A 72089-nucleotide genomic window follows, 5' to 3' on the forward strand; every position below is an offset into this window, starting at 1 on the left:
AAAAAAAGAACCACCCGCAAGAAATATTAGCAAACACCTAATGCAAAATGTACCTCTAAACCGCAAACTCCCAAATCACAAAATAATAAAATAAATAAACCCCTAATAGGCAAATTAAAATAGTAACCCTTAAACCGCCAAACCCCCACAACACAAATAACCTAATTACAATATTAACCACTAAACCGCAAAAACCTCCACAATGCCAATTACCTTTTTTTTTTTCAATTCCTTTTTATTGAGGTTAAATATAGAAGTCAACAGAAAAAAGAAAAGGATTATAACAATCAAATTGTCAAAAAAACAAATCTGTTACATCACAATTACAACAAGACAATTATAGATAAACCTCCTGTTTCCTATTTTCTGATACATAGAGATGGAAGATTTTAAACCTCTCATTATCAATGTACAAGAATGAAATAACAAAAAAAGGAGACACAAGGATTATTACAGCAGTGTGCAGAAAACTGACTATTATTAGCTGATCATTTTGAGCTTAAGTCCTGGACATTTCAAAAATAGCTAACATGGCATAATATAGTTTCGTGTTTCTCCCCCGTGTCTCTGAAATCATAGACCATAATCTTCTCTTTCTTTTTTTCATTAATGTACTTTCCTAGCTTTTCCTACTCAGAACACAGCAATAAATATAATAACGTAAAACAAAACAAAGCAAAACAATACGAGACAAGACAAAACAGAACAAGACAAACCAAAACAAACCAAACCAAAACAAAACCAAAACGCAGGAAAAAAAAAAAAAAAAAAAAAAAGGGGGAAAAGAGGAAGGGTCAATGAGCCGGGGTATTTCTCTCCCACTCCCCATCTCCTCACCCTCGTCCCGCCCCCCCACCACGCCACCAGCTAGGAATCTCTCATAGTACCATTAATCCAAGTATGTGGGAAAATATCCAATAACGTTAATTCTGCGAAGGTCTGTGAAGAAAGGAAGGGTGACAGAATCCTCTTTTGCAAAGGATGTGGATAAGATAAAATAACTGGCGTCCATTTCCAGAAAAACTTCTTGATCTTTTTCTCAGATACGTCATGAAGATGAAATGATTCAAAGACAATTTGATCTTGTAATGATCTAAAGACCATGGCTAATCCAGGTATCCGCCTAGCTTTCCAATTTTTAAGTATACAATATCTAACCGCAAGAATAATAGTATTTAGGCTGTTTATAGTATTCATATTAAGGGCCTCATGTGGAGGGCATAGAAAGATAATATCCTCCGCAGATAAGGCGCATGATATTTTATATAATTTGTTAAACCAGAAGATAATCTTAAGCCATAGTTGTCTTACCATAGGGCATATCCAAAACATGTGGAGTATATCAGCTCTATCATATGAACAACGAGGACATAGATTGACCGAAGACGGAAAGATTCTAGAGACTTTCCACGGGGAGAGATAAAAATTATTGACCAGCTTCATGTGAGATTCCTTCCAAGAGACCGGTACTTTGCACTTATGTAGAGAGTCAAAACTCTGAATGATCTTATCATGGTTTATCAGGGGAATTAGCGGAGACCAAGATTTACAGATAATGTCCTTAAATAGTAGACTCTGTTTATTCAACATGATATCATACATCAAGGATATGGAAGAATTTCCTCCCACAAATTTTTGTATAAGAAGCTTAATGTCCGTCCAATCAGAAAGAGAAGAAAGAGACCAGCTTTGTGATAAGACAAAATGGCGAATTTGAAAGTAGGCGAATAGATTGGATCTAGCTAGATCATATTTATTAAAAATAATATCTGCTTCTAAAAGTTGATCATTCTCATCCAATAACTGTTTTATATAATGTAGACCTTTATCGGACCAGACTTTAAAAGCTTTTTGATAGAGACCTGGCAAAAAATTTGGATTACTTATAATAGGGAGCCATTCAGAGAACGAATAATCTATATTTAATATTGTACAGAACTTCTGCCAGGCTGATACAATATTCCTAATAGAAATGAGACAGCTAACATTCTGCGGTAGATTCTGAACAGCGATATGTAGTATAGCCTTTAACGCAAATGGGGTAATCAAATAATTTTCTATTTCTACAGATGAAACTAGATTAGAGCCAGCTAACCAGTCTATAGCTGTTTTAACCATCACGACCAGGTTATATATTTTGAGATTGGGAAGTGCCAAACCCGCCGATCCATAATTTTGCATTAGTCTGGCCAATGCAATTCGAGGCCTTGTATTATTCCAAATGAATTTGGAGATAAGAGCATTAAAAAGCTTTAAATCTTTATTTAATATAAATAAGGGCAGATTCTGGAGAGGGTATAATAAACGCGGAAAGATAATTGACTTTATCAAATTTACTCTGGCTGTGATAGACAATGGAAAAGCGGCCCATAGATATAAATCAGATCCAATTTTTTTAAACAAATGCTCGAAATTAGCTTTGTACCAAAATTTAGGGTTTTTATGTAGGATTAAGCCTAAATATTTAATAACATCAACCATTTTAAATGGGATATCAAAGCCAGCTAACTGAGAGTTGTTGATACACATTAATTCACTCTTTTCTAGGTTAATCTTATAACCTGAGAAGGAACTGAAAGTTTCTAATTCGTGTATAATCATAGGGATAGACTGCTGGATATTGGTAAGAAAAAGCAACACGTCATCTGCATAGAGCAGCGTTTTAAGACGGTGTACACCGAATGGGACTCCGTCCAAAACATCTCTGAAACGAATCGCAAGGGGCTCCAGCGCGATATTAAAAAGAAGAGGGGATAGAGGACACCCTTGCCTGGTGCCTCTCTGTAGTGTTATTTTAGAAGATAAAGAGCCATTAATAAGCAAGAAGGAGATCGGGTTATGATATAGTCTACCAATAAACTTGACGACTTCCCCTTTTAAACCAAATTGATCCATCGCTCTGAATAGATATTCCCAAACTATCGAGTCGAAAGCTTTAACCGCGTCTAGGGAGAGTATTGCAGTCTCTTGCCATAGCCTAATTACAATATTAACCACTAAACCGAAAAAACCTCCACAATGCCAATTACCTAATTACAATATTAACTCCTAAACCGCCAACCCCCCACAACGCAAAAATCACTAAGCCCCCTAACCTAAAACCCCATACATTAACCCCAGTTATTTAACAAGATTTAAGATTAAATTAAAAAAAAAAACTAATTACAAAAATTAAATAAAATCTAACATTACAAAAACAAACACTAAAATTACAAAAAAATAAAAAAATCTATTGGCTAGATTCCGAGTTGTGTGGTAGGCTGAAAAAGCAGCGTTAACAGGTCCTAACGCTGCTGTTTCACTACCGCTGGTATTACGAGTCTTGCAGGTTTAGGGGCACTGCACACTTTTTTGGCCTTACCGCAAACCAACTTACATAAACTTCGTAAAGTCTTTTTTCTATGGGACTTCCATAGCACTCGTATTACAAGTCTGTCCTGGAAGGCCAAAAAGTGAGCGGTACATCCTCTACCTCCAAGATCTCTAACGCATTCTAAAGTCAGTAGATATAAGTTTTACACTACAACGCCGTAGCATAAAACTCATAACTAAAGTGCTAAAATGTACACTAACACCCATAAACTACCTACCCTCCCACATCGCAAACACTAAAATAGATTTTTTAACCCCTAATCTGCCGGTCTGGACATCGCCGCCACTATAATAAACATATTAACCCCTAAATCGATGCACTCCCGCCTCGCAAACACTAGTTAAATATTATTAACCCATAATCTGCCTCCCCTAACATTGTCACCACCTACATTATACTTATTAACCCCTAATCTGCCGTCCCCAACGTCGCCCCCACTATATTAAATGTATTAACCCTTCAATCTAAGTCTAACCCTAACACCCCTAACTTAATTATAATTTAAATAAATCTAAAGAAATTTACTATAATTAACTAAATTATTCCTATTTAAAACTTAATACTTACCTATAAAATAAAACCCTACGCTAGCTACAATATAACAAATAGTTACATTGTAGCTATCTTAGGGTTTATTTTTATTTTACAGGCAAGTTTGTATTTATTTTACCTAGGTAGAGTAGTTATTAAATAGTTATTAACTATTTAATAACTACCTAGCTAAAAAAATACAAATTGACCTGTAAAATAAAACCTAACCTAAGTTACAATAACACCTAACACTACACTACAATAAAATAAATTTACTAAATTAAATACAATTAAATAAATTAACTAAATTAAATACAATTAAATAAATTAAATTAAATTAGCTAAATCACAAAATAAATACACTAAATGACAGAAAATAAAAAACAAATTACAGATCTTTAAACTAATTACACCTAATCTAATAGTTTTATCAAAATAAAAAAAAAGCCCCCTAAAAATAAAAAAAAAACCTAGCCTAAACTAAACTATCAATAGCCCTTAAAAGGGCCTTTTGCGGGGCATTGCACCAAAGTAATCAGCTCTTTTACCTGTAAAAACAAATACAAACAACCCCCCAACAGTAAAACCCACCACCCCCACAACCAACCCCCCAAATAAAAGCTAATTAAAAAATCCTAAGCTCCCCATTGCCCTGAAAAGGGCATTTGGATGGGCATTGCCCTTAAAAGGGCATTTTGCTCTATTGCTGCCCAAACCCTAACCTAAAAAATAAACCCACCCAATACACCCTTAAAAAACCTAACAGTAACCCCCTGAAGATCGACTTACTGTTCTGAAGACCGGACATCCATCCTCAAGGAAGTGGCAGAAGTCTTCATTCAACCGGGCCGAAGTCCTCAACGAAGCCGGGAGAAGTCTTCATCCAAGCCGGGCGAAGTGGTCCTCCAGACGGGCAGAAGTCTTCAAGTCCATCTTCAAGACATCCGACGCGGAGTATCCTCTTCATCCAGAGTCTTTTTACTGAATGAAGGTTCCTTTAAATGACATCATCCAAGATGACGTCCCTTAGATTCCGATTGGCTGATAGAATTCTATCAGCCAATCGGAATTAAGGTAGAAAAAATCATATTGGCTGATAAGTGTAAGATTAGGGGTTTTTAGACTCTGGGTTCATGTTAGGGTGTTAGGTGTAAACATAAAATGTTTTTCCCCATAGGAATCAATGGGGCTGCGTTACTGAGTTTGACGCTGATTTTTGGCAAGTGTTAGACTTTTTCTCAGCCTGCTCTCCCCATTGATGTCTATGGGGAAATTGTGCATGAGCACGTACGACCAGCTCACCGCTGACTTAAGCAGTGCTGGTATTTAAGTGAGATATGGAGCTAAATTTTGCTCTACGCTCACTTCTTGTCTTTTAATGCCTGGTTTCTGAAAACCCGTAATACCAGAGCTGTATGTAAGCGAGTGGTAAGAAAAAACTGCTCGTTAGCACCGCATAGCTCCTAACGCAAAACTCGTAATCTCGACGTTTAATAACAGAAAAAATAAATGTAATTATCCAAAATAATTTTTTTAAACCTAAACTAATACCCCTATAAAAAAGCCCACAAAATAAAAACACCCTTTAATCTACCAATAAACTACCAATAGCCCTTAAATGGGCTTTTTGTAGGGCATTGCCCTAAGTTAAACAGCTCTTTTACTTAAAAAAATTTTACAAAGTACCCCTTAACAGTTAAACCCCCCACCCAACCAACCCCCCAAAATAAAAAACCTAAGTCTAAAAAAACCTCAGCTACCCATTGCCGCTAAAGGGGCATTTTTATGCAGATTGCCCTTAAAAGGGCAATCAGCTCTTTTGCTGCCCATTAAAATGAAAAAGCCCTAATGTAAAAAAAACCCCACTAACAATACCTACCAATAGCCCTTAAAAGGGCCTTTTGGGGTACCTTGCATTCAATATTCAGTATGCAGCGTTGACCACATGAAGATGATCCTCCACGCCAGTCCTGCTCCACGACCACTCGTCCTGCTCCACGGTCACCTACGCGTCGCCTTCCCTCCGGATGAAGATAGAAGATGTCCCCACGCTGGATGAAGATGTTGCTGTCTGGAAAAAGACCTTCCCCCGCCGGATTTAAGGAACTTTGAGTACCTATTTTGGGGTTAGACTTCAGTGTTTTTTAATTTTTTTTAGTGGTTTTTTTTTTAGATAAGGGATTTTTTTTAATTTTTAATGGGCAGCATGGGTAGGGGCAATGGGTAGCTTAGGTTTTTTTAGATTTAGGTTTTTTTATTTTGGGGGGGTTGTGTGGGTGGGGGGGCTTACTTTTAGGGGGACTTTGTATTTCTTTAGGTAAAAGAGCTGTTTAACTTAGGGCTATTGGTAGTTTATTGTTAGATTAGGGAGTGTTTTTTATTTTGGGGGGGTTATTTTTATAGGGGTATTAGATTAGGTTTAATTTTTTTTATTTTTGATAAATTCATTAAATATATATATATACAGTATATATATATTTATATATATATATATATATATAAATAGATAGATAGATAGATAGATAGATAGATAGATACACACGTGTTGCTCATGGAGGCTACCATCTTTAGAAGCATCTGAACTTACTCGAATAAGTCCCAGCGTTACCAACACGAGGTATAACAACCTCAAAGATGCATTAGATGGGTTAGTAGTGGTGCGAAAGGAAATGGATTGCAATAGTTATCTATGACTAAGCAATCTCCTTTAATAACAGCAGTAATGTTAGTGACTATAACAAAAGGGAGACTTTTCATCAAATATATATTATAAAAATGAAGTGCCACTAGAAGTGTGTCCATCATGCCAAGATACAAATGGCATTCATATGACTAAGTATTGAGGATGTATTGTGACAGTTCTTTAGTGCCACACATGCAAATGAGTACTTCCCTTGCAGAGTGAACAAAGGGTTTACATGAATAGAGCATTTCTGTATCAGTACAAAGTATGAAAGGGCTATTGTATATGTCAGTTTTGGGAGACCTCCCAGTTTCTATTTCAAAAATAGATACTTGACACATGAAAAGGCCTTTTTGGGAGCATTGGGGTCACCTGAGAAACTGGGCTCTCAATTTGGTAAGCCGATAAATAGTGATCGAGGTTTGTCATTATGAATATGAAATCAATAGGCCATCTTTTTTTTTTTAGCTTTGGAAAGTCTATTAAAATCATCTTGAATAAATATGTTAAATTTTTTTGTGCATTTACCCAGGCTTCCATGTTAATTAAAATGTCTTGAAAAAGAATGGAATTGCTAAAAAAATATATACTACTACTAATAATACTTGAGCTTGAGAACATTTCCACATGGACATTCACATGGATTGTAGTGGCTAGCAACTGAACTGTATTTAAAGGAACTTTTTATTTGTTTTATTGATTTTAAGTCATAACGTGTTGCACTGCAGTCTCCATTTCTATTATCATTTATTATTTAGATCAGCCTTCATGGAAAATAGAGAAAAATGATTGTATCAGACACAACTTGAAAAATGTCCTATATGAATCTCAAAACTACTCCTTGGCTCCTCGTTTGCTCCAAATAACTGCTGCTCATATTGCAAGCTGGCTCTGAATGAGCAAAATAGGAGCCCTAAGTTTTGATAAATTGAGTAGGTGAATGTCCAAAATGACTTTGGAAACATATGTTTAATGCCAGCAACAACAGCACTCTATGGAGATTGATAAATAGCCCTCACGTTTATAGAATACATTTGTAAATATAAGTGAATATGTGTAAGAGATTAAATTGCCTTTGAATGGGACATTTATTAGTAGTACAAAATCCTAGCTTGGCATAATGCTTTGAAGAACGGCTTCACGCAGTCTCTAGGCAAAAATACATTTGCTAATAGCATGGAAATGAAAAATGAAGATGATACTGTCAACGCTCAGTTGTTTATTGTAACAGAAAATCATGTCTGACCATATCCACATCACATTTTTTATAAAGAATAAATGTCAATATCTTGTTATAATATTGTGCAGATGGTGACATAGAATCCGACTGCTAAGGTTTAATAACTTCTCAACATTTCAAGTGGGACATTGATGCTCAGACGTACTGTGCTTTTATTACTATTATTACCACAATGTATGAACCACATAATGTCATAAAATGTGTTTTAGAAAATCCAGTATGGACCTAAGTATGCTGTTATATTTTATGCTATATTGGAGAAAGATTTTTTAATTTTTTTTAAGTCATATATCTGTTCTGGTATAGAAGTTTTGCTTTCACGGACTAAGGCCTAGATTACAAGTGGATCACAAAATTAGTAGTACTATTGTGCATTATCACTCAAGCATGATCAGCAGTGCTTCTATTTTTGAGCTCATTTTACATGTCCAAAGCTATTTTTTAATTGTTCAAGCGAACGTCTAGGGCACGCTACCATCTACATGTTAAATAACGTAGGTGCACTAAATCTCTCACTTAGACTTCTATGGTGGTGGACAGTATAATTAATCATGCATATTGCTTGAATGCTAAGCTGATGGTGCTCTAAGCTGAGGCTGTGCAAGTAGTTCTTATACATGTAGTTCTGTGATATACTATTAATAATAATGGTTTACTTCAGGTCTTAAAAAGCACTTAGTTTCACAGCAGTATTTTGGATTGTGTGCAACAGTTAACTCACCAGTTATAATGAGCTCACTAATGGCACCCCCTAAGCTATCCTTTAAAAGTATAGGGCATGCTAATAAAGTTTCAGCTTTGTTAAGATTCTTTGGTTAAAGGGAGATTAAACACAAAGGGCTAGATTATGGATGGAACGCTAACAGTTACGCACAAACGATAAGGGGTTTATTGCAGTATTTGCAAGCATCTGGTTTTCTGCTCATATATCAATTTGAAATTAAACACAATCGTTTGAGCGCAATTTAAGATAATGCTCATCAGTTTAGCACGTCTTCATAGCTTTAGTTTTTCTCACTGAAATTATTTACAAACAGCTTGTGCAATTATGGCACACATGGTTGTAAATGCTTCTCTGGGATCCCCTTTGTTCAGAAAAAGCAGACATATATGGCTTTAGGAGGAATAGAATAGAGGGCGCCACATAGTGCAGATTATAAACAACTTTAGGAGAAGAGCGGTAAATAGATGAAAACCTACTCACACAGAGTAAAGCACTGATGTGCAATTACAAGCAGTCCGGAACCACACGTCGTCCGGGAGACCAGCAAAAGATATCGCCAGTGGGGGTCCTCGTCTCACCAGAGATACCAGGTATCAAAGCTCAGGAAATGCCAATAGGGCAGGAATCAATGAGAATCTGCCCGCAGGTCCAGAGATGCAATGCAATGTGTGGAAAAGAGTCCAAGGAATGTAGCACCAAGGACAAAAATCGAATCAGCAGCAAATGGAGAGTTAAAAAGGATTAAAATTTATTGTATTGATAAAAACAACAGCAATGCGTTTCTCAGTGCTATACACTGTTTCATCAGGCTAGCCTGATGAAACAGTGTATAGCACTGAGAAACGTTGCATTGCATCTCTGGACCTGCGGGCGGATTCCCATTGATTCCATCCCTATTGGCATTTCCTGAGCTTTGATATCTGTGAACTTCTGGACTCTCCCTGGTGAGACGAGGACCCCCACTGGCGATATCTTTTGCTGGTCTCCCAGACGACGTGTGGTTCCGGACTGCTTGTATTGCACATCAGTGCTTTACTCTGTGTGAGTAGGTTTTCACCTATTTACCGCTCTTCTCCTAAAGTTGTTTATAATCTGCACTATATGGCGCCCTCTATTCTATTCCTCCTAGATCCTATTTCCTGTGCTGTGGCAAGACACCCTGGAGGCGTGGCCTATTTTATCCTGGATGTATTTCATCATTTCTAACCTCTGGATTTGTATATAAGAGGACTGTTCTAACCAATCATTTATTGGACTATTAAGTTTTTATTCATATACCTGTCTTAGGGATATTGTTGTCTCCTATTGTATATTTACTTTTTCATATATTGCTGTTGCATTATTGTTGGTCTATTGAACCATTTGGTTATTTTAATATTACTTTCATTACCTATTTTTTCATTGTGGCAATTTTATTCGCCTCTAGGCACCTCTTATAAGTACCCTAGTGACGTCTGTCATCACTAAGTGTACTAGTTGCTGATATATGGCTTTGGCATTGCTTTTTGGTAATTAGAAGGCTGCTAAATGCTGCTGCGCACCACACTTGTTTTATAACCAGCAGTTAAGGGGTTAATTAGGTAGCTTGTAGGGTTAATTTTAGCTTTAGTGTAGAGATCAGTCTCCCACCTGACACATCCCACGCTCTGATCCCTCCCTGACCCCCTCAAACAGCTTTCTTCCCTCCCCACCTCACAATTGTCATCGCCATCTTAAGTACTGGCAGAAAGTCTGCCAGTATAAAAATAAAGGTGTTTCTTTCATGTAATTTTCAAGAGTCCATGAGCTAGTGACGTGTGGAATATACAATCCTACCAGGAGGGGCAAAGTTTCCCAAACCTCAAAATGCCTATAAATACACCCCTCACCACACCCAAAATTCAGTTTTACAAACTTTGCCTTCTATGGAGGTGGTGAAGTAAGTTTGTGCTAACATTTCTACGTTGATACGAGCTTCTCAGCATTTTGAATGTGGAATGTCAGAGGGATGTGAAGGGAGTATCACCTTTTGAATGCAACGGTTTTCCTCACGGGAGATCTATTTCATAGGTTCTCTGTTATCGGTCGTAGAGATTCATCTCCTACCTCCCTTTTCAGATCGACGATATACTCTCATATTCAATTACCTCTACTGATAACCGTTTCAGCACTGGTTTGGCTATCTGCTATATGTGGATGGGTGTCTTTTGGTAAGTATGTTTTCATTACTTAAGACACTCTCAGCTATGGTTTGGCACTTTAGGTATTTATATAAGGTTCTAAATATATGTATTGTACTTATATTTGCCATGATTCAGGTTTCAGTATATTTCCTTTTGCAGACTGTCAGTTTAATATCTGGGAAATGCATTTTTTAGGAAAATGTATTTCTTACTTGGGGTATAGTCTTTTTTCAATTGACTGTCATTTAAAATTTGCGGGCAGAATTAGCCTCTCGAGGGCGCGAAATGCCAAACTATATTGCATCATTTTTAGCGCGAAGTTACGCTTGATGACGCAAATTCATAATTTCTGGTGTCTTTGTCGACGCCGAGTCCTTTCACAAGGTTGCATCTTCAGTGAAGCGAGTGTGTGATTTCCGGATGTTGTTAGCACCAAAAAATGTTCTCTGTTTGTTTGTGCATCATACTTGGCGCCAAATATTTTAATTATTTTAAACCCCATTCCTGTATGCCTCTTGCCTTTATTCTCTATCAGAGGGCTATGCATTTTTTTTCCCATTCCTGAAACTGCCATATAAGGAAATTGATAATTTTGCTTTATTTGTTGCTTTTTTCTCTTACATTTGCAAGATGTCTCAATCTGATCCTGTCTCAGAATTCACTGTTGGAACCCTGCTGTCTGATAACAGTTCTACCAAGGCTAAGTACATTTGTTGTAATCTTGTGGAGATTATATCTCCAGCTGTGGTCTGTAATAAATTGTCATGATAGACTTTTACATGCAGAGAATGTGTCCATCAGTAATAGTACATTGCCTGTTGCTGTTCTTTTAACATCTAATGTACAAGATATACCTATGAATTTATAAGAATTTATTGCTGATTCTATTCAAAAGGCTTTGTCTGCCATCCCGCCTTCTAATAAATGTAAAGGTCTTTTAAAACTTCTCATAAAGTTGATGAAATTTCAAATGACCGACAACATACGGAATTATCCTCCTCTGATGAGGATCTATCTGATTCAGAAGATCCTTCCTCAGATATTGACACTGACAAATCTACTTATTTATTTAAAATGTAGTATATTCGTTCTTTGTTAAAGAAGTGTTGATTATATTGGATATTGAGGAGACTAGTCCTCTTGATATTAAAACTAGTATACGTTTAATTTCTGTTTATAAACCTCCTGTGGTTATTCCAGAGGTTTTTCCAGTTCCTGATGCTATTTCTGATATGATTTCTAAGGAATGGAATAGGCCTGGTACTTCTTTTATTCCTTCTTTAAGGTTTTTTTTTTTTAAAATTCTATCCTTTGCCAGCAGTAGTAGTACGTTTACTCTTGCTAAACGTACTACTATTCTTACGGAAGATAGTACTTCTTTGAAAGATCCTTTAGATAGGAAACTTGAATCTTATCTAAGGAAAGCTTTTTTATAGTCAGGTCATCTTCTTAGGCCTGCAATTTCTTTGGCTGATGTTGCAGCTGTTTCAACTTTTTTGATTGAAAACTTTAGCACAACAAGTATCAGATTTTGATTTGACTAGCATTGTTAATCTGATTCAACATGCTAAAAATTTCATTTGTGATGCCATTTTTTGATAACATCAAAATTGATGTTAAATCTATGTCTTTAGCTATTTTAGCTAGAAGAGCTTTGTGGCTTAAATCTTGGAATGCTGATATGACTTCTAAGTCCAGATTGCTATCTCTTTCTTTCCAAGGTAATAAATTATTTGGTTCACAGTTGGATTCATTTATTTCAACTGTTACTTGGGGAAGGGAGTTTTTTTTGCCTCAGGATAAAAGATCTAAGGGTAAATCTAAAGCTTCTAACTGTTTTTGTTCCTAAATAAGGAACAGAAACCAAATTCTTCTTCCAAGGAATCTGTTTCCAATTGGAAGCCTTCTTCAAAATGGAATAAATCCAAGCCATTTAAGATCCAAGCCAGCCCCCAAGTCCGCATGAAGGTGCGGCCCTTATTCCAGCTCAGATGGTGGGGGGCAGATTAAGATTTTTCAAAGATGTTTGGATCAATTCGGTCCAAAATCATTGGATTCAGAATATTGTCTCAGGGGTACAGAATAGGATTCAGAGTAAGACCGCCTGTGAGAAGATTTTTTCTCTTACGCATTCCAGCAAACCCAGTAAAGGGTCAGGCTTTTCCTAAAGTGTGTTTCAGACCTGGAGTTATCAGGGGGTAATCATACCAGTTCTGTTTCAGGAACAGGGTCTGGGGTTTTATTCAAATCTATTCATTGTCCCAAAGAAAGAAAATTCATTCAGGCCAGTTTTCGATTTGTAAGAGTACCAACTTTCAAAATGGTGACTATAAGGTTTATTCTGCCTTTTGTTCAGCAAGGGCATTATATGTCCACATTAGACCTACAGGATGCTTATCTTCATATTCCGATTCATCCAGATCGCTATCAGTTCCTGAGATTCTCTTTTCTAGACAGGCATTACCAATTTGTTGCTCTTCCTTTTGGCCTAGTGACAGCTCCAAGAATCTTTTCAAAGGTTCTTGATGTTCTACTCTCTGTAATCAGAGAGGGGGGTGTTGCCATGTTTCCTTATTTGGACGATATCTTGGTACTTGTTCAGTCTTTACATTCTGCAGAATCTCACACAAATCAACTACTGTTGTTTCTTCAAAGACATGGTTGAAGGATCAATTTACCAAAAAGTTCTTTGATTCCTCAGATAAAGGTAACCTTTTTTAGGTTTCCAAATAGATTCAGTGTCCATGACTTTGTCTCTAACAGAAAAGAGATGTTTGAAATTAGTTGCAGTCTGTTGGAACCTTTAGTTTCAGTCATTCCCTTCAGTAGCTATGTGCATGAAAGTTTTAGGTCTCATGACTGCAGCATCAGACGCGATCCCCTTTGCTCGTTTTCTTTTGAGAGTTCTCCAGCTTTGTATGCTGAACCGATGGTGCAGGGATTATACAAGGATATCACAATTAATATCCTTAAATCCAAATGTTTGACTTTCTCTGACTTGATGGTTAGATCACCATCGTATAATTCTAGGGGCCTCTTTCGTTCATCCAACCTGGACTGTGATCACAACATATGCAAGTCTTTCAGATTGGGGAACTGTTTGATCTCTGACAGCACAAGGGGTTTGGAAATCTCAAGAGGCGAGATTACCATATATATTTTTTTTAACTCTGTGCGATTCTCAGGGCTCTTCAGTTTTGGCCTCTGTTGAAGACAGAACCATTTATATCATAATTGTGGCATATGTCAATCATCAGGGTGGGACTCACAGTCCTCAAGCAATGAAACAAGTATCTCGGATACTTGTTTGGGCAGAATCCAGCTCCTGTCTAATTTCTGCAGTTCATATCCCAGGTATAGACAATTGGGAAGCGGATTACATCCGGGAGAATGGTCTCTCCACCCAGATGTGTTTTCTCAAGTTGTTCAGATGTGGGGGCTTCCAGAAATAGATCTGATCACATCTCGTCTAAATAAGAAATTTCCAAGGTACCTTTCCAGGTCCAGGTATCTTCAGGCGGAAGCAGTGGATGCGTTGACACTTCCTTGGTGTTATCAGCCGGCTTATATTTTCCCGCCTTTAGTTATTCTTCCAAGAGTGATCTCCAAAATCATCATGGAGCAATCATTTGTGCTGCTGGTGACTCCAGCATGGCCTCACAGGTTTTGGTATGTGTATCTTGTTTGGATGTCCAGTTGCCAACCTTGGCCACTTCCGTTAAGGCCAGACTTTATATCTCAAGGTCCGTTTTTCAATCAGGATCTCAAATCATTAAATTTGAAGGTATGGAAATTGAACTGCTTAGTGCTTAGTCATAGAGGTTTGTCTGACTCCATGATTAATACTATGTTGCAGGATTGTAAATCTGTTTCTAGAAAGATTTATTATTGAGTTTGGAAGACTTACATTTCATGGTGTTCTTCTCATAAATTCTCTTGGCATTCTTTTAGAATTCCTAGAATTTTACAGTTTCTTCAGGATGGTTTAGATAAAGGTTTGTCTGCAAGTTCCTTGAAAGGACAAAAATCTCTGCTCTTTCTGTTTATTTCACAGAAAGATTGCTAAACTTCCTGATATTCATTGTTTTGTGCAGGCTTTGGTTTGTATCAAGCCTGTCCTTAAATCATTTAGAGAAAAAAAGGGGGGGAGTAGGGGAAGGTAGAGTTATAAGAATGGTACCAGGTTTAGTCTATATTAATTTTTAATAATATTATTCTAATTACTAGAATTTGAGTTTATATATAACAACAGCGAAACCTGGAGTGGATTATTCAATAGAGCAACTGACAACAACTAGACAAACTAGTTGTAACTGAGAGTACAACAAAGTTTAAAGAGAGAATAATTCTACTAAATATTATCAAACTAACTCTACTTGTATCAGAAAGTGTTCAAAATAATTAAATCGTTCCCAATCATTCATACATTAAAGTTTATTAAGTTAACTAAGGAACTCTCACTCATTCAGTAGCAAAGGCTGTGAATTAAAACCACTTAAACTCTGTGGTTTGCATAATAGCTATTAGATATGTAAGTTCACTATTCAATATCCCCAATCCGTTTTTAAATTAGAATTAACTAAGCCCTTACAATCCGAGGGCTGCATTAATATTATTATATGACAGTAAAGGATTGGAGGACATAAATTAAACCACTTCTTAATCAATTTTCCACAAGAGTAAGCACATTAAAAACAAAACAACAGGAGAGACTAAGCTGCCCCTGCCGGACCCCTGACGCGCGTTTCACGAACGCTTCCTCAGAGGGGGTGCGGGCCGCTGCTACTCGGCGTCTTTTATTCAATTGCAATGCCCACCACTCACACCGGACTGGTTAAACGAATGGGAGTTGTCTCCCTATGATAAGCTGAATATCCTATCCATCAAAGCATCAGCATCTTACGTATGAGGAACTCAAAATTAAACAGTGGGTGTGATTCTGGTCATCGCTTAGTCATAGCGGTAGGACCAATCCACAGCAGGATTGTCATTCCTATACGGGGCGTGTAAGTTAGAGCTAATGTGATTGGAAGATCAAGTGCCTAAGCACTATTTGTAAATATCGGGATTCACAAATTATAAATTCATCTGTACATCTCTTTACACATCAACAATAAGCAATCTTCGAGACTATTGGTTTTTACCCGACCTGAAACGGGTTGATAACAGGGTATATTAGTACAAAATGTGATGTAAGACATGCAGACGATTCCTACCCTTATTGCACATAAACAGCTCTAATAATCCACAATTAAAGCTTACTATAGTATACATACTGGTTATTCAGAGGTTTGCGATGTTTGTTGTTACTTCATCTTATATTCTTTCACAACAGACAATCACTGTTATATTGTTATTTATTATAATGATCGCAAATGTGCTCTTAAAACAGATATCAGTATATTAAGTTTACATTGGGTGTTTGTACTGAATGATTCTTTATGTGGCATTGTAGAGTTTATTCCTCCTATCTTGGAGGTGAATGTTAATGCACATACTGTCAACAAAATATTTGCTTTTTTGCAAAGGGTCTAAGTTATAACTGCATGTTAGAATACCTATGTTGTTAAAATAATATCTGTTGTACCAAAAATCATAACTGTAAATCCTATTTACTAGATTAACCAATAGAGGAAGAGGTATGATATAGGTAAGAAACTTTATTAATTTGCAAGGATTCAATATATTGTCCTTAGATTTTGAGGACAGATAATATACCTAGATGAGTAAAGATAAGAAATGTGAGTGAAATATAAATATTTATCTTAACAGTGGCAGTATTTGGAACTTGATACTACTGTGTACAAAAGAGAATTGGAGAAATTTTATCTCTTGTGATAGGTGCAACAAATGATAAAAATAATAATAAAAGAATAAATAAAAGGAATAAAAAAAGGAGAGAAATAAATAACAATAGACTCCAAATCTACTACTAGTGCAAAAGTTATGTGAAAAGTGTGGTTTGTTTATAAAGTAACCTAATTACGTTACTTTCATGTATGATGGGGTTAATAGAAACCCATTATAATGGTGAAAAAATTGTATATAATAAATATATTAATTTTGTAAGGAATATCTGTTTCGAGTATCCTTACGTGGTGATTATCACTTTTATAAGGAGCATCTTATTAGAGTATCCTTGTGTGGTAACTATTAACTTTAACCCAGGTGTAGAGTGCTTATATATATAATTTAATACTAAATAGTGAAATGGTGCAAAAAAGTGTGTTAGTTCAATTCCTTATTTGCATCAAGGTATTATAACTTATATTTATTATTACACATGATGTCATGTATTGATTTTTGATATTTTTTCAAGTAATTAATTTTCTTACTTGATCATGCCTTATTATATTGACTGTAATTCCTGATGTCTTACAGAGAATGGTTCACAGATAAACAAAGTAATTGTTGTAGTCATTCATTCCATTCGGTTTGACAGTATTCAGTAAGTAAATCCACCTGCATTCCATTTTCAGCAATATTTTTTCTATATCGCCTCCTCGGATGCCGAGGGATGCTTTCTGGATTACTGTGAATTTCAAATCTTTGGAAGAGCTCTTATGATATAATAAGAAATGTTTGGCAACTGAGGTTATTTTTTTGCCCTTTTTCAGATCCCGTTCAGCTGTTTTAATATTGTAGCAGTGTTCCAAGATTCTTGTCTTTACCTCTCTAGTAGTCATGCCAACATAAAACATTTGGCACGAACAGTGTAGTGCATAAACTACTCCAATGGTAGTGCATGAGAAATGACAGGGTATCTTATGTACTCTGCCAGTTTTATCAGTTAGAGATTTGACTTTCCACACATATTGGCACGCTGAACAGGTGCCACAAGGATACATGCCTGGGTCCCTATGTTTTTTTTTTGCAGATCTTACAAAATGACTCGATACCAATTTGTCTCTTAGGTTATTAGGTCTTTTGTATCCTAAGGATACTCTCTCTCCAATGAGGGGTTTTAAGGTTTCATCATTTTGTAGAATTTGCCAATGATCATTTATGATTTTTGTCACATGTCTCATCTGGGGATTATATGTAGTTATTAATCTAGGATAAGATTCAGTTTTTGTTTTATCCTTAGGTACTAGTAGTTCATCCCTGCAAACTTTTAGCGCTTTGTATTTTGCTCTTTTTACAGACTTTTTACTATATCCTCGCGATATTAGCCTTTGTGACAGTGCAACACTCTCTGTCATATAAATCTCTTTATTTGTGCAATTACGGCGGAGTCTCAAAAACCAACGTATGCAAATTTGTTTCTTGGTTTTTGGGAACGTTTTCGTGTATTCTCTGATCAACTACAAACATATACTGAATGCATACCACTGTGGGTACGGTTCATAGACGATGTTCTGTTCATCTGGGAGGGTTCTTTTGATGACTTACAACTATTCATGCAAAAACTCAATGAAAATGATTTAAATATAAAACTGACGTATTCTGCTAGCCAGCAGGAGATATGTTTCTTAGACTTGAAAATATTCAAAAATAGCGAAGGCCTTATAAATACTACTATCTACAGAAAGGAGACAGCAACCAACACTCTCTTACACCATTCGAGTGCCCATTCACCCAACACTCTTAGAGCGATTCCATATGGTGAGTTTTTGAGACTCCGCCGTAATTGCACAAATAAAGAGATTTATATGACAGAGAGTGTTGCACTGTCACAAAGGCTAATATCGCGAGGATATAGTAAAAAGTCTGTAAAAAGAGCAAAATACAAAGCGCTAAAAGTTTGCAGGGATGAACTACTAGTACCTAAGGATAAAACAAAAACTGAATCTTATCCTAGAGTGCAACACTCTCTGTCATATAAATCTCTTTATTTGTGCAATTACGGCGGAGTCTCAAAAACTCACCATATGGAATCGCTCTAAGAGTGTTGGGTGAATGGGCACTCGAATGGTGTAAGAGAGTGTTGGTTGCTGTCTCCTTTCTGTAGATAGTAGTATTTATAAAGCCTTCGCTATTTTTGAATATTTTCAAGTCTAAGAAACATATCTCCTGCTGGCTAGCAGAATACGTCAGTTTTATATTTAAATCATTTTCATTGAGTTTTTGCATGAATAGTTGTAAGTCATCAAAAGTACCCTCCCAGATGAACAGAACATCATCTATGAACCGTACCCACAGTGGTATGCATTCAGTATATGTTTGTAGTTGATCAGAGAATACACAAAAACGTTCCCAAAAACCAAGAAACAAATTTGCATACGTTGGTGCACATGCAGTACCCATTGCGGTACCCTGTGTTTGGAGATAGTACCTATCATTAAATGTGAAGAAGTTATGTGTTAGAATGAAATGTAGCAACTGAACTATGAAGGCATTGTGTGCTTCATTTTCTAGACTGTTAGACGCTAGGAAGTATTTGATGGCTTCTATGCCATCACTGTGCCTGATGTTAGTATAAAGTGACTCCACATCTGCTGTAACTAACCACATATTGTCTGTTAGTTCAATATCTTTTACCATTTGTAGTACTTCCATGGTGTCACGGACATATGATGGTAATGTGGTTAGATATTCCCTTAGTCTAAGGTCTATAAATTTGCTGGCATTTTCAGTTAAATTATCATTTCCAGACATGATAGGTCTGCCAGGTGGTATTACAGGGTTTTTGTGCACTTTCAGTAGAAAATACAGGGTGGCAATCTTAGGGTTCTCTTTTGTCAAAAACTTCTTCTCTGAATTGGAGAGTATATTGTTCTCCCATGCATCCTTAATTATTCGGTTATACTGTATGAGGTAAGAGCTTTGGGGATTGAATATTAGTTGTTTATAGCAGGAATTGTTAGATAGTTGTTTTGTAGCTTCATCTATATACATCTGTCGTGGCCATAGGACCACATTCCCACCCTTGTCTGATGGTTTAATCAGAATATCTTGCCATGATTCAATCTCCCTCAAAGCTTGCATTTCAAGACTGCTCAAATTGTTATTAACATTATATATAGGTATCTGTTCAATTTTCTGGCAAACCATTTTACAAAAAACTTGTATTTCAGGTGATAAAGATAAGGATGGAGTATATGTAGACTTAGGTTTAACATTTGACTTCCAGACTTGTTGTGTCGGTGTCAAATTCTCATTATCAATGTCAGTACTGCTTTCTGATAATTCACATAATAAATCAGCTGTGACTAAATCATCTGCATTGAGGATATTTGGATTGTAGGCATATAGTTTCTTAAGTAGCATCTTTCTGGCAAATAAGTGTATATCCTTAATCAGTTCAAATTTATTGAGCGAGTTGACAGGGCAAAAAGATAGCCCTTTAGATAGTACTGATTTATGTGTTGTGCTTAGTACATGATCTGATAGATTAATAACTCTCATTTGTTCATCCTTATCTTGCTGAAGGGACTCAATTCCCTTCTTCTTGTTGATTGTCTCACTGGGCCTGAAAACTTTCTTTTGTTGCCTCTGTTCTGTGCTGATGCTTTGATGGATAGGATATTCAGCTTATCATAGGGAGACAACTCCCATTCGTTTAACCAGTCCGGTGTGAGTGGTGGGCATTGCAATTGAATAAAAGACGCCGAGTAGCAGCGGCCCGCACCCCCTCTGAGGAAGCGTTCGTGAAACGCGCGTCAGGGGTCCGGCAGGGGCAGCTTAGTCTCTCCTGTTGTTTTGTTTTTAATGTGCTTACTCTTGTGGAAAATTGATTAAGAAGTGGTTTAATTTATGTCCTCCAATCCTTTACTGTCATATAATAATATTAATGCAGCCCTCGGATTGTAAGGGCTTAGTTAATTCTAATTTAAAAACGGATTGGGGATATTGAATAGTGAACTTACATATCTAATAGCTATTATGCAAACCACAGAGTTTAAGTGGTTTTAATTCACAGCCTTTGCTACTGAATGAGTGAGAGTTCCTTAGTTAACTTAATAAACTTTAATGTATGAATGATTGGGAACAATTTAATTATTTTGAACACTTTCTGATACAAGTAGAGTTAGTTTGATAATATTTAGTGGAATTATTCTCTCTTTAAACTTTGTTGTACTCTCAGTTACAACTAGTTTGTCTAGTTGCTGTCCTTAAATCAATCTCTCCTCCTTGGAGTCTTAATTTGGTTTTGAAGGCTTTACAGGCTCCTCTGTTTGAGCCTATGCATTCTTTAGACATTAAACTACTTTCTTGGAAAGTGTTGTTTCTTTTGGCCATTTCTTCTGCTAGAAGAGTTTCTGAATTATCCGCTCTCTCTTGTGAATCTCCTTTTATGATTTTTCATTAGGATAAGGCAGTTTTGTGGACTTCATTTAAATTCTTACCTAAGGTTTTGAATTCTAACAACATTATTAGAGAAATTTTTGTTCCTTCCTTGTGTCCTAATCCTTGGAACACTTTGATGAGATCTCTACATTCTTTGGATGTGGTGAGAGTTCTGAAATATTATGTTGAAGCTATTGAAGATTTCAGGAAGACTTCTAGTCTATTTGTTATCTTTTTTGGTTCTAGGAAAGGTCAGAAGGCTTCTGCCATTTCTTTGGCTTCGTGGTTAAAGCTTTTGATTCATCAAGCCTATTTGGCGTCGGGTCAAGCCCCGAGTCAGAGAATTACAGCTCCTTCTACAAGATCAGTTTCCACTTCCTGGGCTTTTAAGAATGAAGCTTCAGTTGATCAGATTTGAAAAAGCTGCTACTTGGTCTTCTTTGCATATATTTACTAATTGTTACCATTTTGATGTATTTGCTTCTTCAGAAGCAGTTTTTGGTAGCAATGTTCTTCAGGCAGCTGTTTCAGTTTGATTCTTCTGCTTTTGATTTAAGATTTTTCCTTTCATTTATGAGAATAAACTTATATTTTGGGTTGTGGATTAATTTTTTCAGTGGAAAATGGCTGTTTTTATTTTTTATCCCTCCCTCTCTAGTGACTCTTGCGTGGAGTTCCACATCTTGGGTATTGCTATCCCATAAGTCACTAGCTCATGGACTCTTGCCAATTACATGAAATAAAACATAATTTATGTAAGAACTTACCTGATAAATTAATTTCTTTCATATTGGCAAGAGTCCATGAGGCCCACCCTTTTTATGGTGTTTATGATTTTTTTGTATAAAGCACAATAATTTCCAAATTCCTTTGTTGATGCTTTATTACTCCTTTCTTTATCACCCCACTTCTTGGCTATTCATTAAACTGAATTGTAGGTGTGGTGAGGGGTGTATTTATAGGCATTTTGAGGTTTGGGAAACTTTGCCCCTCCTGGTAGGATTGTATATCCCATACGTCACTAGCTCATGGACGCTTGCCAATATGAAAGAAATGAATTTATTAGGTAAGTTCTTACATAAATTATGTTATTTTTTAATATATTTTATCTGAAGTGTAGTGTCCCCCATTACTCACAACCTCCCTGATCCCCCCAACAGCTCTCTAAGCCTCCCCCTCGACCTATTGGCCACCATCTTAGGTACTGGCAGCTGTTTGCCAGTACCCACTTTACTAAAAAAATTGCCCTTTTTAAAAAAAAAAAAAAAAAAATACCCCATTTTCAGTATTGTAGCTGTCCCCCTCAATACCCTACCCCTTCCCCATCAACATCATTCGCCGAAGCATCCAGAGATGCAAGTTAAGGCTTTACTATGCAAAGCAGAAGCCATATATCAACACTGTCCAGAAGTGCTGCCGACTTCTCTGTGCTTGGTCTCATCTGAGATGGACAGTAGCACAGTGGAATCATGTTTTGTTATTCGACAAGTCAACATTTCAAATAGTTTTTGGAAAAAACAGTCATATTGCTCTCAGGGACAAAGAGGAAAAGGACCATCCAAACTGTTATTAGCAACAGGTTCAAAAGCCAGCGTCTGTCATGGTATGGGGGGGTGTCAGTTCCCATGGCATGGGTAAGTTGCACATCTGTGAGTGCACAATTACTGCAGAAAGATATGTATACACCTTTTCCAGGGACATCCATCTTTTCCAGCAGAACAATGCCAAGCTACATTCTGTCCAGATTACAAGCACATGGTTGTGTAAACAGAGAGTGTGGGTGCTAGCATGGCCTGCCTGCAGTCCTGACCTGTCTCTGTGTGGCGCATTATGAAGCGCAAAATAAGGCAATGAAGGCCCACTACAGTTGCACAGCTGAAGACAAGAATAATGGATGAATGGGGGGAAATTCTGCTTGCTAAACTTAACCAACTGATGTCTTCAGTGCCCAAACAACAAGTGTTATTAATAGAAAAGGCGATGTTACACAGTGGTAAACAGTCGACTGTCCCAACTTTTTTGGAACGTGTTGCAGTCATCAGATTTTAAATAATTGTATATTTTCCAAAATACATTAAATTCACAAAGCAAAACATCAAATAATGTGTTAATAATGTGTTTTCAAAATTGTACAGGGTGAATTGAATTTTTAATTGACTATTTTTGTTTGTTTTTTTGCATTTTCTATACTAGCCCAACTTTTTCAGAATTGGGGTTGTATATATCTGTATATATCTATACCTATATCTATATATATATATATATATATATATATATATACTGTATATATATATATATATATATATATATATATATATATATACTGTATATATATATATATATATATATATATATATATTGTTCCAATAAAACATCAGATATATGTAGAAATAGGTATTCATGAATAAATAAAACATATTCTTCTATATGAAGCACATTGGAATGTGAAATATTCCTATTTTTATGTCAGGTTAGCGCCTTTAAGAATATGAGATCATATTTACGTGTGAGTAGGGTGTTTTTTTCCACTTTATTTGCTCCATTGACTTCTATAGAGGAATAGGTTATCACCGGTGCAATATTCTAAGTTGCCTTCTTACGCACATTGGGCTGACAAAAGTGTAAACTTTTAATGTCAATAAAGAAATGGGAGCTGCCATGTTGCATCTAATAATCCGTAGATTTCCGTCTTGCTGGTAGTCTCCAAAAATAAACATGAAAATAACACACACACTGATAGTAGATAAAAGTGTATTTAGCAAAGCATGAAAGAGAAACTTTAAAAAAAAAATGTATTCCAGCAAAATCACATGTTTCCTAACTATACATCTTCTGGAGAGACTATCACCTAGATTACGAGTTTTGCGTTAGGGTTAAAAAGCAGCGTTGAGAGGTCCCAATGCTGCTTTTTAACGTCCACTTGTATTACGAGTCTTGAAATGACAGGCTCACCGCTCACTTTTTTGGCCAGACTCAAAAATACCGCAAATCCACTTACGTCAATTGCGTATCCTATTTTTTCAAGGGGATTTGCCTAACGCCGTTATTACGAGTCTTCCAAAAAGTGAGCGGTAGACCCTCTCCTGTCAAGCCTGGTACCGCATTTTAAAGTCAGTAGTTAAGAATTTTATGGGCTAACGCCGTAGCATAAAACTCTTAACTAAAGTGCTAAAAAGTACACTAACACCCATAAACTACCTATTAACCCCTAAAATGAGGCCCCCCATATCGCAAACACTAAAATAAAATTTTGAACCCCTAATTTGCCGACACCGAACTATATTAAATGTATTAACCCCTAAATCTAAGTATAACCCTAACACCCCCTAACTTAAATATAATTTAAATAAATCTAAATAAAATAACTACAATTAACTAAATTATTCCTATTTAAAACTAAATACTTACCTATAAAATAAACCCTAAGCTAGCTACAATATTACTAATAGTTACATTGTAGCTAGGTTAGGATTTATTTTTATTTTACAGGCAACTTTGTATTTATTTTAACTAGGTAGAATAGTTTTTAAATAGTTATTAACTATTTAATAGCTACCTAGTTAAAATAAAGTCAAATTTACCTGTAAAATAAAACCTAACCTAAGTTAAAATTACACCTAACACTACACTATAATTAAATTAATTCCCTAAATTAACTACAATTAAATACAATAATCTAAAGTACGAAAACAAACAAACACTAACTTACAGAAGTTTTTTAAACTAATTACACCTAATCTAACCCCCGTAATAAAATAAAAAAGCCCCCCAAAATAATAAAAAGCCCTACCCTATACTAAATTACAAATAGCCCTTAAAAGGGCCTTTTGCGGGGGATTGCCCCAAAGTAATCAGCTCTTTTACCTGTAAAATAAAGTACAATACCCCCCCAACATTAAAACCCACCACCCACACACCCAACCCTACTCTAAAACCCACCCAATCCCCCTTAAAAAAACACTAACCCCTTGAAGATTACCCAACCTTAAAAAGTCTTCACCCAACCGGGCCGAAGTCCTCAACGAAGCTGGGCGAAGTGGTCCTCCAGACGGGCAGAAGTCTTTATCCAAGCCGGGAAGAAGAAGTCCTCCAGACGGCATCTTCTATCTTCATCAATCTGGCGCAGAGCGGGTCCATCTTCAAGACATCCGAAGCGGAGTATCCTCGTCTTTCGACGTCTTCTTACTAAATGACGGTTCCTTTAAGTGACGTCATCCAAGATGGCGTCCCTTCAATTCTGATTGGCTGATAGAATTCAGCCAATCGGAATTAAGGTAGAAAAAATCCTATTGGCTGATGCAAGTGAAGCTCAATTAAAAGTACAGGCCACTAGCTGAGAAATGTGTCACTTTTTTAACCTTGTTTTAAATAAAGTAAGTCTATTACTTTTAAACACTTGCTGCCTATATCTGAATTATTTTGGATCAACTTTTTGGGCTCCAGGATCATCTGGTGGTTTGGAGTCTCCTGCTTGCCTTGAACAAGTCTGTTGGGTGACTGAATTGATCCCATCCTGCTTTACTAGCATCATTGGAGATGCTACAACAAATGTGAGTGCATATTATACCATCTGTTTGCATTTTCCTTGGCTAAACTGTACTAGGCCATATAGGCACCATTATGTCTTTTGTATCTTTCTATCACAGATCATATATCTATCATAAGAGGTCGGTCTTCTGGGTGACTGTAATAGATCCCAGACTGCTCCTATTGCACTATTTGGAGTGCTACAACACATGTGAGTGTAACCATAAACACTATTATTAGACAATATTGGGCCATGTGGCGCATCTGTTTCTTCTTGTTCTTTTAGACAGGGTATGTTATCTTTTGAACAAAGAATATTGCACAATCTGGTATTACAAATTGATGGGTAAATACTCTAAAGGGACATTAAACACTTTGAGATGGTAATATAAAATGATAAACTATTTGTTAAAAAAAACAACTCTGTAATATACTTTCCTTATTTATTTTATCCCCTTTAGCTGTAATTCCATTTTCAGTTCTTGATATAGATGGATGTGCAAAACACTGTTATATACCATGCAGCCATTAGTTGCACACTCTAGTGACCTAATTATAAATGTCCCTTAAATATGCATAACAAGCATCGGGGTTTGAGATTTAGATTTAATGTGGTCGGTTTAGCGCACATGAGAACTTATTTTGTTTTTGATATTTCAATAATTCGCCTTAAGATTACTAGGTTTTAATTATGCGCTAACCAGACTGTGTTAAATCTAAATAAAAAACGCTGATGTGAGTTGCGCATATTTTACATTCCTTTGTTCTTCTCATAGAAAAAAAAATACTTTTTATTATTAAATACATTTTTCTATATATATCTGATACTGTTCATGTAAAATATATATCTATAGGAATATATATAGAGGTATAGATATATACAGATATATGTAGAAATATAATCAAATGTTGTGGGTGGAAAAAGTTGCTCAATTATAGTGTTGCAGGTGTATGCTTAGCCTCCTAGATACACTCAAAATTACAGACTCATATATAGTAAGTTTTTGAGAAGGTAGATATTATTTAATGTGGTGCATACCCATTTTTAAAATTTAGCAAACAAACATCAAGAAGAGAAGAGGTTTATAATAAAACCTCATAAAGACTGGGGATTCAGCACTCTTAAAAAAATAAACAAAGCAGCAACACAAGTTAATATTTGAAGAAGTGATTTTTACTTTTCAAAGAAGCTTTATTAGCAAGAAAAAATTCAAACATTGTATGTACAGCATATTATACACTGCAAATTGTAATCATACATTTGTACATGTTATCATAAACAGCTCATGGTTCATAATACATACTCTATTTAAACAGCATAGAGAGTCCATTTAAGTGCAGGAGTGGTCATCCGACCATTTGCTATTAATATTAAACTAAGGTTGTTTACAGTAACTCATATGATAACAACATTTTTCCTTGTTTATAACATAAAGAACTTTAAATGAAATATAAAAAGAAATCATCGGGCACAGATTAACTTACAGTGCAGTATATCTACAGCTTACTTACTACATACAGCTGAGAGCTGATCTAAGTGCCCGATGCAAATATCTCTTATCAGAACAAGATAAGGAAATAAAGAAAAGAATGAAGTATAGATTGAAGAAGAGAAGGAAAGAGAGCGAAAGGGGAGAGAGAAAAAAACACAGGGGCGGAGAAGGGGGGGAAAGAAAAAGGGGAAGGGAAACAGGCGTCGCACAATGATTGCAGTCAAATTTATCAGGAGAATCAAAGTCCCCATCCCTCCCAGGTCAGTAGCATCATCTCATGCGTATACAATTTACCAATTTTCAGGTAGTGGTATCTCTCTAGTCTTAGTAATTCACCTATCTTAGACTTCCATTCCTGTAAGCTTGGAGTATTTAGTTTTTTCCAGTATAAAGAAATCAATCCTTTCGCACTGTTCAGCATTAGTAGCAGAAGCAGATACTTGTCTTCTCCAATAATGAAGTAATTTTTATTCACGCACTGTGCAGAGCACAAGCTCACTACAAAATGGCAACAACCATACGAAAGTGTTAAGTGATTTAAAAACTAAATAGATACGTAGTACACAGTATATTCAGAAATTAGATACTACTTTGACCGGTCCATGTGGCAAGACATGCATCCTTGCGGAAATAAAAATATGAGGAGAGATACCCAAGTAGATATTACTATTATAGATATTTTTGGCTGATTAGGCACAAGATGCAGTTCTCAATTAAAGTTATGCAGACCTGAAATAGGTTTTAGTAAACTGAACATATAGAGTTATTGGACCTGTGCATAGCCGCCTATTCATGAGCGTATCAGTATTTTACCACAGTTACAGCACTTAGTATACTAAGTAAGTCATAGCTAACATATGATACAGGAACACATTAAATGCATACAATAAAGAATGGTTATTGGTACCAATTAAACCAAGCTGTAGACATATACAATATTGTGCTCAAATAGGCCAAAAAAGTCTATCTTGAGGTATCGAGTTCCCTTTTTGTCAGTGAGATATTATGCGGCAACGTGCACAAAAGTCACTTGAGCCAGAGTAAGCAGAGACATATGTTATGTCTTAAAGCACTAGAAGCATAGGTATTAGTATTGCAGCGAAGGAAGATGATTTTAGCAAGAAAGTATGTGGGAGGATATCACGTTTGTTGCTATAACCCTCTGTCAACTGCACCTGTCTTGATTAAGTCACAGCAAGGTAAAATCAAAGTTGTTAAGAAAGAAGAGGCACAAAGCAAAGATGCAGGAGTATACTGTGTATATGCATACCAGTATCCCTCTGTCGACTACACCTGATTGCTGCCAGCTTTCACCGCTTTCCTTCCATCTGTCCAATATATATACAGGTGAAGATGTGGAATCCACTGTATTATCAGACCAAGAGACTCTATGCCACTCAGATTAGTTCCGGAGAAAAGCAAACTTTTTCGGCTCTGAGACTTTGTTGCACGCATAAGTCAATCTGCCATCCGATCCACAAACAAGCGTGTCCGGTCACATGGGACGGTCAGCCAATTGCCGACACGCATTTCACCCCCTCTTCACTAGAGAGACGGGGCTTCCTCAGGGCTTTGTAAATTGACATGTTACTTGTCTGCTTTAAACCATACAGACTCCGCCCTAGTGGGAGGTGAACATTACAGGTATTTTCAAGCATTGAATTGATAAGTAAAATACACAGTTTTTGCTAAGCTATTACTCAGCTTCCAACATGATAAAAATACATAACGTAGGTTGTAAGTCTTTTTTGGCCTATTTGAGCATAATATTGTATATGTCTACAGCTTGGTTTAATTGGTACCAATAACCATTCTTTATTGTATGCATTTAATGTGTTCCTGTATCATATGTTAGCTATGACTTACTTAGTATACTAAGTGCTGTAACTGTGGTAAAATACTGATACGCTCATGATAAAGGCGGCTATGCACAGGTGCAATAACTCTATATGTTCAGTTTACTAAAACCTATTTCAGGTCTGCATAACTTTAATTGGGAACTGCATCCTGTGCCTAATCAGCCAAAAATATCTATAATAGTAATATCTACTTGGGTATCTCTCCTCATATTTTTATTTCCGCAAGGATGCATGTCTTGCCACATGGACCGGTCCAAGTAGTATCTAATTTCTGAATATACTGTGTACTATGTATCTATTTAGTTTTTAAATCACTTAACACTTTCATATGGTTGTTGCCATTATTTAGTGAGCTTGTGCTCTGCACAGTGTGTGAATAAAAATCACTTCTTCAAATATTAACTTGTGTTGCTGCTTTGTTTATTTTTTTAAAAGAGTGCTGAATCCCCAGTCTTTATGAGGTTTTATTATAAACCTCTTCTCTTCTTGATGTTTGTTTGCTATATGTAGAAATATGTATATGTAGAAGAAGGCGCAGGTTCACCAAACATTCCAATCGATTCACTGGGATGTATTCCACAGCTCCTTCAAAGTGAGAAGATATAGCACTGAAATGTTGTATCCATACACCGTAATACAAAGTGTAGATACTCACAGTATACATTGGGATAAACGGCTCCTGAATTAACGTTAATTAACGTTTATGAAATATTTTTAAGCTTGCAAATAGCGATTAATTGTGTAATAGATTCTATTATGTAATATAAATAGTTTACTAGTTTGATATTGTGTTTATGAGATGTAAGAAAGCTTTTTTAATTTGTATTTTTATGTAACGTGTGTAAACCCGTCCCCAGCCAATGGGATAGCGGGTACCGTTTTTTACTTATTTAAGACCGCCTCTGTTGCTGTAAGGCATGCTATGTTTGCTCTTGAAGAAACGCATTGAGCTAATAAAACTGCTTTTTATGAAAAAGCTGGTGAAACTATTATTTGAACACACGAGGAGCCGTTGATTCCAAACTATACTATGAGTATCTACACTTTGTATTATGGTGTATGGATACAACATTTCAGTGCTATACCTTTTTACTTTAAAGAAGCTGTGGAAAACACCCCATGTAATCGATTGGAACCTTTGGTGAACCTGCCCTTCCTTCTACATATACATTGATTGAACAGCCCTTGGGAGAGACTGCGGGAAGGCAGCGGTTCTAGAATCCAGAGGGGAGTAAATATCTGTATTGTATATACTTTTCTTGTTTTATGTATGTAGAAATATGTATTTACAATTAAAGGACATTTTTCTGGTAAGTGAAAACATTGAAATGTGAAACATTAATAATTCATCCGCATTTAGCGCACTTGAATAAACATGGTAGGGTTACCGTGTGAGTATTGGTATTAGTTTTTTTTCCCGTTTTTGCGCTTTATTGAAGTCTAAGGCCTAGATTTGGAGTTTGGCGGTAGCCGTGAAAACCAGCGTTAGAGGCTCCTAACGCTGGTTATAGGCTACCTCCGGTATTTGGAGTCACTCAAAAAAGGGACTAACGCTCACTTTGCAGCCGCGACTTTTCCATACCGCAGATCCCCTTACGTAAATTGCGTATCCTATCTTTTCAATGGGATTTTTCTAACTCCGGTATTTAGAGTCGTGTCTGAAGTGAGCGTTAGAATTCTAACGTCAAAACTCCAGCCGCAGAAAAAAGTCAGTAGTTAAGAGCTTTCTGGGCTAACGCCGGTTCATAAAGCTCTTAACTACTGTACTCTAAAGTACACTAACACCCATAAACTACCTATGTACCCCTAAACCGAGGTCCCCCCACATCGCCGCAACTCGATTAAATTTTTTTAACCCCTAATCTGCGACCGCCACCTACGTTATCCTTATGTACCCCTAATCTGCTGCCCCTAACACTGCCGACCCCTATATTATATTTATTAACCCCTAATCTGCCCCCCACAACGTCGTCGCCAGCTACCTGGAATCAGCCAATCAGAATCAAGATCAATCCGATTGGCTGATCCAATCAGACAATCAGATTGAGCTTGCATTCTATTGGCTGATCGGAACAGCCAATAGAATGCGAGCTCAATCTGATTGGCTGATTGGATCAGCCAATCGGATTGAACTTGATTCTGATTGGCTGATTCCATCAGCCAATCAGAATATTCCTACCTTAATTCCGATTGGCTGATAGAATCCTATCAGCCAATCGGAATTCGAGGGACGCCATCTTGGATGACGTCATTTAAAGGAACCGTCATTCTTCAGTTGGACGTCGCCGGATGAAGATGGGTCCGCGGTGGAGGTCTTCAGGATGGAGCGGGTCCTCATCGGATGAAGATAGAAGATGCCGCTTGGAAGAAGATGGTTGCCGGTCCGGATCTACTCTTCTTCCCGGATAGGATGAAGACTTTGGACCCTCTTCTGGACTTCTTCAGTGGATGTCTAGCCCCCGCTTGGGTTGGATGAAGATATCGGAGCCAGGACGGATCGGTGTGATACCCGGTGAGGTGAAGACAAGGTAGGATTATCTTCAGGGGCTTAGTGTTAGGTTTATTTAAGGGGGGTTTGGGTTACATTAGGGGTATGTGGGTGGTGGGTTGTAATGTTGGGGGGGGGTATTGTATGTTTTTTTTACAGGCAAAAGAGCTGAACTTCTTGGGGCATGCCCCGCAAAGGGCCCTGTTCAGGGCTGGTAAGGTAAAAGAGCTTTGAACTTTAGTAATTTAGAATAGGGTAGGGCATTTTTTATTTTGGGGGTCTTTGTTATTTTATTAGGGGGCTTAGAGTAGGTGTAATTAGTTTAAAATTGTTGTAAGATTTTCCTTATGTTTGTAAATATTTTTTTATTTTTTGTAACTTAGTTCTTTTTTATTTTTTGTACTTTAGTTAGTTTATTTCATTGTAGTTATTTGTAGATATTGTATTTAATTAATGTATTGATAGTGTAGTGTTAGGTTTAATTGTAGGTAATTGTAGATATTTTATTTAATTAATTTAATGATAGTGTAGTGTTAGGTTTAATTGTAACTTAGGTTAGGATTTATTTTATAGGTAATTTTGTTATTATTTTAACTAGGTAACTATTAAATAGTTCTTAACTATTTAATAGCTATTGTACCTGGTTAAAATAATTACAAAGTTACCTGTAAAATAAATATTAATCCTAAAATAGCTATAATATAATTATAATTTATAGTGTAGCTATATTAGGATTTATTTTACAGGTAAGTATTTAGCTTTAAATAGGAATAATTTATTTAATAAGAGATAATTAATTTCGTTAGATGTAAATTATATTTAACTTAGGGGGGTGTTAGTGTTAGGGTTAGACTTAGCTTTAGGGGTTAATACATTTATTAGAATAGCGGTGAGCTCCAGTCGGCAGATTAGGGGTTAATAATTTAAGTTAGGTGTCGGCGATGTTAGGGAGGGCAGATTAGGGTTTAATACTATTTATTATAGGGTTAGTAAGGCGGATTAGGGGTTAATAACTTTATTATAGTAGCGCTCAGGTCCGCTCGGCAGATTAGGGGTTAATAAGTGTAGGCAGGTGGAGGCGACGTTGTGGGGGGCAGATTAGGGGTTAATAAATATAATATATTGGTCGGCGATGTTAGGGCAGCAGATTAGGGGTACATAGGGATAATGTAAGTAGCGGCGGTTTACGGAGCGGCAGATTAGGGGTTAATAATAATATGCAGGTGTCAGCGATAGCGGGGGCGGCAGATTAGGGGTTAATAAGTGTAAGGCTAGGGGTGTTTAGACTCGGGGTACATGTTAGGGTGTTAGGTGCAGACATAGGAAGTGTTTCCGCATAGCAAACAATGGGGCTGCGTTAGGAGCTGAACGCGGCTTTTTTGCAGGTGTTAGGTTTTTTTTCAGCTCAAACAGCCCCATTGTTTCCTATGGGGAATCGTGCACGAGCACGTTTTTAAGGCTGGCCGCGTCCGTAAGCAACTCTGGTATCGAGAGTTGAAGCTGCGTTAAATATGCTCTACGCTCCTTTTTTGGAGCCTAACGCAGCCTTTATGTGGACTCTCAATACCAGAGTTATTTTTATGGTGCGGCCAGAAAAAAGCCGGCGTTAGCTTTTCGGGTCCTTACCGACAAAACTCTAAATCTAGCCGTAAGGGAGTAGATAACACCATTGCAATATTTTTTTAGTGTGCGTGGGTTTACTCTAATACTTTTTTTCTTTTAACTTGTAATACGAGCACAACCCGACATGCACAAAAAGCCTCTGTCTAGTGTAGTGTACACTTGAGTGTGTGCAGTAAATTGCTTTCCACTCATAATCTAGCCCATAATCGGGCAAGCATATACAAATCCAGTGAATGTGGTAGGATTGCAGTTGTTGCCACTTGAAACAAAATTCCTATCATGTGACCTTGATCCAGCCAAAGTCTTTTTTGGATGGTTAAACCTGGTTGCAGAATAGACATACACATTAAGCACACATTCATTATGAATATCAGCAAGTAGTGTGATTAAATGCAACATTCTTTAAATATGTCAAAATAAAAATAGGCTGGTTCTGTTACTTTGATTTACAAGACCCAAATAAGAGATATGCATGAGTGACAAAATTCCAACATAACAAGTACATCCTTACAGTATTACACTCATAATATGAAAATATAGTTATGAGTTGGTGTCTGCTCCAATTAGCTGGGTTACAGTCACGTGATCAAAGTTTCATATATACTATAAAAAGTGTCTATGATCGAGACTCATAATCTATTTGGAATGTGTTTGGATATATATATATAGCGCAAACCAAAAAACGAATCCAACCTCCTTCATCGACTACCTGGGTGCAAGGATAATAGTTATACATACACAGAACAGATGCACTCACAGTGATTTAGGATAACCTCAGTGTCAAAATGTATTGATGTTTCAGGGATTATTATATCCCCTTCATCAGAATAAAGAATGTGTACAAACATCACACTTATAAAGTGTACAAAGTGAACATACCCCTCTCTCATGTGGTGCCAAACATTGTGTGTGGAACGCAAGCCATGCATTCCACTGAAACCGGAAGTGACATAATTTCAGCACCAGCTTGAATATATACAAAATATAGTATTAAGAAATCAAAATAATCAATTATACTTCGTTGCATCTAAGTGAATCACAAATAACACTTGTGTACAAACTTCATACATATACTAATGTATTTCATCAATGGCAATATCTGCTGTGGATCAAGGCTTTAGTGTATATTGTTGCCATGGAAACATAACACATTTTTGTGTTCAAGTATAGTAATGTCATTTGCAACATATGTTTCTTCTTGTTATTCTTATATGGCAATTGTTTCAAAGTAAAGACATCATAAAACTATTGATGCCATACATACATACATACTGGATACATTATAATTCTTCAGATTACTCATATTATTTATTTTACAAGATACTCTCCTATTTGAATACTTTGCTATATATAGCCGCTGGTATGTGAGTAGCGGAATCATAGGACACTACCTTGAGAACACTGATAATAAGAGTAACTTATGGTGGTTACAAGATCAATTGCTATCCCTGAACCCTCACACTTCAATAGAAGGCTAGAAAGAAGGTGTGAAACACCAACTGGTCTCACACAAACCCTTCTTGCCCCTAAACACACTATCACACAAAACCAGCACCCCAGGTATGTAACTGGTGTAAATTCAAATGAGTGCCTTTAAGTCCAGTATCAAATTAAGTCATCCAGGGTAAATTGACCCCAATCTATATATCCATTGGGCCTCACTTGTTAAGAGGATTTTGTCCCTATCTCTCCCATGATCCAATTTAGGCACATGATCTATGAGAATGGATCTTATTGAAGAGACAGGATGGAACTTCTCTGCACAGTGACATTCCACCAGTTGATCAGAATATCCTTTATCCAAAGCTTTCCTGATTTGCAGTCTGTGATTCGCCATACATTCTCTCCTCCGCTGTTAATATAGGTAAATAGGTAAATGTTTGTTGACTATATTACAGATGCCATTAAATTGCAAACTGTATGTGATGATTAAGGTTGGTCTGGATGTATTATACCCTTTTCTGTTGGAAACTACAGGTGCATCTCCTAACATGACAGTCCTATCCATTCTACTCACCTCTAAGTGGGCCCTGTTGACCACTTTTTGTGAATACCCCCTCTCAGTCAAAAGCTGTTTCAACACTTCACTCTCTTTGTTGAAATCAGCCTCCAAGCAGCAGTTACGTTAAATCCTCATGAACTGCCCCTTGGCTACCCCAAACCCTGTATGGCAAAGGTGATTACTCCTTGCATGGAGTAATGAATTGGATGTAATAGGTTTACGATACAAGGTGGTAAAAATGCTTCCACTTGTGACATCACCTATCAATTTAACATCCAGGTAGGGTATGGTGTTTACTTCGATCTGTGAGGTGAATTCCAGGCCCACCTCATTGTCATTGAGGTGGATCACGAAATCACATGCTTTTTTGGCTTCTCTCATTCAGATAAATAAGAGGTTATCAAGAAACTTCTTAAAAGATTTAATTTTGTCTCTGAACGGATTTGTATCTCCAAAGACGTGGGACAGCTCCCATAAAAAGGTTGGCGTATGATGGGGCAAATTTAGCCCCCATTGCTGTCTCACGTCTCTGGAGATAAAAGGTGTCTTCAAATTTAAAATAATTGTTGGTAAGAAGGAATGAGAGGGCCTCCACTATATAGTCTATTAAAGTTGCATTATAGTTACTAAATTGTAGTAACATATATTTCACTGCTTTAATATCATGTTCGTGCGGAATAGCAGAGTAGAGGCCCACTACATCCACCGTTAGCCACATACAATAATCCTCCCAGTGTATACCCTCCATGACCTTCAGTAGATGTTTAGTATCCTTTAGATAGGATTGCAAAAGCTGGACGATAGGCTGCAAAAGCGATTCAATCCAGCTTGATAGTTTCTCAAAGAGAGACCCAATACCTGAGACGATCGGCCTTCCTTTCACCTCCTCCAAGCTTTTATGCACCTTGGGGAGGTGATGGAATATGGGGATGACCAGTCGTTGAACTAACAAGTAATTAAACATTCAAGATCAAAAAAGCCCTTCATCAGACCATCGTCCAGTAGGTGCCGTAACTCAAACCCAAATCTTATAGTCGTATTGTAACTTAATGTGTTATATACCCGAGTATCCATAAGCTGCCGTAGGGCCTCTTTTATGTAGTCAGTCCTCCCCATAACAACTATACAGCCCCCCTTATCAGCCTGCTTTAACACAATGTCTTCCCTTTTCCCCAACCCATCAAGTGCCATTTTTTGGTCATGGTTGAGATTATGTACTGTTTTACTGGGTTGTTCTGAAAGTTGGATTAGATCCTCTTCTATGTGGCGATGAAATGTCTCCAAGAAGGGTCCTCTAATTCTAGTGGGGTAAAAAATGGACCTTGGTTTGAATCCTGTGTGACTAGTTTTAATACTGCCTTCTGGGTATGTGTTGAATGTCTATTCCCTCCTGAAAATCAATAATGTCATAGAGTTTAGGTTGATTATCAACCATATCATTGGATGCCCCTGGTTCGCTAGTCATCTGTATATTACTCTCTGTGGTGTTCTGTCTCTAGAAACATTTCTTTAGTGTTAAGTCTCTAACAAGCCTATTAATAGCAACAATGGTCTCAAAGAGATTGAATCTGTTAGTAGGGACAAAGCCCAGTCCTAAGCTCAAAACTTCTTCCTCCATTTTGGTTAACTCTGTGTGTGAGAGGTTAATAACTTTTAAACTTTGTATTTGTTGCATGCATTTCTCTTTAGCTGGGCCCTTGTTTTTCCCTTTTCTCCTCGGCCTATGCTTCCTCCTCCTTCTATTCCTTTGGGGGCTAACTGAAAAACCTGCTCATTAGAGGTTGTTGCTACTAGCATCGCAAAAGTAGATGGTCTAACTCCCCCCTCACTATCACTCAAAAACTCCTGCTGCAGTCTATCAGTGGAAGTATTATTTATAGGTTTAGAGTGAGCTATTAATCTGGTTTTCTAAGGGTAGACTCCAAAAAGATATGCTTCTATGCACTGTTAGGAAACATCAAATTTACTTATTGGATCACCACAGTAGACAAAAGAAATGTTAAAATTTAACTTTTATTGTATGAATTGTTTCTCTATTTTTGTTCTAATTTGTATTAATCTGGTTTTGTTTGTTATTGCCACCTTTGAATTACTAGGTGCCTTAGCTGCTTTCTTTAACACACTTTTGGGTAAAACCACCTCTGCTTCATCCCCCGAGTGACCACTAGAGTCACCTGTACCATAATTATCCTGTCTGTGTTATTGTTCCTCATCAGTACTCTCTACATCAGAAAAGGTTACTTTCTTCTCATCCCCAGTGGCTCGCCCCTTGGGTCAGTTCCGACTCTTTCTAAATCTGGGTTTGTTGGTTCTGGGGCTTGACTTGGTGTGCCAAGTGTACACCTTATTATTCAAATAATCATTTTTATCCCTAGTAAACTTTCTCAGTTTAAAATTATCAATCTCAGCACTCACTTAGCAATCTATCTAGTTCATTGTATTTGGGATGTTCCAGGAACTCATTCAATTGAGCCTGTATTTTGTTTAATTCTTCCATAATTTAAACCAATTGGCTTTGTTTGAACCTTATGATTAATTGTATAAGTCTCTTAGAACAGTCACTTAATATTTCATTCCATTCTTGAATGAACTCGTTATCTTCAACTTGGAAAGTAGGGAATTTATCCTTATTAGGGTACGCTCTATAGCCATAAAAACATCACTTATTAATAGCAGTTCCTTTTGTTTTACAAATGTGTCCTCAAGTGTCAATCTATCCAAATCCAGATCTGAAATGGATCTGAGTGAAAAAAGCTCTGACATTTCCATATTGGTTTGTTAATATCGTCTATATTATATACAGATAGAGTACTGTGGGGTTAGCCTTCAAGTCGAGTAAAAGGAGGGACAAAAACAAAGCAAATGTAGATATGGTCAGTTACTCCCTCTCTAATACTCCAGGCTCGCACTTTTGATGTAATCCTAATGTCAGGGAGCCTTGGATATATGTACAGTAATTAGAGGAGCAGAAACATTATGAGAGACAGCAAGATATGCTAAAATGCGGATCGTTCAACAGATTATACCGTCGCTATTTCCTCAGTGTATGGTCTGGGTCCCCGGTCTTCTCATCTCCTAGTTTGTAATACACTTGCTCCTTTGTGTGCATCTGATGGTATCCTGTGACTTTGATGACGCTCTTCTGATCGGCTTGCTTTCCACTCCGTTAGCGTGTGATGTAACATATAGATAGCTACGGCTACACAAATGCCTATAGTAGCTCTAGGAATATCCCAAGATGACAATCTCAGTGTGGCTGCTTATATCTTGGCTCCAAGGCTCAAGTTGTGTGGTGAATAGACTTAAGCAACAAACAAAAAAACACAGCGATCCTCAAAACCTTCTTCTTCTTTATTTAAACATAGGGAAACTTAAAAACACTGCTGTAATGGTATGTCAGGACAAGGCACCAATCCGTCCTACATGTTTCGGCTACTCCTGCCTTCTTCATAGACATGATTGGCTAACTTGCCCTCTGCCTTATATACACACTATTATTATCCCATTAGATAAGTCTGGCATACCTTTTAAAATGTAACCATTCAAGGTACATTTGATAATAACAACTGGTAGATTCAACTGAAGCAAAACAATATATGTAATTGGTTAATATGTTCACCTGGTTGGTTGGCAATATGTTCCCAAAGAATAGGATTACTTACAGTGACTTAAATAGTCTGACTTTATGCCAATCAATCTAAGGGTTTTTCGCTCCTTGCGTTAGTTTGTAAATCTAAATCATAATAACCACATATTGGTCATAAGCTATACCTACTATCACCACAGTGAGTAACATAAATATGGCTATATTATATCTATCCGTACAATTGTTAATTTTAAGTATCTTGTACTTCAGCATGCGTACATACACAAAAACATAATTCTTAACCTAGTGCTTTGTCTTATTGAAGAGCATATGCTTAATTACAGTTACTAAACGTAAGTTAATGCTTCTCAAATTTCCATCTGTACTTGAGGGACATAATGTAGTGGGATAGAGTGGAGGGGATATATATAAGACCCAAGATATTTTTATTAATCATCAACCTAATTCATAAACTGTTTAGGACCAATTCTGTGTATGTGGCTGTACCCAAAAAGATGGTCAATAGTAGGTAGCTAACAAACCTATTAATATCAACAATGGTCTCAAAGAGATTGATTCTAGCAAGCATAGTTATTCCATAAGAATAACAAAAGCAAATATATTGAGACCAACAATAGTTCAGTGTTAGCTTATAAATGCTGACAAGATGCAAAAGTGACAAGATAGAGGCAGATTGGTTATATATACTTACATTGCACTTTTATTCTAACAGAATAACATACACTAAAACAGCTATATAAATTGCACAGCAAATCTGTAAATCTATTAAGAAATCTATTAAATTACTGTATGCGAATTGCTATAATAGCTAACCATAATAAAAACTGACTAGGCTACAGTTTATCATTGCATATTAGTACGGTCTCGCCAATACTCTCCGTCTACCTCCCAGAATCCACAAACTACTGGTCTATGTACACAAAAACCACACCACCCCCCTATCTACCCCCAAACAACACTGTATTTTTATTTCTTAATCTGCATAGCTAGCATCCCCAAATAGCATTGTCAGTTCCCTGCTCTTATACACTCTCCGCAGTAAAGCATAACTGTAATAATTCCACAAAAATAAAGATGTTACTTTTCTGCTCATTGATTAGCAACTAGGTTGCTAGCAATTAAAAATAGGTGTGTTTCCAATTTCTAGCAGTCTAGAGGCAGACTTAACTCTATACTGCTTGAATGTTGGGAAAATATATTATAGTTCTATGCAAACACATTAACATTGTCTTGTTGCTAATGTTGTCCACACATGAACATATTAGAACAGTAAGAATGAATATGACTCTCAAGATTGCTAGCAAGAGAAAAAATACATTGCGCATAAAAAATGAAAAATTATAAGATTGTCTGAATTTTGAACTATAAACCTTACCAAGCGTTGGCAAAGGATATGAGTGCAAGTGTTCATGACAGGTAAGATTAATAAGGCAAGTTTGGATGGTACCTTGACAAAGCAGCTGATAGATCTGTGGCAGGTAGCGTGTATCTGGCGTACACGGAAGTGTCAGGCAGCAGCTGAGGTGACGTCACCGCCGATCAGCTGGAAGTGAGAGCGGAGCAGCGTCTTCGTGAAGATACTGGATATGCTTAAACAAGATTCTGCTTAGATTCAGAGAGGCTTGACAGAGCAGTATTACCTTCAATACCAAGCAATGAAGGTTATGTGGGTGTGCCTTATAAGGGGGAAGGTGAGTGAAAAGGAGGCTAGGAGGAACGGCTGTTAAAGGAACAGAGTATGTTACAGAGGGCCCCCTCAAAATGAACCACACCGGGGTTCAAGGATGAGGACGAAGTGGATTCCTCCGATGAAAGAGGGAAACCAGTCGAGGAGCTGACAAATTAACAGAGGGTTCCCAAGAGTCTTCTTCCGAAGGGTAGCCCTTCCAGTGCACCAGGTACTGTAAACGACCTGAAACTTTCCTAGAGTCCAGGATACTTTTCACTTTAAACTCATTATCAGAAGAGACAGGGAGTTGAATGGGAAGTGAGTTTGAACGTTCCCTCAGTTCTTTATATGGTTTCAACAAGTTGACATGAAAGGTGGGATGAATCTTATAAGAGTCCGGTAGATCCAGGGTAACAGCATTGGAATTAATAACAGCCTTGATCGGAAAAGGTCCAATATAGAACTTGTTTAACTTCCTAGAGGGTGTTGAGAGGCGAAGGTTTCTAGTGGATAACCAGACTAGGTCACCAATCATATAATTAGGAGCTGGTCTCCTTCTGAGGTCGTAATAAGTTTTTTGTCTGTCTTGGGCATGTTTAATATTCCCTGCTAATATGGAAAAAGTTTCTGCAATACTGTTGGTTGTATCGTTCACCACTGGACAAAGACTTTCTTGATGAGGATTGACGTGAAAAACCGGGTGGTATCCATAATTTGCGAAGAATGGAGTGGTTTTAATTGAAGAATGATAAGCATTATTATGTGCAAATTCTGCGTAGGGTAGTAGAGATGCCCAGTTGTCTTGATTTTGAGTTGTGAAACATCTGAGGTATTCTTCTAGCCACTGGTTAGTCCTCTCAGATTGCCCATTCCTTTGAGGATGGTAAGCCGTGCTCAAACGCCTTTCAATGCCTAGGGAGGCACAAAGATCTCTCCATAACCGGGAAGTAAATTGGCTACCTCTGTCAGTGGTTATGGAAAGAGGGAGTCCATGTAATTTTATTACATTGTTGATCAAAAGGGTTGCAGTCTCCATGGAGGTGGGCAATTTTTGGAACGGGATAAAATGAGACATTTTAGAGAAAAGGTCTACAACAACCAATATGGTTTTGTTATTGTTGGATTTTGGCAGTTCAACAATAAAGTCAGCCGCTATATGTGTCCAAGGCTTTTCAGGAATTGGAAGGGATAGTAGGTAACCAACTGGTTTAGTTTTTTCATGTTTACAAGTTGTACAAATCTCACATGTCTGTACATAATTTCTAATTTCAGAAATCATGTTTGGCCACCAGTAGGATCTTTTAGTGAGTTCTATGGTCCTTTGAACTCCAGGGTGTCCTGTTAATTGTGAGTCATGCATACTTTTAAGAATTTCCAACCTGAGGGAAGGTGGTATATAGAGTTTTTCGAATTTGTAGAAGAGTCCATCAGTTCCTTTGGTTAGCAATGTCTTTGGAACTGATGAATCCTTTAGTTGTTCCGTCTTGACACGAGAGTCATCGTTAAAGGCCAAGCCTAGGTTTTCTTGGAAACAGTTTTCTGGGATTATAGTTCCGTATTGGTTTGGAATATTTGGTTTTTCTGGGAGTCTGGAAAGGATATCAGCTTTGATATTCTTAGAGGCTGGCCTGTAGATTATGTTATAGTGAAATCTCGAGAAAAATAGACTCCATCTAACTTGTCTGGCAGTTAAAGTGCGGTGGGTCTTCAAGTACTGGAGGTTCCTGTGGTCGGTATAAATCTGTATTTGAACTTCAGTACTTTCTAGAAGGTGTCTCCAGTGTTCTAGAGCAGATTTCATTGCCAATAACTCTTTTTCTCCTATATGATAGTTAAGTTCGGAGACAGAACACGAGAGTAGTAAGCAATAGGGTGTAATGGTTCTTGTGGTGTTGGTCGCTGGGAGAGGATTGCACCTATTGCATAATGAGAGGCATCCACCTCCAATACAAATGGAAGTTTTGGGTTTGGATAAATGAGTATAGGAGCTGTTGTAAAACATTTCTTAAGAAATTGGAAGACTAGATTAGTCTCATTAGTCCAGAGAAATGGTATTTTGCTTTTTGTTAATTCTGTGAGGGGTTTAGCAATATTAGCGAAATTCTTTATAAATTTTCGATAAAAATTTGAAAAACCAAGGAATTTCTGTACATCTCTTTTTGTTTTAGGTATGGGCCAATTCAATATGGATAAGACTTTGTCAGTTTCCATGGACACACCATTAGGAGTTATGTGATATCCCAAAAATGTGATATCTTGTGTGTGGAAAATACATTTTTCCAGTTTGACATATAAGTGGTGAGCCTGTAGCCTGGAGAGGACGGCTCTGACTTGTTTTATGTGTTCTTGAATATTAGATGAATAAATAAGAATATCATCCAAATAAATAACCATTGAAGTGTCTAGTAAATCTCTGAATATGTCATTTATGAACCTTTGAAAGGTTGCGGGGGCATTACATAGCCCAAACGGCATGACCGTATATTCATACAATCCATAGCGGGTTCTGAACGCGGTGAGCCATTCATCACCAGGTCTTATGCGTATGAGATTGTATGCTCCCCTCAAGTCCAGTTTAGTAAAGATGGTAGCGCCTTTTAACCTTTCAATAAGCTCTGGGATGAGGGGGAGGGGATACCTATTTTTTATGGTTCTCTTGTTCAACTCCCTGTAATCCACGATGGGGCGTAGGGTTTGATCCTTGTTTCTTACAAAAAATATCCCTGCTCCTGCAGGTGAGGTGGAGGGTCTTATAAACCCTTTTTGAAGGTTCTCATTAATGTATTTTTTAAGATCTACTAGTTCAGCTTCAGATAGTGGGAATATGTGGCCGTAAGGAATATCAGACCCGGGTATTAAATCTATCGGACAATCGTAAGGTCTGTGCAGAGGTAGGCTTTCTGCCTCCTTTTTACTAAAAACCTGTTCAAAATCTAAGTATTCTGGGGGTATCTTAGATTCTGTTACTGCTAAGAGTGGAGTATGTGGAAAACAGGTGGTTTTACAATAGGTAGATGTAAAGTTTACCTTGTTTTCTACCCAACAAATAGTTGTTTGATGTACCCTTAACCATTGCAAACCCAAGACAATAGAGAAAATGGGTGAAGGAAGCACATCAAATGTGATGTATTCATGATGTTGATTGTGTGTTGTCATTAACAGTGGTACTGTTTGGTGTGTGATGGGACCGGAGACCAATTGTTGTCCATCAATAAGACGCACCATGACAGGTTTAATTTTTTTAATCAGTGGAATTTTTTTTAATTTTACAAGTGCTAAATCAATATAAGAGGAGTATGCCCCAGAATCGATCACAGCTTCACAGCGGTGGCGGTGGTGGTCCCACTGCAGAGAAATGGGAATTAAACAGTTGGTTACTTGTGAGTTAGATAGTGATATGGTAACCTCAATGTTTTTTATCTTACCCCTCTTTGTTCTTTTAAGTAGTGGACAAGCGAAAACCTCATGTTCATTGGAGGCACAGTACATGCAAAGGTGATTTGCTTTACGTCTGTTTTTTTCTTCGGAGGTCAATGGTCCCCTGATAGTTGCTATATCCATGGGTTCATCTGTGACTTTTACGTGCTGTGATGTTGTTTTCATATCTGAGTATCTGGTATTTGTGTCATGGGAATACTTCTCCTGTTTTCTTTCTCTTATTCTATGATCAATTTTGATACTAAGCTGCATTAGAGCATCTAGTTCATCTGGCAGGTCAAGTCTGGCAAATTCATCTTTAATGGCTTCTGATAAGCCTAGCCTAAATTGGCTCCTAAGTGAGACTTGATTCCAACCTGAATCCATTTGCCAGATCTTGAACTCAGATATGTAATCCTCAACAGGTTTTTTGTTTTAAACTAACAAAAAGAGAAACAAGACGTTTCACTCCAAAGTACGCACTTGTAGCACTCTATAGCCCAGACTAGGGGTTGGACTTCTCAGTTTAATTTAAAATATAACTTTTATTGAAATAACAATTAAAATAGAATGGTACTTACAAAACAACACTCAAATGGTTAAAAGCCCAATGCTAGATAGAATTCTATAGATAATCCTGTACTGTGATGTCAAATTTACAGACATCTATTACATTAGCAGTGTAATTATTATAATGGATATAGCCAAATAATATAATTGATAGAGGGGGTGCCCAAAGGGGTACCTTATTTCCAATTATTTATTGTATTGGTAAGTCCCCTGTGGCTAATATACGGGAAGTATGTACCAGATAAACTGTCATGTGTCAAATGACAATTATTGTTAACAGTTGTTAGTAATAATATAAGTAGTCAGTGTCATTGACTTTAATATTTATGATAAGTGTTATGTTAAACCTGTGATTCTCAGATCTTATGTCATCTGGTTAAATGAGTGTTGTGGTTACCAAAGTACCTGATTATCGTTCTACAGTCGAATAGGGGATACTAAATGTAGAATAACTGGATTGTCCAAAAGGACATAGGTGTCATAGACAGACTAGCGCTACTAATATATATATATATCCGTCTCGCTGTGAGATTCCCTCAAATATAATAGGGGTAAATTGAATGTGGGAGCTCCACTTGTTATATTCAAGTTGTGTATGTGAATCTATTTTGACCCACTAAGTAATTTCATGTGTTTAGTGACACTATGCCACTGGGATACTAGTAAATGCGTTCGTTCCCTACTAATCCTGGGTTAATTATTTTCCACATTAGCTGTGTTGTTTTTTATAAAGTGGTTCAGGTTTGTTAGCTAATGCTGAGTCTGTTCTATAGTAAACACTCTTAATACAGTGTTGATGTGTATAACAATTATAACTTGTATATTTATGTTGAGTTTGAGTGCTTATCACTTTAGTATTATCCACACTTATAGTAATATTAATATAAGGGTAACTAAGAGATTGGTACATAGGTTCTTATGCACATTGTTCTTCATTCCTAATTTGCCAGCTTGTTTCTTATGTAGGTGTTTTTGATATAATTGTCTATAATGTTACAATATCATGAGTTAATGTGTGTCCACTTCTCTCTTAATTTTCAGGCACTTTGGAGCCTCGTAAGGCACAGAGTATATAAATATTTGTTCTCTGTTATTCACAATATTTTACAGTATAGTAATGTCTGGATTAGTACATATCACAGTGTTTTATTTAATAAAAAATAATCTAATCAATATAACAAAATACTGATTATTCCTCTGTCTCATGACAGCATAACATAAGAATATCAATTTTAAGTCTCCTACGAGTTAGCTAAAGTTATTGGAAACAATAATTTCTTGCATTCGCTGTGTATCTAATCATGCACATATCGGTATGATATAATCTCCTCTTAGTCTGTGGAAATTATATGTTATAAATCTTAGCCAGTTATTATGATTCCCCAAACTTTAGTGACCGCAATTCATATTAGGTCATTTTTGTATGTTACAAAGGACAATTTAGGTTGAAAAAGGTTCCCGCTATTATATACTGTTCAAATTTTACTGGTTTCCCATTTTAGTCAATTCGACTGATACCTTCTAATTATAACCTTATCGGTGCTTGCAGTGTAATCTGCTCTATTATCGTATAGACCGGTACCAGAAAAGATTGACCAATGGCCACCACAATTATACCATTAAACTATAAATTCGTTGGCTAATTCTAGAAACTATCTAGACATTGAAATTAAAATAAGCTTTCCTGTTCACTACTCTGACATGTTTCGCCCGTTACGGGCTTTCTCAAAGGCAGCGAGCGGCCCAATGTTTGCATATTTACGTGTCGGTCAACCGGAAGTCCCGCCTCCTCATATTCCGGATTGGATTAGATCGCTGTCACTCATTTCTAGTATTCGGAACAAAAGGTGGTATATACCTTATATTGGTTCCTATAGTGTGTATATTGAGAAGACATACAGATCAATTTATTATTATATATGCTACTGATCTATTTATTTTAATGATAGTCTCATTGCATTATAAATATTATTTTATTATCTTCTGTTTGTCTCCTTATGTCTCAATTGTGGATGTTTTGTTATTATTTATTTATTCAGTTTTGATGTTATTTAATAGTGAAAGAATAATATTAAATCTGATGTCATTATATCAATGGTCTAACTAGTCCTATCTTAATTATATCATCCTGCCTGTTATTGTATTTTTGTCTTAATAATCATTCATATTATTGAAGGATAACAGGCAGTGGACTGATAAAGTTTATATTCTATCTTGGAATTCTTGGATGATGAAGAATTTCTATTAATAAGATGATCCTATATCTGTCATCTAATTTCTCCAAAATATTTTGGATCTTAATGGAAGGTCATTTATTCTTCTCTCGTGGATCAACTAGATTAAATAATGGATTGATCTATTAGTAATATACATTGTGTCTGATTTTGCTGTGTATTTTCCTCTATATTATCCTAAGATCTACACTGTATTATGCTAGTTTAACGTAGAGAGTTGTCACTCTAAGTGTATAATTCAAACATGTGATGATTGTTCATTGTGGTAAGTGAGTGAATGTGATGTGTTTCAAAATGAGAGTGAAGAATAAAAAATAATAAAAATAAAATAAAATTACAAATTGAATAATATGGTTGAAATAAGTTGGAGAATAATAATTCAAAGTGGTCTTATTCTAAACTAGCCAATCTTTAAAAGTGAGTGAATGTCAAGTTAAAATATTGTGATAGTGTATTTCTGCAATATTCATGTTATTGAATATCTATTCGGTGACTGGTGCTTACTTATTTTCCTGTTATGGTGCTATATCTTTCAATGTTATATTTTAAACAATAAAGTGGCCTTGCCTGTGATGAGTGTTTGTTGGTGTGCTATTGGTGAAAATCTGTGATTGTGTGATGTGAATAATATTAATAGATTTCTAGGTTTTGTATATATATTTGTGATATATACTAGATATATTTATTTATTAATTAAGATGAGATCTTAGGTTGAAGTTGTTTCAGGATGTACATAGGTAGTTTGTAATTCATGTACTACTTCTGCTATCTTTACTCATAAGTTGATTAAATGATGTACATACTTTTTTCTGTTTTATAAGAAGATATAGAAGTTGTTCTGTTCATTTAAACCTTTGGGGGAAACTGTGTCAAGTAGATAGATCCATCTACTTTCAGCCTTGAGCAGTGCTGATTCTAGATCGCCTCCTCTTATTCCTAAACTGATTTTTTCTATACCCCAACATTTTAATTCCTCCTGATTTGACTGATGGTATTGTAAGAAATGCATAGCCACACTTGTCAATGTTTTGCCGTTTTCCAGGTCTTTGGACGCATTCTTGATATTTCTGAGATGTTCCATTAATCTTGTTCTTAATTTTCGTGTCGTCATACCAATGTAAATTAGATCACAGCTACAGCGCAAAGCATAAATGACTCCTTCAGTATTACAACTGATATATCTTTTAATGGTGTGTCTTTTTCCAAATCTATCAGTTGTTTCAGTCATAGGTAACATATGTTTGCATGTACTGCAATTTTCACATCTGTGTGACCCTGGTCTGAAAGCTGATCGGGTTTTCTTAGTTTGAAAGTGGCTGTGACTAACTATATCTTTTATATTCTTTGATCGTCTGAAGCTTATAGCTGGTCTTTCTCCTAATTGAGATTTTAATATTGGATCAGTCATTAGTATCTTCCAGTGTTTGTTTATGATTCTCATTATTTCTGGAGTTTGGTCACAGTAAGTGAGGATTAATCTCGGAGTTTGTGGTTCTGTTTTCTTTTTCTTGTATAACAGTTCTCTCCGGTTGGTATGTAATGCTCTGTATCTGGCTTCTTTGATTTTTCTTTTACTATACCCTCGTTGGATCAATCTGTCCGTGAGTTCCTCTGCTCTCAGTTTAAATGTTTGTTCATCTGAACAGTTCCTTCTAATCCTGAGGAATTCACCAACAGGTAGGCTTTTGATGGTTCCCGGTGCGTGTCCACTCGTCTTATGCAATAGACTATTTGTTGCTGTCTCCTTTCTGTAGAGGTCGGTTTTGATATTACCTTGACTATCTTTGTAGATTGTGATATCCAAAAAGTTTATTTTCATCTGGTTTGCTTCATGCGTGAGTCTGATGTTTAGGTTGTTATTATTTAATCGGTTCAGAAATTGTTCAAGTTTATCATGGTCACCCTCCCAGATGAAGAGGATGTCATCGATGTAGCGCAGCCATAACGGGATGTTATTAGTATATTCCGTATTTTCATCTGTAAAGACATGTTCTGCCTCCCACCAGCCTAAAAATAAATTGGCATAGGTGGGGGCACATGCTGTTCCCATGGCTGTCCCACGTGTTTGTAGGAAGAATCTTCCATCAAAGATAAAATAATTGTAGTTTAATATGAAATTTAATAGTTTCATTATGAAATTATTATGTTCCTGATGTTCTTCTGATTTCATGTCGAGGTAATATTTTACTGCTTGCATTCCATTTGTGTGATTTATTGACGTGTAGAGTGATTCTACGTCTGTAGTAACAAGCCAAGTTGATTCATTGAGGTTTAGATCTTCTAATTTTTGTAACAGATGCATTGTGTCTTGAACATATGACGGTAATTCATACACAAATTGCCTTAAACGATAATCTACATATTGGCTGGCTTTTTCACTTAAACATCCTATCCCAGACACTATCGGTCTTCCTGGTGGATTCTTTGGATTTTTATGAATCTTAGGTATCAGATAGAATGTTGGTATTTTTGGATTGGGTATTGTAAGGAATTTTTCTCTTTTTCAGATATAATACCTTTAGTGAATGCTTGTTTTATTAGGTTGTTATAAATTTGCATGTATCCTGTAGTTGGATTATACAGTAATTTCATATAACAGCTCTGATTGTTGAGCTGTTTGTGTATTTCCCTTAGGTACATGTCAAGAGGCCAAACCACAATGTTACCCCCCTTATCTGCATTGCGGATGATAATTTCATCTATTTCTTTAAGCTCTTGGAGGGCTTTGCGTTCTTGATATGTTAAATTGGTTTGGGTATGTGTTAACCGTAAATTAGTAATTTCCTCACATACTAGAGAATTGAAGACCTCTAATTGGGGTGAGTTGATGTTTTTAGGAATGAAAGTCGATTTATTTTTAATCTTATTCCTCCAGTTTACACAGAGAGGTTCGGATGCTTCCAATAGGTTTTCTAGAGCTCTCAGGCTTTCTAATTCATCCGCATTCCATTCTTCTTGGTTTATAGGATTAAAAAAGAATTTTTTTAAAGATATCTTTCTCAGATATAATTGTAGGTCTTTAATAGTGTCGAATTTGTCTATATTGTGCGTAGGACAAAAAGAAAGACCTTTAGAAAGGACAGATATTTGTTCTTTAGTTAGCTGTAATTCTGATAGATTGATGACTGTCAGTGGTTCATGCGTATTTGGGAGAAAGGGCTCGGGGGTCTCCTCGTTTGTCTCCAATTCCCGGTCTGTCCTGATTGTGCACGACCCCGGCCTCTCGCTGGTCTTTTGTTTCTTCCCCCTTCCCCTCCTGGTTCTTCTTCCTTTTCGCTTGAATCTAAAAAATCTTTTCTTTTGTTTCTGCTGGAGGATCGGGGGGCTAGCACGGTGGGAGTTCTGTTATATGATGTTGCTTCTGTGGAGCTGCCTTCCTCTCCGTCAGTATCAGAGACATCGCTTTGGATTACTGTTACTTTAGGGTTCCTAGTGGGATTCTTGAAGAAACCTCTCTTTCTCCATTTATATACCCTATTTTCAGCAAAGTCCTGAATATCCCTGTTCAATTTGGTTTGTTTGGTGGTTTTCAATTCAGCTTCGTATTTGTCCAGTTCTTTCTGGAATGTTCTATACATTTGTTCAAATTCTGGGTTGGTTTCGAATTTTTTTAGCGCTTCATTTTGTTCATTGATTTTAGTTTCCAAAATTTCATATTGTGAACGGTCGTGTTTGATTAGGATTTTCATCAATTTATTCGAGCATTCTGTGAGCGCTTCTTCCCATTCAGTTGTCAATGATTCTTGCTTAAATTCGAATGCTGGAAATAGTTGAATGCGTAACCCTCTGGGGATAAGTTTTCTTTCTATGTATTTTTCGAAGAAATGGCGGTTCCACCATATTTTATCTTGTCTTAACATTGTTTTATGCACATCTCTTAACAGTCCCTCCATGCTAGTTGGCATTGAACTTCCACTGGAGTCATTTCTTTCATCAAATATCTCATTGAGATCTGCTGTTCTTTTTTGGTGACGAGCTTGTCTGTCTTTATCCCATGTTGAATTCATGGTTATAACTAAGTCTGTGTGCTCTATTGTACTAGAACCTCTGGATTTCCAGAGGAAAATGTAAATGTGCAAGGAGGGTGTTTTACAATGGCACTATAAAGGCTAGCCCCACTATTAATATCAAATACCTAGTATTGTATGGGTTAGTATTGTGGGTTGGTGCTTGTGCGAATTTTATTCTAAACTAACAAAAAGAGAAACAAGACGTTTCACTCCAAAGTACGCACTTGTAGCACTCTATAGCCCAGACTAGGGGTTGGACTTCTCAGTTTAATTTAAAATATAACTTTTATTGAAATAACAATTAAAATAGAATGGCACTTACAAAACAACACTCAAATGGTTAAAAGCCCAATGCTAGATAGAATTCTATAGATAATCCTGTACTGTGATGTCAAATTTACAGACATCTATTACATTACCAGTGTAATTATTATAATGGATATAGCCAAATAATATAATTGATAGAGGGGGTGCCCAAAGGGGTACCTTATTTCCAATTATTTATTGTATTGGTAAGTCCCCTGTGGCTAATATACGGGAAGTATGTACCAGATAAACTGTGTCAAATGACAATTATTGTTAACAGTTGTTAGTAATAATATAAGTAGTCAGTGTCATTGACTTTAATATTTATGATAAGTGTTATGTTAAACCTGTGATTCTCAGATCTTATGTCATCTGGTTAAATGAGTGTTGTGGTTACCAAAGTACCTGATTATCGTTCTACAGTCGAATAGGGGATACTAAATGTAGAATAACTGGATTGTCCAAAAGGACATAGGTGTCATAGACAGACTAGCGCTACTAATATATATATATCCGTCTCGCTGTGAGATTCCCTCAAATATAATAGGGGTAAATTGAATGTGGGAGCTCCACTTGTTATATTCAAGTTGTGTATGTGAATCTATTTTGACCCACTAAGTAATTTCATGTGTTTAGTGACACTATGCCACTGGGATACTAGTAAATGCGTTCGTTCCCTACTAATCCTGGGTTAATTATTTTCCACATTAGCTGTGTTGTTTTTTATAAAGTGGTTCAGGTTTGTTAGCTAATGCTGAGTCTGTTCTATAGTAAACACTCTTAATACAGTGTTGATGTGTATAACAATTATAACTTGTATATTTATGTTTAGTTTGAGTGCTTATCACTTTAGTATTATCCACACTTATAGTAATATTAATATAAGGGTAACTAAGAGATTGGTACATAGGTTCTTATGCACATTGTTCTTCATTCCTAATTTGCCAGCTTGTTTCTTATGTAGGTGTTTTTGATATAATTGTCTATAATGTTACAATATCATGAGTTAATGTGTGTCCACTTCTCTCTTAATTTTCAGGCACATTGGAGCCTCGTAAGGCACAGAGTATATAAATATTTGATCTCTGTTATTCACAATATTTTACAGTATAGTAATGTCTGGATTAGTACATATCACAGTGTTTTATTTAATAAAAAATAATCTAATCAATATAACACAATACTGATTATTCCTCTGTCTCATGACAGCATAACATAAGAATATCAATTTTAAGTCTCCTACGAGTTAGCTAAAGTTATTGGAAACAATAATTTCTTGCATTCGCTGTGTATCTAATCATGCACATATCGGTATGATATAATCTCCTCTTAGTCTGTGGAAATTATATGTTATAAATCTTAGCCAGTTATTATGATTCCCCAAACTTTAGTGACCGCAATTCATATTAGGTCATTTTTGTATGTTACAAAGGACAATTTAGGTTGAAAAAGGTTCCCGCTAGTATATACTGTTCAAATTTTACTGGTTTCCCATTTTAGTCAATTCGACTGATACCTTCTAATTATAACCTTATCGGTGCTTGCAGTGTAATCTGCTCTATTATCTTATAGACCGGTACCAGTAAAGATTGACCAATGGCCACCACAATTATACCATTAAACTATAAATTCGTTGGCTAATTCTAGAAACTATCTAGACATTGAAATTAAAATAAGCTTTCCTGTTCACTACTCTGACATGTTTCGCCCGTTATGGGCTTTCTCAAAGGCAGCGAGCGGCCCAATGTTTGCATATTTACGTGTCGGTCAACCGGAAGTCCCGCCTCCTCATATTCCGGATTGGATTAGATCGCTGTCACTCATTTCTAGTATTCGGAACAAAAGGTGGTATATACCTTATATTGGTTCCTATAGTGTGTATATTGAGAAGACATACAGATCAATTTATTATTATATATGCTACTGATCTATTTATTTTAACGATAGTCTCATTGCATTATAAATATTATTTTATTATCTTCTGTTTGTCTCCTTATGTCTCAATTGTGGATGTTTTGTTATTATTTATTTATTTATTCAGTTTTGATGTTATTTAATAGTGAAAGAATAATATTAAATCTGATGTCATTATATCAATGGTCTAACTAGTCCTATCTTAATTATATCATCCTGCCTGTTATTGTATTTTTGTCTTAATAATCATTCATATTATTGAAGGATAACAGGTAGTGGACTGATAAAGTTTATATTCTATCTTGGAATTCTTGGATGATGAAGAATTTCTATTAATAAGATGATCCTATGTCTGTCATCTAATTTCTCCAAAATATTTTGGATCTTAATGGAAGGTCATTTATTCTTCTCTCGTGGATCAACTAGATTAAATAATGGATTGATCTATTAGTAATATACATTGTGTCTGATTTTGCTGTGTATTTTCCTCTATATTATCCTAAGATCTACACTGTATTATGCTAGTTTAACGTAGAGAGTTGTCACTCTAAGTGTATAATTCAAACATGTGATGATTGTTCATTGTGGTAAGTGAGTGAATGTGATGTGTTTCAAAATGAGAGTGAAGAATAAAAAATAATAAAAATAAAATAAAATTACAAATTGAATAATATGGTTGAAATAAGTTGGAGAATAATAATTCAAAGTGGTCTTATTCTAAACTAGCCAATCTTTAAAAGTGAGTGAATGTCAAGTTAAAATATTGTGATAGTGTATTTCTGCAATATTCATGTTATTGAATATCTATTCGGTGACTGGTGCTTACTTATTTTCCTGTTATGGTGCTATATCTTTCAATGTTATATTTTAAATAATAAAGTGGCCTTGCCTGTGATGAGTGTTTGTTGGTGTGCTATTGGTGAAAATCTGTGATTGTGTGATGTGAATAATATTAATAGATTTCTAGGTTTTGTATATATATTTGTGATATATACTAGATATATTTATTTATTAATTAAGATGAGATCTTAGGTTGAAGTTGTTTCAGGATGTACATAGGTAGTTTGTAATTCATGTACTACTTCTGCTATCTTTACTCATAAGTTGATTAAATGATGTACATAGTTTTTTCTGTTTTATAAGAAGATATAGAAGTTGTTCTGTTCATTTAAACCTTTGGGGGAAACTGTGTCAAGTAGATAGATCCATCTACTTTCAGCCTTGAGCAGTGCTGATTCTAGATCGCCTCCTCTTATTCCTAAACTGATTTTTTCTATACCCCAACATTTTAATTCCTCCTGATTTGACTGATGGTATTGTAAGAAATGCATAGCCACACTTGTCAATGTTTTGCCGTTTTCCAGGTCTTTGGACGCATTCTTGATATTTCTGAGATGTTCCATTAATCTTGTTCTTAATTTTCGTGTCGTCATACCAATGTAAATTAGATCACAGCTACAGCGCAAAGCATAAATGACTCCTTCAGTATTACAACTGATATATCTTTTAACGGTGTGTCTTTTTCCAAATCTATCAGTTGTTTCAGTCATAGGTAACATATGTTTGCATGTACTGCAATTTTCACATCTGTGTGACCCTGGTCTGAAAGCTGATCGGGTTTTCTTAGTTTGAAAGTGGCTGTGACTAACTATATCTTTTATATTCTTTGATCGTCTGAAGCTTATAGCTGGTCTTTCTCCTAATTGAGATTTTAATATTGGATCAGTCATTAGTATCTTCCAGTGTTTGTTTATGATTCTCATTATTTCTGGAGTTTGGTCACAGTAAGTGAGGATTAATCTCGGAGTTTGGGGTTCTGTTTTCTTTTTCTTGTATAACAGTTCTCTCCGGTTGGTATGTAATGCTCTGTATCTGGCTTCTTTGATTTTTCTTTTACTATACCCTCGTTGGATCAATCTGTCCGTGAGTTCCTCTGCTCTCAGTTTAAATGTTTGTTCATCTGAACAGTTCCTTCTAATCCTGAGGAATTCACCAACAGGTAGGCTTTTGATGGTTCCCGGTGCGTGTCCACTCGTCTTATGCAATAGACTATTTGTTGCTGTCTCCTTTCTGTAGAGGTCGGTTTTGATATTACCTTGACTATCTTTGTAGATTGTGACATCTAAAAAGTTTATTTTCATCTGGTTTGCTTCATGCGTGAGTCTGATGTTTAGGTTGTTATTATTTAATCGGTTCAGAAATTGTTCAAGTTTATCATGGTCACCCTCCCAGATGAAGAGGATGTCATCGATGTAGCGCAGCCATAACGGGATGTTATTAGTATATTCCGTATTTTCATCTGTAAAGACATGTTCTGCCTCCCACCAGCCTAAAAATAAATTGGCATAGGTGGGGGCACATGCTGTTCCCATGGCTGTCCCACGTGTTTGTAGGAAGAATCTTCCATCAAAGATAAAATAATTGTAGTTTAATATGAAATTTAATAGTTTCATTATGAAATTATTATGTTCCTGATCTTCTTCTGATTTCATGTCGAGGTAATATTTTACTGCTTGCATTCCATTTGTGTGATTTATTGATGTGTAGAGTGATTCTACGTCTGTAGTAACAAGCCAAGTTGATTCATTGAGGTTTAGATCTTCTAATTTTTGTAACAGATGCATTGTGTCTTGAACATATGACGGTAATTCATACACAAATTGCCTTAAACGATAATCTACATATTGGCTGGCTTTTTCACTTAAACATCCTATCCCAGACACTATCGGTCTTCCTGGTGGATTCTTTGGATTTTTATGAATCTTAGGTATCAGATAGAATGTTGGTATTTTTGGATTGGGTATTGTAAGGAATTTTTCTCTTTTTCAGATATAATACCTTTAGTGAATGCTTGTTTTATTAGGTTGTTATAAATTTGCATGTATCCTGTAGTTGGATTATACAGTAATTTCATATAACAGCTCTGATTGTTGAGCTGTTTGTGTATTTCCCTTAGGTACATGTCAAGAGGCCAAACCACAATGTTACCCCCCTTATCTGCATTGCGAATGATAATTTCATCTATTTCTTTAAGCTCTTGGAGGGCTTTGCGTTCTTGATATGTTAAATTGGTTTGGGTATGTGTTAACCGTAAATTAGTAATTTCCTCACATACTAGAGAATTGAAGACCTCTAATTGGGGTGAGTTGATGTTTTTAGGAATGAAAGTCGATTTATTTTTAATCTTATTCCTCCAGTTTACACAGAGAGGTTCGGATTCTTCCAATAGGTTTTCTAGAGCTCTCAGGCTTTCTAATTCATCCGCATTCCATTCTTCTTGGTTTATAGGATTAAAAAAGAATTTTTTTAAAGATATCTTTCTCAGATATAATTGTAGGTCTTTAATAGTGTCGAATTTGTCTATATTGTACGTAGGACAAAAAGAAAGACCTTTAGAAAGGACAGATATTTGTTCTTTAGTTAGCTGTAATTCTGATAGATTGATGACTGTCAGTGGTTCATGCGTATTTGGGAGAAAGGGCTCGGGGGTCTCCTCGTTTGTCTCCAATTCCCGGTCTGTCCTGATTGTGCACGACCCCGGCCTCTCGCTGGTCTTTTGTTTCTTCCCCCTTCCCCTCCTGGTTCTTCTTCCTTTTCGCTTGAATCTAAAAAATCTTTTCTTTTGTTTCTGCTGGAGGATCGGGGGGCTAGCACGGTGGGAGTTCTGTTATATGATGTTGCTTCTGTGGAGCTGCCTTCCTCTCCGTCAGTATCAGAGACATCGCTTTGGATTACTGTTACTTTAGGGTTCCTAGTGGGATTCTTGAAGAAACCTCTCTTTCTCCATTTATATACCCTATTTTCAGCAAAGTCCTGAATATCCCTGTTCAATTTGGTTTGTTTGGTGGTTTTCAATTCAGCTTCGTATTTGTCCAGTTCTTTCTGGAATGTTCTATACATTTGTTCAAATTCTGGGTTGGTTTTGAATTTTTTTAGCGTTTCATTTTATTCATTGATTTTAGTCTCCAAAATTTCATATTGTGAACGGTCGTGTTTGATTAGGATTTTCATCAATTTATTCGAGCATTCTGTGAGCGCTTCTTCCCATTCAGTTGTCAATGATTCTTGCTTAAATTCGAATGCTGGAAATAGTTGAATGCGTAACCCTCTGGGGATAAGTTTTCTTTCTATGTATTTTTCGAAGAAATGGCGGTTCCACCATATTTTATCTTGTCTTAACATTGTTTTATGCACATCTCTTAACAGTCCCTCCATGCTAGTTGGCATTGAACTTCCACTGGAGTCATTTCTTTCATCAAATATCTCATTGAGATCTGCTGTTCTTTTTTGGTGACGAGCTTGTCTGTCTTTATCCCATGTTGAATTCATGGTTATAACTAAGTCTGTGTGCTCTATTGTACTAGAACCTCTGCATTTCCAGAGGAAAATGTAAATGCGCAAGGAGGGTGTTTTACAATGGCACTATAAAGGCTAGCCCCACTATTAATATCAAATACCTAGTATTGTATGGGTTAGTATTGTGGGTTGGTGCTTGTGCGAATTTTATTCTAAACTAACAAAAAGAGAAACAAGACGTTTCACTCCAAAGTACGCACTTGTAGCACTCTATAGCCCAGACTAGGGGTTGGACTTCTCAGTTTAATTTAAAATATAACTTTTATTGAAATAACAATTAAAATAGAATGGTACTTACAAAACAACACTCAAATGGTTAAAAGCCCAATGCTAGATAGAATTCTATAGATAATCCTGTACTGTGATGTCAAATTTACAGACATCTATTACATTACCAGTGTAATTATTATAATGGATATAGCCAAATAATATAATTGATAGAGGGGGTGCCCAAAGGGGTACCTTATTTCCAATTATTTATTGTATTGGTAAGTCCCCTGTGGCTAATATAAGTACCATTCTATTTTAATTGTTATTTCAATAAAAGTTATATTTTAAATTAAACTGAGAAGTCCAACCCCTAGTCTGGGCTATAGAGTGCTACAAGTGCGTACTTTGGAGTGAAACGTCTTGTTTCTCTTTTTGTTAGTTTAGAATAAAATTCGCACAAGCACCAACCCACAATACTAACCCATACAATACTAGGTATTTGATATTAATAGTGGGGCTAGCCTTTATAGTGCCATTGTAAAACACCCTCCTTGCGCAGGTTTTTTGTTTTGTTTTAAATTTCTGAGTTTATTTTCTGCTGCGTGTTGTCTGTGGGGGTCTTCATAAAGAGATGACAGGGCAGTGATGAAGTTATCTAATGAATTTAATATAGGATTGTTTTGTTCATATAGTGAATCTGCCCATGCTCTGGGTTCTCCCCTCAAATAGGATATTATAGTTAAAACTTTAATTTTATCTGTGGGGAAGGTTTTTGGTTTTAGGGTGATAAATAAAGTACAAGCATTAATAAACTGCCTAAAATGTTTCCTATCACCGCTAAACTTATCTGGGGGGCATACAGGTGGTTCTGGGTGTGAGTCACTGTGAGGTGGATTGGAACTAATCCCTTCTTTAATTATGTTCCTTAAAGTTTGGTTTTCCACCTGTAGTTCTCTTAAGCCCAGATTCAGCTGATCCACCTTTTGTCCAAGTGTGGCAACATAATTAGAGAGTTCCACAGGATCCATTATACCCCTTAAATTTTTTCAGGCTTGGTATTCTGTAATAATTCCACAAAAATAAAGATGTTACTTTTCTGCTCATTGATTAGCAACTAGGTTGCTAGCAATTAAAAATGGGTGTGTTTCCAATTTCTAGCAGTCTAGAGGCAGACAACTCTATACTGCTTGAATGTTGGGAAAATATATTATAGTTCTATGCAAACACATTAACATTGTCTTGTTGCTAATGTTGTCCACACATGAACATATTAGAACAGTAAGAATGAATATGACTCTCAAGATTGCTAGCAAGAGAAAAAATACATTGCGCATAAAAAATGAAAAATTATAAGATTGTCTGAATTTTGAATTATAAACCTTACCAAGCGTTGGCAAAGGATATGAGTGCAAGTGTTCATGACAGGTAAGATTAATAAGGCAAGTTTGGATGGTACCTTGACAAAGCAGCTGATAGATCTGTGGCAGGTAGCGTGTATCTGGCGTACACGGAAGTGTCAGGCAGCAGCTGAGGTGACGTCACCGCCGATCAGCTGGAAGTGAGAGCGGAGCAGCGTCTTCGTGAAGATACTGGATATGCTTAAACAAGATTCTGCTTAGATTCAGAGAGGCTTGACAGAGCAGTATTACCTTCAATACCAAGCAATGAAGGTTATGTGGGTGTGCCTTATAAGGGGGAAGGTGAGTGAAAAGGAGGCTAGGAGGAACGGCTGTTAAAGGAACAGAGTATGTTACAATAACATGGGAACAGCACAAGCATTTCTGGGTGGCCTCTTTTCACTTTAAGAACAGTCTTTGTCCTCTTAGAGCTCCATCTACCTCAGACACTCCACTTCAATTTCATAGTCCATTTTCACTTATGAAAGTATCCATCTGCAGGTACATGCTGGATGTACAATGGTTTGTTCATGGAGTAGACAAGGGAAGCAGGTAGATCTTCATAGCAACAGACACTCGAGTCAGAAGGAATCTAAGGAGGAAACAAAACAGCACAGTATGAGCATGCATGCATTCTATTCTATAAGCATCACAAATTCCTTTAATACCTTAACTTATCCTATGTCATGTAAACCCAGGGAAACATTGTGGGTATAAAATACAGACTAAATACATTTATTGTATTTCTACACATAATAACTCACAACTACTCTATACAATTGTAAATGATACCTTAAACATGACCATTAAGCCAGAAAAAACTGCTATATTTCGGCTAGAGGCTATGTGGCGATGCTAAGTTACTTTTGCTAAGACTTGCAACAACAATGAAAAATGAAACAGTCAACAAAAACATTAATTTCTTCACACTTTCTCTTTGAACTACTAAAAATTAACCTGGTGCTTCTTTATTCTGCAAAGCTACTACATGTAATATTTATAATTCTCCAAATATGATCTAAGTAGAATCAGCTATCTCATCTGATATACGCACTATTAATTTGCTAATTATTTTTTGCAACCTAAATTCTCTCACGCTCCTGTATGAGGAAAGAATACAGTCATAACATTGTTAAAACTACAAAATCTATTTAAAGGTAAACACATCCTTATGGCAAGATAATTCCCTTCACTTTCAAACACCTGGAATTACAAAACCCAAATAGCAGATAACATACCACATATATATATGCCCTCTCCACCCAAATATTAAGGGACAGTATAGAAACATGGGGGACCCTTTTGTGTTTTACAAAGGTGAAGGATCTGGCATATTCTAAGATATTGCTGCATTATCTTTTAAAACACACAGTGATACATGAAATATCCCCCATAATTAAATGGCCATGCAACAATAGGAACTACAGTGTGTACTAATACAAATAAGGTATACTTTTCAGCAAACAAAGAAATATGATTTTTTATAACTTATATGATTAGTAAAAATAACACAATTGCAAGATAGTACTAAACAAGCAAAATAAGAAAATAAGTTAAAATAATGCTCCCCTAATTTAGCTGTGGATGACTCTGTAGAACCATAACAGGAACACAACTCCAACAGTTAAGTCAAGAGAAGGACAGTCTTTATGTTATGGAGACACACAGCATAGCAAACAGTCATAGATTACCCAGAGTCCAGTTCTTGGGTTGGTATCAGCTTGCAATGCAAATAATGGATCCAATAGATAGTTCAGTCATTTTTACTGCAGTATGATGGTTAAGAAAAGTTTACAAAGGTCTTTTTTTCCTTATTTTTTTCACCTAGGCGCCTGGCATTTCTTTTTTTTTTAAAGTTTTACTTGCATTAAATCTCCAATCTTTTGGAGAGTGCACTATGGAATTGTTTATCTGTACAGATTTACCTAAGGATGGAAAACTCAAAAAAATAATTTATTGTTTTTTTTTATGTATACAGCTCTGTGATCTCATCCTTCAAATACAAATATTTTGTTAACAACTCGTCTACTCATTTTAGGTTCATTTTCTTACTCAAAAACAAATAAATAAAGATACACAATATCCTTTGTTCGAGTGAAAAACCCTGTGTGTCACGCAAACACAATATGACAGCAAACTAAAAGACAATCCTTGCACTCCTAAAAGAAGTAGTATCCTTCAAATCAGGCAAAATCATATACATCCCAATATCTATTCAACACATACAGTACCCTTCCACACACATTCCCATAAAAATAATAACATAAAAACATTCTCTAAGAAATTATTTAAAAACTGTCCACCAGGCAACACAAATCATTAACAGCCAGCACAAACATTTAACAAACACAAGCACTTAGAAATACTACAACAACCTTTCATGGCCTGGTTTTGCCAGTTCTACTGTGCAAAATACTATGAGATCATGCTAATAATTTTTCAATAAAATTTGAAAATATTTGTTTGAATAATAGACTGTTTAGCTATGTATTCATTCAATTTAGAAATGTAATATTTGAATTTGAATGTGACATTCAAATTCAAAATAGTATTTCTAGTCTACAACTGTTTTTAATAAATGTAATATTTGAATTTGAATGCTACATTTTAATGTCACATTAGTATTCGAAATAGTATTTCTAGTCTAATACTGTGTTTTTTAAATGTAATATTCAAATTCGAATGTTATATTCAATTTGAATGTGACATTCAAATTCAAAATAGTATGTCTAGTCTAATACTGTGTTTTATAAATGTAATATTCAAATTCAAGGAACGCCATCTTGAATGACGTTATTTAAAGAAACCTTAATTCTGGAAGAGTTGTCGTAAGAAGAAGATGCTCCGCGCCGGATGTCTTAAAGATGGACCCGCTCCGCGCCGGATGGATAAGATAGAAGATGCCGTCTGGATGAAGACTTCTGCCCGGTTGGATGAAGACTTCTGCCCGGTTGGATGAAGACTTCTGCCGCTTCGTTGAGGACTTCTGCTGGCTTCGTTGTGGTTGGATGTTGGGTCTTCAAAAACTGTAAGTGGATCTTCGGGGGTTGGTGTTAGGTTTTTTTAAGGGTTTATTAAGTGGGTTTTATTTTTAGATTAGGGCTTTTGTGCGAAAAAAAGAGCTAAATGCCCTTTTAAGGGCAATGCCCATCCAAATGCCCTGTAATGGGGAGCTTAGGTTTTTTTAGTTAGGATTTTGGGGGGGTGTTTGTATTTTTTTTTTACTGGTAAAAGAGCTGATTTCTTTGGGGCAATGCACGGCAAAAGGCCCTTTTAAGGGCTATTGGTAATTTAGTTTAGCCTAGGTTTTTTTTTATTTTGGGGGGGCTTCTTTATTTTGATAGGGCTATTAGATTAGGTGTAATTAGTTTAAATATCTGATAATTTCTTTTTTATTTTGTGTAATTTAGTGGGTTTTTTTGTTGTAATTTAGGTAATTGCATTTAATTAATGTAATTGATTTAATTGTAGTGTAAGGTTAGGTGTTAGTGTAAGACAGGTTAGGTTTTATTTTATAGGTAAATTTGTATTTATTTTAGCTAGGTAGTTAGTAAATAGTTAATAACTATTTAGTAACTATTCTACCTAGTTAAAATAAATACAAACTTGCCTGTAACATAAAAATAAACCCTAAGCTAGATACAATGCAACAATTAGTTATATTGTAGCTAGCTTAGGGTTTATTTTACAGGTAAGTATTTAGTTTTAAAGGGACATTATGCACTCAAAAAAATATGGGGTATTCAAATAAAGAATTTAAAAAAAATAAAGTTTGTAATTGACATGTTTTAGCAATTTTTCTGCTAAAGCTTCTAAAATTGATGATAAAGTGTCACTATATAAGAATACGTTCGTAGGACACACTAGCTACAAAGCAAGGAGTTTTTCCTTGCTCCCTAGCTAGTGTCCTTATAGCCAGCCCCCATGCTGTAGCTGCTAATTCATGTCAATTACAATCCCCTCCCTGACTGTTCAACTGTGCAGGGGAATAGGGAATCTCACTCACTGGGCCCTGTGCCAAGCACCCTGTTCCCCCTTCTAATTGGTTGCTTGCCTGCCAGCTGTCCCCCTCCGTTTTCAGACTGAGCCCCGCAAGAGTAAAGTTCTGCAGGAGTTAGAAGGACAGTGGGAGTGTTACATTGAATACCTTGGGGGACAAGTGGAGTGGGACATCAGGCATCACACACCGGCAGCACTCACAAGGCTTTACACACTGTTATTATGTGTTGCAGCATTGTGGGCTGTGCGTGAGTATGATCATGCTTTCTAACATAGCTGTAATGCCCATATTCAATGCTCATACTCACGCACAGCCCACAATGCTGCAACACATAACAGCTTGTACATTGCTACAAAGTAATAACACTGAATGGCTTGTAATGATTGCGCTTCTGGAAATAGCACTTCCTGATGCAGAGGCTGCTGTGTGAGTTTACCTATCGGTCATATATATTTATTATAATGCGCATTATAATAAATATATATGACCGATGGGTAAACTCACACAGCAGCCACTGCATCAGGATTTGCCCATTTTTCAAGTAGACTGTCCCTTTAAACTTGCGCCTTACAATCTAACTATGCAGATGAGTTTATCTGAGACTAACAAGATCTTGTTTAGTATTTCTCATAAGCTCTTGTGAGGGCTACATATTTTGTGGTGTTCTTTCAACATTACAGTAATTAGTATCAGTATTGTTTCTTCTCCGTCTTGTTTTCCCCACTGGTTATCGCTGTACTATTTGTGCTAGCAATTATCTTACTGATCAGTATATCGTTTACAGAAGATGGTGGCTGTCAACCTACAAAATCCTTATTAGTCAAAATTTACTTTCTTTTATATCTTTATTTTATATATCGCTGAAAACTTTACCAAACCCATACAGGCTTTCCGCATAAACAAAAGTTCTATGCGGTGGCATCTGAGGACTGTCCGTTCTCCTATGGCCCCTAAACAGAAGCTGTGTGTTGACATTTTTGAATTGTGTAAGAATGCCCATATTCAGCTTCTGTTTAGGGACCACAGGAGAACGGAATGTTGAAAGAACACCACAAAATATGTAGCCCTCACAAGAGCTTATGAGAAATACTAAACAAGATCTTGTTAGTCTCAGATAAACTCATCTGCATAGTTAGATTGTAAGGCGCAAGTTTATGTTTGAATAATTTTTTATTAACAGTTTGAAGTAGTAAAACAGTTACAGATATACCTTCTTCTACATGTTTCTCCAGCTTCTTGGACATTAGAAAGCAGTTGTACAGTATAACAAATCTATAAAACGCTTAAGTTAGCTGACAGAGTAACTATTACAGTGCTCAACTCGCTTCCAGTGATATTTAGATGTCCTTTTGGGTTTTTCACTGAGAGATAAATACTAACGCTCAGAAATCATCTATTTCTGATGATAATTTGTTTATAAATCATCTTTGGTGTTGAGCAGTTCCTTTTAAGGGGTGAGATAGTCATCATATCTAGCTTCCATTGTAATCTTTTGTTGAGTTTTTTTTTTTAAAGATTTTCTATGGAATCTGAGGTTAACCATGCTATCTCAACAAAACTTAAGTTTAGAGAATACAATATCCTGAGAAGGTAAGGTTATATCAATTAGGGTAGAAGAAGGGAAGGGGGAACGAGGGGGGGGGGTTAGTGACGACACAGCTCATTTTAGTGATTATAGTGTGTACCGTAATAAGTGAAGATTTTTTCAACTGAAGTATCAATCAGAGTCTATATCTCTTGTTTTTCTAATTTGACTAGGTTTTATTTAGCTATCCAGTAATACCATATTGCTAGGACCGTCTCTTTATTGTCTAGAGTGTGTGATGCCAACTCGTACATGTTGTATGTATGTTGAATTTTGTTGTAGATCTCTGTCCAGGTCGGACTACCAGTTTTCCAGTGTCTGGCTATGCATGTCCTCGTAACTGTACATAATATCCTAATAAATGTGTTGATATGTTTGTTAAATCTATTTATATGTAGATGTAGGAGGGCTTGTTGGATTGTGAGGTCTATATTTTCATTCAGTAGGTGGCTGAGAAAAGAGGAGAGTTGTTTCCATATCCCTGTAATTTCTCTACAATCCCACCACATATGCTTATATGTTCCTATCTCTCCACATCCTCTATAGCATTGGGAACTTCCCTGTGTGTGCATATGAGCCGTTCTCGTGGGTGTTAGATACCATCGGTGTATAGTCTTGATTACATTTTCCTTAAGAACTACACTTATGAGCCCTTTTTCAGCATTCTGAAATATTGTTTCCCACTCTTTAATGTCTCTGGAGATGTGTAGTTCTCTTTCCCACGCCATCATACTGGAGGTTTTTATATTGATCTGTGAGGCTTGTATGCTTATATAAAGAGTAGAAATAGTGTGTTTGTCGCGGTTCTCTGATTTACATAAGTGTTCTAGTGGCGTGGTTTTCTTTTCTCTCGGATGTTTCAAGTATGCCTGGGTGGCTGAGTGTATCTGTAGGTATAGGTACCATCGCAATTTCAGGGGGAGCAATTTTTCCTGAAGTTGGTTAAATGTAAGTGTAGTTCCACCCTCTATGAAGTCTGCCACTCTGTATAGACCCTTATTCTCCCACTTCTGAAGCTGACCCCAGAGTTCACTAGGCAAAATATATTTTATCGGGATGTATAAGGAATATTGTGGTATGAGGTCGTATTTGGTTTTCGCTTTCTTCCAGGTGGTTAATGTAAGATCTGTAGTGTAAGGTCTATGAGATTCTTGCTTAGTTTGTGTTCTTCCAGGATCCCAAATAATTGTATCCATTTCACCCCATCCACCTAGTGATTTTTCTAAGGTAGGCCAAATAATCTCTCTGTTTCTTTTTAACAGTAGACTGTCTTGTGCCAATCTGGCAGCGTGGTAGTATTCCATCAAATTAGGGGCCCCTACACCTCCCAATTTCTTATGTCTGGTCAGAATTGATCTAGCTATCCTATTTGTTTTGTCCCCTCTAATGTAGATTAGTATTTCTTTTTGTAAGGAGTCTATATCTGTTTTCACAATCTGGATAGGTAATGTTCTAAAAAGATATAGGATCCTCGGCAAAGCAGTCATTTTAACCGCGGCCACTCTACCTAGCCATGAAAATTTATATGTTTTCCATTTTGATAGATCCTTTCTAATCTGTTTGAACAGTGGGATATAGTTTGCTTTATATAACTGTGATGGGCAGGCAGTAAGATGGATTCCCAGGTATTTTAGGGAATGTTTCATCCATTTAAAGTTGAAGTTGGATTGCAATATCATCTGAGTCTGTCGGGGAAGCGCAACGGGTAGGGCTTCGCACTTTTCTGCGTTTATTTTAAATCCCGAAATGACAGAGAAGGTCTCTAAAGTTTTGTAAAGATTGGGTAACGACACCAAGGGGTTAGTTACAGTCAACAGAATATCATCTGCAAACAAAGCTAATTTATGTTCCACCTTATCAATCTTAACTCCCGAGATATCCGGATGTGAGCGGATTTTGGCAGCCAGTGGCTCTATGCATAGGGCAAAAAGTAACGGTGACAGAGGGCATCCCTGTCTGGTCCCATTACGAATTGGGAAGGGTTGTGATTTGTATCCTGTAGATGAAACCTGAGCTCCTGGTATAGAGTAAATAGCTTTTAATGCTTTCATGACTGCACCTTCAAACCCCATCTTATGTAATACTAGAAACATATAATCCCAGTCGATTCTGTCAAACGCCTTCTCCGCATCTAACGATAAGAGCAGAGAAGGCGTTCGTGTCTCTTTTAGGGTCTGGATTAGGTTGGTGACTTTGCGGATATTATCTGGAGCTTCCCTACCTTTAATAAAACCCACCTGATCTGGGTGGACCAGGTGTGGTGTAATATGTTTAAATCTGTTTGCTAATATCTTCGTGAATATCTTGAGATCCTGGTTGATTAGGGATATTGGACGGTAATTTTGGCACTTTTTGTGATCCCTCCCCGGTTTGGGGATCACAACTATCTTTGCAGCCAGGAGCTCAGGTGGAATGACCCCTCCCTCCATAATATAGTTACATAATTTGACAAGGTGTGGAATCAATGTTACTTTAAATAATTTATAATATTCACTGGGAAAACCATCGGGGCCCGCCGCCTTTCCCGGTTTAAGATCTTTGATAGCCCCCAGTACCTCCATAGTGGATATGGGTGAATTTAAAGACTCTCTCTGTTCCTTAGAAATGGTTTGCAATAAGTTGTGGTTGAAAAATGTTGAGATAAGTGTCTCTGTTTCAGAGTTGTGTAAAACCTTTTTCCCATCGTATAGGTCCCCATAATATGCTGCAAAAGTGTCCACTATTGTTTGTGGGTGTGAGGTAACTGTGTTGTCAGGTGTCTCGATCGAGGGGATCACTGAGACTCTACAACGTTCCCGAATTTTGTGTGCCATGTATCTATCGGGTTTGTTTGCAAATATGAAGTATTGTGCCTGTTGGTGCTGAATTGTTCTAGTAGCTTGTGAGTGAAGGAGTGCAGCTAGTGCCGTTTTTTTCGAGTGGAGCTCTTTTTGAATTTAATGTGTTTGTGTCTTCTTTCCAATTCCTCAATTTCTGTGTAAAAGTGTTTTAATTGTTGTCTGTATTGTCTGATCTGTATAGTTTTTTGTTTGATAAGTATCCCCCTTAACACCGCTTTATGAGCCGTAAGGCGCAAGTTTAAAGGGACAGTCTACTTGAAAAATGGGCAAATCCTGATGCAGTGGCTGCTGTGTGAGTTTACCCATCGGTCATATATATTTATTATAATGCGCATTATAATAAATATATATGACCGATAGGTAAACTCACACAGCAGCCTCTGCATCAGGAAGTGCTATTTCCAGAAGCGCAATCATTACAAGCCATTCAGTGTTATTACTTTGTAGCAATGTACAAGCTGTTATGTGTTGCAGCATTGTGGGCTGTGCGTGAGTATGAGCATTGAATATGGGCATTACAGCTATGTTAGAAAGCATGATCATACTCACGCACAGCCCACAATGCTGCAACACTCAATAACAGCGTGTAAAGCCTTGTGAGTGCTGCCGGTGTGTGATGCCTGATGTCCCACTCCACTTGTCCCCCAAGGTATTCAATGTAACACTCCCACTGTCCTTCTAACTCCTGCAGAACTTTACTCTTGTGGGGCTCAGTCTGAAAACGGAGGGGGACAGCTGGCAGGCAAGCAACCAATTAGAAGGGGGAACAGGGTGCTTGGCACAGGGCCCAGTGAGTGAGATTCCCTATTCCCCTGCACAGTTGAACAGTCAGGGAGGGGATTGTAATTGACATGAATTAGCAGCTACAGCATGGGGGCTGGCTATAAGGACACTAGCTAGGGAGCGAGGAAAAACTCCTTGCTTTGTAGCTAGTGTGTCCTACGAACGTATTCTTATATAGTGACACTTTATCATCAATTTTAGAAGCTTTAGCAGAAAAATTGCTAAAACATGCCAATTACAAACTTTATTTTTTTTAAATTCTTTATTTGAATACCCCATATTTTTTTGAGTGCATAATGTCCCTTTAAAACTAAATACTTACCTGTAAAATAAACCCTAAGCTAGCTACAATATAACTAATTGTTGCATTGTATCTAGCTTAGGGTTTATTTTTATGTTACAGGCAAGTTTGTATTTATTTTAACTAGGTAGAATAGTTACTAAATAGTTATTAACTATTTACTAACTACCTAGCTAAAATAAATACAAATTTACCTATAAAATAAAACCTAACCTGTCTTACACTAACACCTAACCTTACACTACAATTAAATCAATTACATTAATTAAATGCAATTACCTAAATTACAACAAAAAAAACCACTAAATTACACAAAATAAAAAAGAAATTATCAGATATTTAAACTAATTACACCTAATCTAATAGCCGTATCAAAATAAAGAAGCCCCCCCAAAATAAAAAAAAAACTAGCCTAAACTAAATTACCAATAGCCCTTAAAATGGCCTTTTGCGAGTGCATAATGTCCCTTTAAATAGGAATTATTTAGGTAATGATAGTAGGTTTTATTTAGATTTATTTTAATTATATTTAAGTTAGGGGGTGTTAGGGTTAGGGTTAGACTTAGGTTTATGGGTTAATAAATTTAGTATAGTGGCGGCGACGTTGGGGCAGCAGAATAGGGGTTAATAAATGTAGGTAGGTGGTGGCGATGTTAGGGGTGGCAGATTAGGGGTTAATCATATTTAACTAGTGTTTGTGATGTGGTTGTGCGGCGGTTTAGGGGTTAATATGTTTATTATAGTGGCGATGTCCGGAGCGGCAGATTAGGGGTTAATAAGTATAATGTAGGTGTCAGCGATGTCATTGGTGGCAGATTAGGAGTTAATAAGTGTAACATTAGGGGTGTTTAGACTCGGGGTTCATGTTAGGGTGTTAGGTCTAAACATAAATTTTGTTTCCCCATAAGAATCAATGGGGCTGCGTTACGGAGCTTTACGCTGCTTTTTTGCAGGTTTTAGACTTTTTTTTCAGCCGGCTCTCCCCATTAAAGTTTATGGGGAAATCGTGCACGAGCACGTAAAACTAGCTCACAGCAGCTTTCAGCAGCGCTGGTATTGGAGGGCGGTATGGAGCTCAATTTTGCTTTACGCTCACTTCTTGCCTGATAATGCCAGGTTTTTAGTAATACCAGCGCTGTAGGGAAGTTAGCGGTGCAATAACTTGCAAGTTATTACCGAGCAGCTCTTACCGCAAAACTCATAATCTAGCCGATAGTTAGCTGAAAAACAACAATATATCTACCCAATCTAGCTTTGTTGATGGTCTTTTATTTCAGGTGGTTCCATAATGGTTCTAAAGTACAGGGTATAGCTAATGACCTGGTATACTGTGAAGTGCTAGTACTTGCCCCTAGATTATTGGGTCTTATCTAAACCTCTTCTTTGCTAATATGAGAACCAATCACCTAGATTACGAGTTTTGTGTTAACAGGGGTGCGGTGCTAACGAGCAGTTTATGCTCACCGCTCACCTACAGACAACGCTGGTGTTACGGGTTTTTACAAAACCGGCGTTAGCCGCAGAAAAGTGAGCGGAGAGCAAAATTTAGCTCCACATCTCACCTCAATACCAGCGCTGCTTACGGTAGCGGTGAGCTGGCAAAACGTGCTCATGTACGATTTCCCCATAGGAATCAATGGGGGAGAGCCGGCTGAAGAAAAAAAACCTGAGGCATCCGACGTGGAGCATCCTCTTCTTTCGACGTCTTCTTACTAAATGACGGTTCCTTTAAGTGACGTCATCCAAGATGGTGTCCCTTCAATTCCGATTGGCTGATAGAATTCAGCCAATCAGAATTAAGGTAGAAAAAATCCTATTGGCTGATGCAATCAGCAAATAGGAATGAAGTTCAATCCTATTGGCTGATCCAATCAGCCAATAGGATTGAGCTGGCATTCTATTAGCTGTCCCAATCAGCCAATAGAATGCAAGCTCAATCCTATTGGCTGATTGCATCTTTTTTTAGGGAACTAATTTAATTATAGTGTAGTGTTAGGTGTAATTTTAACTTAGGTTAGGGTTTTAATTTACACATACTTATGTATTTATTTTAGCTAGGTAGTTATTAAATAGTTAATAACTATTTAATAACTATTGTACCTAATTAAAATAAATACAAACTTGCCTGTAAAATAAAAATAAATCCTAAGCTAGCTACAATGTAACTATTAGTTATATTGTAGCTAGCTTAGGGTTTATTTTATAGGTAAGTATTTAGTTTTAAATAGGAATAATTTAGTTAATTGTAGTAATTTTATTTCAATTTATTTCAATTATATTTAAGTTACGGGGTGTTAGGGTTAGACTTAGATTTAGGGGTTAATACATTTAATATAGTGGCGGCGACATTGAGGTTGGCAGATTAGGGGTTAATAAATGTAGGTAGGTGTCTGCGAGGTTAGGGGCAGCAAATTAGGGGTTAATAAAATGTAACTAGTGTTTGCGATGCGGGGGTGTGGCGGTTTAGGGATTAATATATTTTTATAGCGGCGGCGATGTCCGGTTCGGCAGATTAGGGGTTAAACATTTTATTTTAGTGTTTGCGATGTGGGGGGGGGGGGGGGGCTCAGTTTAGGGTTTAATAGGTAGTTTATGGGTGTTAGTGAACTTTTTAGCACTTTAGTTAAGAGTTTTATTCTACGGCGTTAGCCCATAAAACTCTTAACTACTGACTTTAAAATGCGGTACCAGGCTTGACAGGAGAGGTTCTACCACTCACTTTTTGGAAGACTTGTAATACCGGCATTATGCAAATCCCATTGAAAAAATAGGATACGCAATTGACGTAAGTGGATTTGTGGTATTTTGGAGTCTGGCCAAAAAAGTGAGCGGTGAGCCTGTCATTTCAAGACTCGTAATACCAGTGGGCATTAAAAAGCAGCGTTGGGACCTCTCATCGCTGCTTTTTAAGGCTAACGGAAGACTCGTAACCTAGGCGAATGTTTGTCTGAGGCCAATACACATATTATTTTTTTTCCTTTCTATTTAGCTTTTGAAAATTTTTAGTATTGTAATGCTCTTTCTACACTTAATCTAAGCTATCAGAGTCAATAGAGGAATGTGTGTCAGGGTTATTCTAAATAATAGCAGAAGACATACTAAATTCAGTTGAAGCTGGAGGATATTCTGGTCTGTCATACTTGCCACTGATCCCATTCACTTCTTGTATGTGCTGGTGCTCTTCTCTACACAGTGAAGTATCCCAATTTTTTAGCCTGAAAGTCAGCAGCCAGATTCTGTACTGCAGCTTTGTTTTTTCTTGAATTTGAAATAAGGAAAATAACCCCCCCCCCCATCAACGTGTGTGCCTGGCTCAACGTGTGTGTCTGGCTCATGGGGATGCAGGGGAAGGCTGCAATAGAAACTGTTTCCAGAGGGGGCGTGTCTTTGAGCAGCACCTTGAATGGTCGCAATATTGTCTGCTCTAACTAGATCACTGATAATCTGCCTATTATCGGTGCATGGAAAGATCATCTAAGCTACAACATTAAGCTGGTTTATGAGTAATAGCTCATATAACCATTTGTGTTCACAACCTCACGTTAAGGGCCATATTCACTGTTAAGCCATATATTTCACACCGTTGTTTAAGTTATTCCTTTCACCATCTTAAATACAACTGGGGCATGTTTTACTTTATTTTATATAAAATGTTTGGTCTGATGTTGAGACCTGCTCTTACCTTAATCTCCTGTCCATATATTTATACAGATAGACATTTACTGCTGCATATAGTTAGCTAACAGATTTGATTCAGATAGAGTAAATAACCTGACAGTTCTTCATCAACCTACTCTGGATAGAACCGTATTGATACCTCTAGAATTATTAAATAATGGGGTCTGATAGCTCTGTAATTGTTAAGATTAGAGCCTCTTCATCCACTGCTATCAACCTTACATTAAAGGTCATATGTACTACGTTAACTGTTTACCCATATACTCTAAACTGTGGT

The sequence above is a fragment of the Bombina bombina genome, chromosome 1 (assembly GCF_027579735.1).
Source record: "Bombina bombina isolate aBomBom1 chromosome 1, aBomBom1.pri, whole genome shotgun sequence".
Taxonomy (NCBI): Eukaryota; Metazoa; Chordata; class Amphibia; order Anura; family Bombinatoridae; genus Bombina; species Bombina bombina.